General features: G+C 45.5%; 3 protein-coding genes across 3 annotated transcripts; 1 reads left to right on the plus strand and 2 right to left on the minus strand.

The window, feature by feature from the left end:
- The first annotated feature begins 5,754 nt into the window (after positions 1-5,754).
- Positions 5,755-6,693, plus strand: LOC142002679 (olfactory receptor 52P1-like). The gene has a single exon (XM_074978980.1). It carries the CDS (start codon positions 5,755-5,757, stop codon positions 6,691-6,693), a length of 939 nt encoding a protein of 312 aa, XP_074835081.1.
- Positions 6,694-31,565: 24,872 nt separating this feature from the next.
- Positions 31,566-32,504, minus strand: LOC142002686 (olfactory receptor 52D1-like). Its single transcript, XM_074978994.1, has one exon. The coding sequence runs from the start codon at positions 32,502-32,504 to the stop codon at positions 31,566-31,568; it is 939 nt and encodes a 312-aa protein (XP_074835095.1).
- Positions 32,505-51,832: 19,328 nt separating this feature from the next.
- On the minus strand, positions 51,833-52,771 carry LOC142002693 (olfactory receptor 52P1-like). Its single transcript, XM_074979006.1, has one exon. The coding sequence runs from the start codon at positions 52,769-52,771 to the stop codon at positions 51,833-51,835; it is 939 nt and encodes a 312-aa protein (XP_074835107.1).
- Between the last annotated feature and the right edge of the window lie 19,318 nt (positions 52,772-72,089).

The raw sequence follows: 72,089 nt of genomic DNA on the forward strand, positions 1-72,089 counted from the left end.
TTTGTAGCCAAAACTCACAAAGCGTCTACACAAATGTGTTTTGTCGACAGAAACAGTCAACAAAAAAGCTGCGTAGATGGTCAGGGCAGGGGGATTTTGTAGGCAGAGTGGATGAAAAGATTGATCCACTTTTATGTGTAGATGTGATCTGTCGACAGAAGTTTTGTCGGAACAACTCTTCCACTAGTAACTTCTGTAGACAGATGCTTCTAGTGAAGACGTAGCCATGGAGTATTACCACTGCTTCGGTGGTATGCAGCTCTGATCAGCTGAAAGTTTGGTTTTGGTTGCATATCCTTTGGCAGCATTCCCACATAGTGCAGATGGCAACACTTTACCCCCAGAAAAGAAAGCCGCTGCTTGTTTCTAGGTCATACTGTCTGGAAGATTTATTTTGTCCTGACAATCAGAGCTTCTAGTATTGTCAGACCCTTTCTTCACTCCCAGGGGAGACTCTCAAACTATTCTCAAGGTCTGATTACTTTCTTTTCCCACCACTTATGAAGCTGAGGGAATTGTCTGGGAGACGGGCCAGACTGAAAGTCCAGAGAGACTGCATAGGGGAATCATAAATACTGCTGTCTAGCATGCAGGGTATCAGAGATGTGAGATTCAAACAGTGGGTCTCAGGGCTTTGCCTTCCTGCCACAGTATGGAGATTACCTCTCTCTGAAGCGTGGGGTTTTGGTGAGTTGCCTGGTTTTGCACTGAAGTTACCGCTGAGGGATTAGAAATGTTCTGTTCAGGAACTGACACGCATGTTGACTTGGCTGTTTTTTATTGCCAGAAGTAACCGGGGATTTGCCTGGTAACATCGGACCTACATATATATTGGAAATAATTGAGAGGAATATTTAAGATAAGCCCCTTGTCTCTTACTGTGTCCTACCCTGTGTGTACATAGCTGTCTTTTTGGTTTTTTGTTTGTTTTTTTCCACTTAGGTTTCCAGTTTAGCAACTTCATTGGCCTGTTAAAAAGTGCATCCAATACCTCTGCAGGGGGCATGAGTGTTACTGAGTGATTCACAATGAGAATGGGTCAAAAATTGGGCCAGATTCTGCTGTCGCAGTCTGCCTGCTGTGGATCACACTAGACTGCCATTTGCCTCACTGCAAGCAAAGTCAGTGCCTGTGTGTTTTTGAATCCCTTCTTTCATAGTCAGTCTCAGAACACCACACAAAAACTCGGTCTCTACTTTCAGACTCTTTCAGCACCCTGACAGAAGAGCACTCTCTGAAGCTGCAAATTTTGCAGCTGAGACCCTAATTTTAAACATTAAGGCTGGGTCTACACTGGAGAGTTATGTCGACAGAAGGGATCTTTTCCTCAACAGAATTATCCCTCAAAAATTTGAGGCATAACAATCTCTTGACACAGTACTGTCAACTTGTTTCTGGCAAATTTGAAACGAGGCAGTGCTGGAAATGTCCCTGGGGAGGACTGGGATTGCAGAGTGAGTGTGTGTGTGTTGTGGGCAGGGTGGATATGGGAGAATCTGAAGTAGCCAGTAGCATGGAGTCTTGGAACAGAGCAGAACAGGGAGTAGACAGCTGCCAGTTGCACAAACCGAAGAGGTGTAATAAAGGCTGCTGGATCTGGGGAGTGTTTTACACTGTAATGTCATATGGACCCCACTCTATTAATATCCACATGAAACTATCTCCCACCTAGACTCTCCATCTTCCGCTAAGCAGCCACACTACAGCCTTGTGATAACCTCAGCAAGGACCAACACGGGAATGCTGGGAAGGTGAGTCTCATTTTCCAGCAGCACACAGAACATTAAAGCTTCGCTTTATTTTGGGAAGAGTTACTCGTGCTGTCTCCTCTTATTCTCCAAATACTCTCTCCCTCCCATTGGGTCTGCACCTCTCTTATTCTCAGTTCAGCCTCATCTGTTCCTCCCCAGACAGGCAGTGCAGTGCAGGTTGAGACCCCTTCTTCCTGCACCGGCAGACATTGAGTTTAAGCCTGTCTGAGGGGATGTGGGGATGGGTACCTGGCATGGTTCTGCACGAGGAGTATCATTGTGTAGCACGGATAGGCGTTGTTAGGGTGGGAGATATAGATGTACAAACTGGCAGTACTTTCAGGTGTAGGGCAAGCAGTGGTGTGGGGAAGGACGGGAAAGCATTCCTGGGCTTTATGGGGTAGGCAGGGGGTTACACACAGAGAAGGGAAGTGCTGAGTGTTTGATGGAAGGCACATGGAGGAGGGGAACCCTGGGCACTGTGGCACATGGGTGCATGGACAGGTAGGCAGCAGAGGTCTGTGTGAGATTAGGGACCTGCGGTGCATGTGGACAGGAAGGCAGCTCTAGAGGTTGCTTGGCAGGGAAGGAGATCAGTGCACAGAAACAGGCACTGTTGGCAGTTGTGGGAGTAGATGGGTTGTATAAAGACAAGCAGACAGTGACTGAGTTTGAGTGGCAGGAGGTGGGATGAACATCAGCAAGCAGACAGTGCTGACAAGTGTAGGCTCAGGCAGGGGCTGTCCAGGGACAGACGAGCAGCGGTGGGCATTGTAGAGGTGCAGAGTGGCATGTCCTAAGGTGGGCAGGAAGCACCGTAGAAAAAGTCTGAGCAATTGTTGGTCCAAGGCCAGAGCTGGGAACTTTCCCGCCTGTGAGTGCATTTGGGCAGGTCTCAGAGTCTCTTCGCCTTGGCAACCTACAGAATTGCAGTCTGGGTGTTTTCAATTGTTCTTGTGGAATATTATTTCTAGCTACTGACCTTTGCTTCTCATTTTGTTCAAATCTCCCACCTCTGCTCTGCTTCCCGAACCCAGCCTGCCCCATTTCCAGCAGCACACGGGGCACCAGAGTCTTCTCCATCCTTCCCACTCACCCCTGCCTCCCACAACCTCTGGGCCACCCCACCCTCCACACAACTCTTCCCCTGCAGGGACTGCTGAGGAGTCTCCTGTCACACTCACTCCCTTGACTGTCTCACTGAGGAGAAATCTTGCACATGGAGTGGCAAATACCACGACAACTGAGCTTCTGCTCTTATTATGTCTCTAGCAGGGGTCAGCAAACTGCGGCTCCAGAGCCACATGCAGCTTAAGGAGCTACTTGCAGCTCAGAGAGCTGCCGCTGCTGATTCCTTCTGCAGCTCCGGAGCTTCTGAGCAGTCAGGGATGGCAGGGCAGGGAGAGCAGAAGTGAAAGCTGGCTGGACAGGAATCCATCCCACCTGGGCGGACGTCAGCCGGCAGGAGAGCTGGGTGGAGGGGCGGCTGAGCCTGCCCCGGCCCCTGCTGGAGCTGAGAAGGAGGAGGAGGAGGTGGCAGCAGCAGAGGGAGGAGGTGGTAGCAGAACTATGCGCTGAGCTGAGGTAATCCTGGGGAATGAGGAGGCGGGGTTTGCGGCTCAGTGAAGTTAAGCCTGGGTGGGGGTGAGCAAGGGAGGTTAGGGTCTAAGCCTGGGGGTTGGGAGAGGATTTGGGGGGCTGAGGTGGGTAAAGCCTGGAGATGGAGGAAACTTAACTTTTCAACTGGTGCAACGATGGTGTGTGCACCTGCCCTGTTATTTAAATAGGGGGGATAAAAAGCACGTTATCTATCGAAGACCGTCTCCTATTCCCTGCATTGCAGCTCTTGAAGGGTTGATTTTGGAACTGAATTTGAAAAAATGGGTCTTCTCACAATTGCAGTTGCAGATCCCTGGTCTATACGCACCACCTGTACCTTCAGGCACGACTGCACAGGAACTGCCTGCAAACTGAAAAGTATGGGTAAATCCAGGACATGGGAAGGCCTTGGTAAATACATCTGCCATGTGCAGGTACCAATGGCAGCTGCCTGCCACAGCGCACTACTGTGACAGAGAAGTTGAAACTAGGGTGCTTTGGGACAATCCGCACTGAGGAATGAATGCACAATTCTCACCATGCACAACTAGCAGGGATGTCATTGAATCACCATTTTTTCCCACCTAAAACATTCACTCATCTACTACCTTAAGGGATCCTTCAGCCACAAGGAAAATACACCTGATAAATGTCTAAGGCTCTTAAATCACATGAGAATTTCTCCCAAACAGCTAAATTCCAGCTGGACATAAATAAGATGAATGTGTCTGATAACGTCAGGAATGAGTGTTTAGGAAAAATACCCCAACTGACTGCTAGAGTTCAAGGTCATACGGGACCATTGTGATAATCTGATCTAACACCCTGTGAAGCACAGGTGTTAATAATTTCCCCTGCTTATTCCTTCAGCAGCTCTTTTAGAGAAACATCCAATCTTGATTTAAAATTTCTCAGTGATGGATACTCCACCAAAACCCCAGGTAAATTTCTCCAATGGTTATTCTCCCATTTGAAATAGTTATTTTGACATTTAAAAAAAAATCTACACCTTATTTCTGGTCAGAATTTCTTTAACTTCAACTTCCAACCATTGCATTGTGTTTCTGCTCTGTATACCCATGTGAAAAACTCTAACCTAGATTACTGGTTCCCTGTGTGGGTACTTATCAACTGTTATCATATAACCCTTGAAACATCTTTATACAGTTACATGCAGCTATGATGGAAGGCAAATCATGCGGTTTGATCACATCAACCCATCATTTCAGATTGCCCTGAATCAGAGAACTCTCCTCTTCATTATTTTCAGTCCTCCAGTTTTTGTGTAAGCTTCACCCGTAGGCTGGTTTGAGAAGGGTTGGCAGTTGAGATTCTGGTATTTGTCATTGCAAATGTTCTCAGCTAAAACTTCCAAATTATGAGTAATGCAGTCCTGCGTATCTGCATGAAAGTGTTTCACCGAAAGAAACACCTGGATGCAACACAAGTGCAGGCCTTTAGACCTAAATACTATAGAAGAATATGGGCTTTACAAATTAATTATTCACCTGTAAATATTGTAGCTGGATAGGGTCATGTACATACACAAATCCCTCCTGCTTGTCATTTGCCACAAGAGTTAGGTGAGGCCATGAGCCAATGAGTCCCCCAGTCTAATTTGGCATTAAGAAAACATTATTTTTATCTATTTCAAATTTGCCACATTTCATTATTTTGGGATGTCACTTAGATCTTGTGCTATGAGACTGGGAGAAAACATTCACGATCAACTCTCTATCAGATGGTATTTTGTCAGCGTTTCTCATGCTCCCTCTTATTTGTCTCTAGTTCCAGACTTATCAATGTCTCTCAACATAAGAGTTTCCCTTGGCCCTTGATCGTTTTGGCTGATCCTCCATGAACACGTCTAGATTTGCAATATCATGTGTGAGAAGTGTGCCTAATATTACACAGTGGAGTCCACAGGAGAGTAAAACATTGAATGACTGTTCTCTTGGTATTGTATTTTTTCTCTATGAATTCCCGCTCCACTCCTCAAGCTTATCAGTGTTTTCTGCCCATGCCTGCATGGGAGCAGAATTTCACACAGCAATGTGATATGATCCCAGGTCCCTGTCCTGAGTTCATTCAGTTAAATTAGCAACTCATTTGGTGTTCAAGGAACTCAAGCTTCTGCCTCCAACAGATCTACATACTCACTGAAGTTATAGCTATGGGAGCCTATTATCCAGGTTGGTTAGTAGCTTCTGAGGAATTCCCTGGTTTTGGTTATAAACTAAACTATCTAGTGCCCTTTTGAAATGTTGCCACCTCACTGTTAAACTCCGTTTCAAATAAATATAGACTATTTACAGTACATTTAGTCATGAAATGTGTAACCTCCTTTACTGTTCTTACAGGCACCTGGAGCATTCGTGGGCCAAATTGATGCTTCTGTCACCTCATGGCAGCTTTCAACCTCACCCTCTCTGATTCCACAACATTCATCTTAATGGGCATCCCTGGCCTGGAAGCTGCCCACTTGTGGATATCCATCCCGTTATCCATGTTCTATGTGATTGGCCTGCTGGGAAATTTCATGATTCTCTTTGTGGTAGGCAAAGAGGTGACTCTGCACAAGCCGATGTACCTGCTGATCTGCATGCTGGCACTCACGGACATTGGCATGCCTACGTCCATCGTGCCTAGGGCACTGTTTATATTTTGGTTCAATCTGAAACTCATTACTCTGGGTGGCTGCCTCACCCAGATGTTCTTCATTCACCTGGTTTCTGTTATGCACTCAGCAGTGCTCGTTACCATGGCCTTCGATCGCTATGTTGCCATATGTAACCCTCTGAGATATACCACTATTGTCACCAACACTCAAATAGCTAAGCTAGGGCTCATGGCTTTAATAAAAGCCATTCTCTTCATTTTGCCCCTTCCCTTGCTCCTGAGCAGCCTGCCATTCTGTGCAAACCATATTATCCCCCACACATTCTGTGAGCACATAGGTTTTGCAAAGCTCTCATGTGGGGACATCACAGTTAACAGGATTTACAGCTTGGTGATAGCTTTTTTAGTCACCGGTTTGGACCTGATGCTCATTATCCTCTCCTATGGGCTGATCATGAGGGCTGTCGTCAGGATCTCCTCCAAGAAAGCCCACCAAAAAACCCTGAGCACCTGCACAGCCCATGTCTGTGTGATACTGGCATCTTATATTCCTGGACTCTTCTCAACTCTCATGCACCGGTTCGGTCAGGACATGGCTCCACACACCCACATCATCTTGGCCAACTTCTATTTCCTCCTACCCGCCATGCTCAATCCAATCATATATGGAATGAAAACCAAAGAGCTTCGTGATAAAATGGGCCAATACACCTTCAGTAGGTGATCACCAGAGACCTGTGAGTTTAAAGCTGTGTGTCAAAAATGAGAAAATTATATCCCCCACATATCATCCCTGTTTTAGTTTGGCTGGTCATAAGCATTGTTCAAGTTCACAGTCTGAGAAGTTCCTTATACCCTAATATTATTACTCCAACACCAACACTGTGCTCTCAGTTGCTGACTTTCCCCTCTCTGACCATCAGATGATCTCTTTCAATGTCTCAAGTCAGCTACCAGCACCATCCCTGAAAATTAAACTTTATGATTTCTAGACTGCCAGATGATACCTGCCATTTTCTGAATCAAGATCCATTGTTCCTTGAGTGAACAAGATCCTTTGTCTTTGGCTATCAAAAATTATAGCTTGTGTCTGTCAAACTAATCAAGAAAGAAACCACAACATTGAACTTCTATATAAGAACTGTGATCCAATGAGCAAATTTTACTTGAAATTTCCACTTCCAATCCTTCAGAAGGCTGGAGAAGAAATCAAATAATTCAATTAGACACTGCTAATACCAAAACACTGTTGCAGAAATGAAAGATATTCTACTAGAACTTCTTGGTGAGAGCTATGAACTTGTTTCTGATAAATGTATCAGAGAAGTAGCCATGTTAGTATGCAGCTTCGAGAACAACAAGAAGTCTTGTGGCACCTTATAGACTCACAGATATTTTGGAGCATAAGCTTTCGTGGGCAAAGACCCGCTTCATCAGATGCATCTAATGAAGTGGGTCTTTGCCCATGAAAGCTTATGCTCCACAATATCTGTTAGTCTACAGGTGCCACAAGACTTCGTGTTGCATCTGATGAAGCGAGTCTTTGCCTGCAAAGCTTATGCTCCAAAATATCTGTGAGTCTATAAGGTGCCACAAGACTTCTTGCTGTTTCTGATAAATGGAGTTTGTTGTCCTGCATTTCAGGTGTGTGTACCCCCAGCATACCATCAAGTCATTGACATTCATCTGATAGACATACAGCAATCACGAATGGACAAAACAGAACATTACACAGATAAGGGCCACATGGAAAGCACATGTAAGCTCAAAGTCTACCCATCCATTTCTGATAATGAGCATGGGAGAAGGAGAGCACCAAGTAAATGAGAGTCAAGGGTAAATATAGACAGATGAAAACCTAAGCTGCGTCTACACGTGCACGCTACTTCGAAGTAGCGGCAGTAACTTCGAAATAGCGCCCGTCACGTCTACACGTGTTGGGCGCTATTTCGAAGTGGAAATCGACGTTAGGCGGCGAGACGTCGAAGTCGCTAACCCCATGAGGGGATGGGAATAGCGCCCTACTTCGACGTTCAACATCGAAGTAGGGACGTGTAGACGATCCGCGTCCCGCAACATCGAAATAGCGGGGTCCTCCATGGCGGCCATCAGCTGGGGGGTTGAGAGATACTCTCTCTCCAGCCCTTGCGGGGCTCTGTGGTCACCGTGGGCAGCAGCCCTTAGCCCAGGGCTTCTGGCTGCTGCTGCTGCAGCTGGGGGTCCGTGCTGCATATACAGGGTCTGCAACTAGTTGTTGGCTCTGTGTATCTTGCACTGTTTAATGAAAGTGTGTCTGGGAGGGGCCCTTTAAGGGAGCGACTTGCTGTTGAGTCCGCCCCGTGACCCTGTCTGCAGCTGTGCCTGGCTCCCTTATTTCGATGTGTGCTACTTTGGCGTGTAGACGTTCCCTCGCTGTGCCTATTTCGATGTTGGGCTGAGCAACGTCGAAGTTGAACATCGACGTTGCCAGCCCTGGAGGACGTGTAGACGTTATTCATCGAAATAGCCTATTTCGATGTCTCAACATCGAAATAAGCTATTTCGAAGTTGGGTGCACGTGTAGACGTAGCCCTAGGCTACGTCTACACGTGCACCCAACTTCGAAATAGCTTATTTCGATGTTGCGACATCGAAATAGGCTATTTCGATGAATAACGTCTACACGTCCTCCAGGGCTGGCAACGTCGATGTTCAACTTCGACGTTGCTCAGCCCAACATCGAAATAGGCACAGCGAGGGAACGTCTACACGCCAAAGTAGCACACATCGAAATAAGGGAGCCAGGCACAGCTGCAGACAGGGTCACGGGGCGGACTCAACAGCAAGTCGCTCCCTTAAAGGGCCCCTCCCAGACACACTTTCATTAAACAGTGCAAGATACACAGAGCCAACAACTAGTTGCAGACCCTGTATATGCAGCACGGACCCCCAGCTGCAGCAGCAGCAGCCAGAAGCCCTGGGCTAAGGGCTGCTGCCCACGGTGACCACAGAGCCCCGCAAGGGCTGGAGAGAGAGTCTCTCTCAACCCCCCAGCTGATGGCCGCCATGGAGGACCCCGCTATTTCGATGTTGCGGGACGCGGATCGTCTACACGTCCCTACTTCGATGTTGAACGTCGAAGTAGGGCGCTATTCCCATCCCCTCATGGGGTTAGCGACTTCGACGTCTCGCCGCCTAACGTCGATTTCAACTTCGAAATAGCGCCCAACACGTGTAGACGTGACGGGCGCTATTTCGAAGTTACTGCCGCTACTTCGAAGTAGCGTGCACGTGTAGACGCAGCTCTAGAGTCCAGACACTTCTAATGCTGAAAATTTATTTAAAGTTAGGAAAAAAAGACTAAATGATGGGTTGTGTCTACACTAGCTCCCACCTTTGAAGGGAGCATGGTAAGTAGCATGTCGGGAGATTTCTAATGAAGCGCTGCACTGTATACGCAGCACTTCATGAAGCTAATTCTCCCCTGCAGCAACTTCGAAGCGGCAAACTTCGATGTAATGGCCTGCGTGTAGCCGCAGCTAACCTGATGGCACTTCGAAGTGGCCAAGCTAAAATTTTGAGGAGTAAAGGGACTTTGAAGTTTCCCAGGCACTTCGAAGTACTGGCAGGTTAGTCACAACTCCACACAAGCCAGCACTTTGAAGTTTACAACTTCGGAGTTGCCGTGGGGGAGAATTAGCTTAATGAAGTCCTGCACTTGCATCACAGCACTTCCTTAATAATCTCCTGACACCCTCCTTACCATCCTCCCTTCGAGAATGGTAGACAAAGCCTGTGTGTTCTAAGATTGCTAGGAAGAGATCTACATCTTGGAACAAAGAGGCGGGGAAGAGAAATGTAGGGGAGTGCAAAATCTGTGGACAAGACTTGGGGGTATGAGGGATAATTAACTACACATGAGCTCCTTGCATGGCTCTATGGCCAAAGCAGCCAGAGATAACCAAAGGAATCTCCAAGAGAGGCAGAGAAGTTATAATACCTTTTTACATGTTCCTGTCACCACTTCCGCTGGAGTCCTGTGTCCAAGTCTGGTGCCCATGAGTCAAAGTGGGTGTTGATACACTGAAGAGCATTCAAAGAAGATTCACAAGAGATAGTCAAAGATTATAAAAACCCGAAGGAGGTCATCTAATTCAACCCCCTGCTCTAAGTGGGACCAACCCCAGAGGTGGATTAAGAACAGGTGAGACCCTGGGAGAACACAATCATAAGAGCTGCCAATATATTTAAATAATTGTGGGCAGGCAGGCTGGGGACCGGGCTGGGGTGGGTGTTGGGAACAGGATGGGATGTTGGGTGCTGTGGTAGCTGTGGGTCAGGGTGGTGTTGGGAGCAGACTGGGCTGGGGGTATAGGGCGGGGCAGGGAGGGCTACAGACTGGGGAGGAGAGCTCAGTGACAGGGGAGGAGCAGTGGTGGCAGGGAGGATTGAGCTGGCCTGTGCTGTAGGGTTGGGTCAGAGGTAGAGCCAGGTTGGGCTGCAGAGATCGGGGAGAAGTTGCAGGGCTGTCGGCCTGGGGAGGTGCACTCACTAGAGGACAGGAGTATGTTTTCAGCTCCAATCTCCCAAATCCAAACCAACAACTCAACTGCACCTTCCCCCGGTTTCTTGGAGAACTCAGTCTGGAGCTTTCCTGACTCTTTGGGGTCATAGTTCCTTGTGGTAACACTGGTAACTCCCTGCTCTCGGTCCCTCCCTCGGCCTTGCTGGTCGGGATGTGCGTCCCGCCGGTATATTATAACAGGTGTCCTCTAGTTCTTGTAGGTGCTACTGCAGCGGTGGGACCTTCACCACTTTCCATGTCCTCGTCATCAGATGAATCCCAAATATCCCCATCCCAATCTTCAGGGTCTAATCAGAGGGCAGTTTCTACTTTGGTATGGTTAATGTTTCGTGATTTTCCTTTTAACTTTGCCCTTCACTCAATTCCTTCCTTTTCTATCAGCGGAATGAGCCACTGTTCCAGTCGATGCACATCACCACCTAACAATTGTTCTTGCATGTCCAAACTTTGGCACCGCTGTCTCAATTCATCTCTCTCTCTGTGTTCTCTGCAGTTTCTCTTCTAGTTCACAGGCACTTTCATATCCTGCCTGCAAAGCACCTTTTAACAGATAGATGGAGGCTCCTTTTCCTTTTCCCTTTTTCAATCTACAAGCAGTTCTCCACTTACCAAATTGCAGCCACAATTCCTCAGGATTTTTCCAGTCTTTCTCTAACATTTCTTTGTCCCATTTTGGATCACCCCAACCTTCCTGGGCAAGGTTCTTTTCTATTTTACTGAAATCAGTGTTTCCCATGACTCCCTTCACGTTACTGTAGTTTATACTGAAAACACAACCCTGCTCGCTGTGCCAGTTCTGTTAGCCGATGGTCTGGAAAAGGTGTCACATATGCCTCACTTCATCTGAGTCTTTAACTGCTAGGACAGACAGTCCCTTTGCAGCAGGCAGCCAGGGCAGCTGATGGATGGCCCAAGATGTGCTGAGAGCTTATTTCATCCAAGCCTTTAACTGCTAGGACAGACAGTCCCTTCGCAGAAGGCAGCCAGGGCAGCTGACAGATGCCCCAGGAGTCTGTCCTGTGGAGGTGACACTACTCAACACTCAGCTATCAGTACACTTTACCAAAGACTACGCTAATACAGCTGAAACCGGCTGGAGTTTGTTTGTGCTCGGTTTAGCACAGTAACTGAAGGAGTCAGTTAAAAGCTTAAAAGGTTACTATTTATTAAAAGGCAGAAATAAGAATCTTAGCCGTTACAAGGTTATTGCTCTACTTCTTGATTACAAGTGACTTAAAACATAACAACAGTGTCTTAGCTTATAGAGCTATTATTGAATGTGTACAAAATACATTGCAGGTATAATTCTCACCCTGCGTCATCTGACTCCGGCGTACCCATGTCTGTCACTCAATCCCTTGGGAAGAAGAGTATGAGGAGGGCATCCCCTCGGACCTTGGGAGGCAAAGATCTTCCTGACCAGCAGGTTTAGGTAATTGGAGCTCAGTTAGAGTGGGCTGCCTGACCCTTCTTTTTTCCCCTTGAGTCATGTACACTCTTGCTTATCTAAAGATGCCAATTGTGCTGGTTCCCCTTTTTGGAGCCAGTTCTTTAGAAGGGAGTTGGAAACTTAATTTACACCTGTAAGACAGAGACAACTAAATCATTAAGACAGGACATTCTTTTCGTATGGGTGCGAGATTCCTCTCCTGGGACGATGTATAGCAGTAGTACCAGCCAAGGGCAGCCTGAGGCCCTAGTTACCAGCTGGCCTGCTTGCCCTAATTATCTTGTTTCTTCCATTATCCAGGGTCGTGATGAGGCAGCACATTTGTGCTCTGAGGCATCAAATACTGTGCTGGAGATTAGCACATCTGTGCTCCCAGGCATCAAAGACTGTGCTCCGAGGTATCCAAGGTGGAGGAGGAGGGAGTGGGGGTTATCTGGCTGGAGGAGACATGATGCCCAGCCCCTCTGGGACTCTATGGTCTCTATGTGCAGTGGGTCTTAAAGCCACACAGACCCAGAAACCCCATGGCGGGAAGCTGACAGCATGCAGGCAGCAACTGCTACAAGTGCAGCCCCCTACAACCCATGGAGAGTAATAGAGACCAGTGAGTCACCCGAGCAGTCCCAAAGCTCCCCTTAGCTGTGTCTACACATGCACGCTACTTCGAAGTAGCGGCACTAACTTCGAAATAGCGCCCGTCGCGGCTACACGCGTCGGGCGCTATTTCGAAGTTAACTTCGATATTAGGCGGCAAGACGTCGAAGTCGCTAACCTCATGAGGGGATCGGAATAGCGCCCTACTTCGATGTAGCTTCTGAAGCCAGGGCTTCTGGCTGCTGCTGCCGCAGCTGGGGATCCATGCTGCAGGCACAGGGTCTGCAACCAGTTGTCAGCTCTGTGTATCTTGTGTTGTTTAGTGCAACTGTGTCTGGGAGGGGCCCTTTAAGGGAGCGGCTTGCTGTTGAGTCCGCCCTGTGACCCTGTCTGCAGCTGTGCCTGGCACCCTTATTTCGATGTGTGCTACTTTGGCGTGTAGACGTACCCTCGCAGTGCCTATTTCGATGTGGTGCCATGCAACGTCGAAGTTGAACATCGACGTTGCCAGCCTTGGAGGATGTGTAGACGTTATTCATCGAAATAGCCTATTTAGATGTTGCTACATCGAAACAAGCTATTTCGATGTTGGCTTCACATGTAGACGTAGCCCTTCTGAGCAACCCCTGGGCTCTCAAGGGTCTGGTCAGGGGATGAAGAAGCATGGCCTCTCCTGGAGTGAGGCAGAGCTCTGGGACCTGCTAGGACTCTGGAGTGAGGAGTAAGTGCTCTGGGTGATGGGGAGCAAGCAGCGGAATGTGGCCTCCTTCGTCCAACTGGCCAAGGGCCTTACAGCCCAGGATCACCTTGCCCGGACATCTGATATTGTCAGGAGTAAGGTTAAGGAGATGCGACAGGGTTACACCCAGGCTCAGGACTCATCCAGCTGGTTGAGAGCCACTCCCACTGCTTTCCCCTATTACTGTGAGCTCAGGGCCTTCCTGCAGCCCCTGGAAACCTGCTATCTTCTGGCATTCCTCGACACTGGGGCCTAGGAACCCCAGCCATTTGGGGAGCAGGAGCTGAGACCGGCGGCCAGCCCCACCCCACCATGGCCTGAGCCAGAGCCGGAGCCAGGCACTGAGACAGAGGAGAGGGACCTGGTAATTGACTTCCCCTCCCACACCTCCATGTGGGCATTGGCCAGATGGGCTTCCCTTGACCTTCCTGGTGGGCCCTCAGGTATCTACACATGGGGCACACAGCCCAAGGTCATGGGGTGGAGGCACTATACAAGACCAGGGGCCCTGCACACCCCTGGCACACCCCCATCCACCTGGGACCAGACAGACCACGGCCCCCGGACGGCGGCATGGCCGCCATTGCCTATCTGCACTGACTCCCACAGACAGCACCGCACGCCCCCCATGGGGGGAGCGGTGGAGGGACAGACCACACAAATGGCCTCACACAGGGCCACCGCACCCACAGGTGGGTTCAGAGGATGTGCGCCATAGGGCAGAGGTCAGTACTCACAGCATTTTTTTCTCTTCCTCTGTTTCTGCAGCTGCACCATCCAAGGACCAGGAGAGTCTTGCCTCATCCAGGCTCCTGGACAGCCCCCCAGAGGTGAGGGATGGCAACCAGCCAGAACAACCAGCAGCGCCTGTGCAGGCCCAGTCTCAGCGGAGCTAGAGGTGGTCAGCAAAGGACCCCCATATCTGCGCTTCCATCCAGCACCAAGTGGAGCTGGCTGAGCAGAGTCTCTGTTTTGAGGAGGGGGAGGCCTCCTGGTGCTGGGCAGCCTGGGGGGACTTTATAGCCATCTTTGAAGATATGGTGGGCTCCTTCTGGGAGTCCCAAACCTGCACCTTTTTTCTTTTGTGGGGAAATGTAACTCAAGAATTGTCCCAGATTAAGGTGTCACGAGAGGAGGTTTTGGAACAAATAGATAAACTTAATGTTAACAAATCACCGGGGCCGGATGGCATTCATCCAAGGGTTCTGAAGGAACTCAAATGGGAAATTTCAGAGCTATTAACAATAGTTTGTAACCTGTTCTTTGGATCAGCTTCCATACCTAATTACTGGAAGATAGCTAATGCGACACCAATATTTAAAAAGGGCTCGAGAGGTGACCCTGGCAATTACAGACCGGTAAGTTTAAAGTCAGTTCCGGGAAAACTAGTTGAAACAATAGTAAAGAATTTTCAGGCATGTAGAAGAACATAATTTGATGGGCAAAAGTCAGCATGGTTTCTGCAGAGGGAAATCCTGTCTTACGAATCTGCTAGAGTTCTTTGAAGCGGTTAACAAACATGCAGACAGTGGAGATCCAGTGCATATAGTACACTTAGATTTCCAGAAAGCCTTTGACAAGGTACCTCTTCAAAGGCTCTTATATAAATTAAGTTGTCATGAGATAAGAGGGAAGGTCCTATCATGGACTGAGAACTTGTTAAAAGAGAGGAAACAGAGGGTCGGCATAAATGGTAAATTTTCCGAATGGAGAGGGATAACTAGTGGTGTCCCCCAAGGGTCAGTCCTAGGATCAATCTTGTTCAATTAATTCACAAATGATCTGGAAAAGGGGATGAGCAGTGAGGTGGCAAAGTTTGCTCATGACATTAAACTGTTGAAGATTGTCAAGACAAAGGCAGACTGTGAAGAAGTGCAAAAAGATCTCAGCAAACTGAGTGATTGGGCAACAAAATGGTAAATGAAATTTAAGGTGGATAAGTGTAAGGTAATGCACATTGGAAAAAATAACCCCGACTATATTTACAATATGATGGGGGATAATTTACCTATAAGTAATCAGGAAATAGATCTTTGAGTTGTCATGGACAGTTCCTTGAAAACATCCACACAATGTGCAGAGGCAGTCAAAAAGGCAAATAGGATGTTTAGTATTATTAAAAAAAAGGATAGAAATTAAGACAAGGAATATCTTAATGCCCCTATATAAATCTATGGTACACCCACATCTTGAATACTGTGTACAGATGTGGTCTCCTCACCTAAAAAAAGACATCCTGGCACTGGAAAAGGTGCAGAAAAGGGCAACTAAAATGAGTAGGGGCTTGCAACGGGTCCTGTATGAGGAGAGGCTAAAAAGATTGGGACTTTTCAGTTTAGAAAAGAGAAAGCTGAGAGGGGACATGATAGAGGTATGTAAAATTATGACAGGTATGGAAAGGGTGAATAAGGAGAAGTTATTTACTTCTGCCCATAATACAAGAACTAGAGGACACCAAGTGAAATTCATGGGTAGCAGGGTTTAGAACTAATAAAAGAACATTCTTCCTCACTCAGTTCATTGTTAACCCGCGGAACTCCTTGCCAGAGGAGACTGTGAAGGCTAGGACTATTACAGGATTTAAGAAAGAGCTGGATAAAGTCCTTGAGGTTAGGTCCATAAAAGGCTATTAGCCAAGGGTAGGAATGGTGTTCCTGGCCTCTGATTGTCAGAAGCTAGAGATGGGTGGCAGGAGACAAATCTCTTGATCATTGTTTTTGGTCCACCGCCTCTGGGGCACCTGGTACTGGCCACTGTCGGCAGACAGGCTACTGGGCTGGATGGACCTTTGGTCTCACCCGGTATGGCCATTCTTATGTTCTTATGCTCTTATGTGTCAGCAAGTATCAGAGTGATTCAAATGGCACATGCATATTAACTAAGTAGGCAATCAATGACTTGTGGATCACATTTTATCATTGCATCTTCATCAGTGGTGGGTGTCCTGTGGCATAAAGACCACACGTAATCCATTGGGGTACTATATGTGACCCACAAGAGAGATTGTCTATGCACAGGGTTGCCAGATGCTGTTGGTATCCATCTGTGTCTTTTGTTTTGGTAGTGGTATTGTGAACCTGAAGTTGCAAGACTTGGTCACAAATGAGGAGCTTTGGAACAGAGAAGGACAAGAACCACCTGAAGGTCAAATCAAGAGAAGAAAGTGGGGATGGCAAGGTCAGATCTTCAGAAAACCATCCTTCAGCTGAGTCTGTCAAGCTCTCACATGCAACCTGCCAGGAAAACACAAAAGAGGAAGACCTCAGACAATGTGGAAATTTACTGAGGTTGAAAGATGACAACTGGGATATCTGGGGTCAGTTAGAAGTTTTATCCCAAGACAGAAGGGAGTAGAGGACACATGTAGATGACCTATGCTCCAGAGTATAGGGGTTTAAGGAAGTAAGTTGTCACTGAAGTGACATACACAAAAATAAAGATATGTGAAGTGAGGCTGGTAGTGATTGTGAAAAAAAAAACAATTGTGGTTTTGATCACTCTTTTATACAATGATGGAATGGGAATCTCGGTCATGAAGGTCTTAGCACAGCAAGTGAGTCAATCACCTGGACTTTGGTGACCATCTACCTAATATTGATGTGTTTGACAAGGGGAATACTTAGTGTATATTTTGAATGTTCCAGATGACAGAGAAGCCAACATCGACTGTGCAAAGCAGTAAGTTATTGGATTCCAAAGCCATGCTGTAGCTCCACACAACAGTTTGTGACTCAGATTTTTCAGAATTTTTCAGAATTGCAGGGGCAATTTAACTATTTCCCTCCAGCCAGGGTGAGGAATAAATCAACAGCTGCACAGCAGTTCTCTCTGATTATGGATGTGAATGTAAGGAAACAAGCTCTTGTCTCTTCAGTTTATTAGCATCAAGAACACATAGACAAAAGCAACTGTCTGGATGGTTTGCCAACATCCCAGATATTTACCCAACATCTGGAATGTCATTGAGTAATTACAAGCAGGTTAATTAACAATAGAAGGGGACAGTAATTAACAACAGAAGGGGGCAGCTGATCACCCTCTGAGTACAAAGAGTGTCAGGAAGACTGTTTCTCAAGATGGCTTCAGAAGACTTCTCCAAACTGCACTGTATTAGCTCATCTTGTATACCTTGTGCAACATATATGCATCATAGTGATCCCTTTCAGATCATCTATTTTTTCCATAACATTCAATAAATGTCTAATATTATTGGCACCTAGGATTAAGGTTTCCATCCTTCCTTTTCCATTCTCACATTATTTATCTGTCCATTCCTCCCCTGTGCTTCTGATTGACTGAAATTTCCAGCCAGATTTTGACCTTACTTCTCAAACTTTACTTTCCAATTTACCCTTAACTATGTGGTGTTCTGTTTTTCTAATTCAGAGCGGCTGAGAGCAATATATGTTTGCAATTGGATTGGTCACATTCTGTGATTTACACACCTCACATCCAGCATAACAGTCCAGTTCTGAAAAGCACACTGTTTCACAAATCTCAGTAAATGGACCTCTGTTTTCCAGAAATGTCTTGTCCAGCAACTTTGATAATCCATCATGATTTTAGTTACCCAGACGACTGCTAATTATGGATGTGCAAAGCTTCCCATATTCCCATACTGCTTGTTTACAGCCACCAGTCCTGGCTTTCAGTATTCTGTGCTCTTATTTAGCTGTATTTTGCCCCTAAATATCTTCTAAGAGTTCAGTACGTAGTGGAAGTGTTGGTAATGTGCTAGACGATATTGACCTCCTATTGTCTGACAAATGCTCTTTTTCAGCATGGTTCAAGTCCCCCGTGTGTTGGATGATGGATGTTGAACCTATCGAAAGAACTAAAGAATGCCTGAAATTCCTGCAACAACTTTCCTATAATAGCTCTTTCTGAAAAACAAAGAAAACAAGAACAAAAGAAAATAAAAAACCTCCAACCTCTTGGTGTACATGAAAGGCTTCCTCAAGGATTGCAGATGTAAAAATGAGGTCAGCTTTCTTCACTAGGTCACCTATGTATTAGAAAATATTCATCACTGTTGCTTCTTTACTTGACTTTGGCTCTTTGAAACTGTAGCTACTGTTCTTCAGACTGATCAAAAATGAAGTTTACACATCTTCTAATGTAATACCACCTTGTTTCAGAAAGCTGTGATACATTCCGGTTGTCTGGAACTCATCAAAAGGCCATGTGCAGAGAACTTCTCAGTCTCTAGACTTTCACAATATTGAACTCAGCCAAAATGGAATCGAGCAACCTTGATAAGCAAGGCAATATCATTTCTCCCCTCTTTTCATTAAGGTTTAGTATCAGTAGCCCCAGTTATCACCTTCTGCAGGTATACTTGCCCAGTTTGTCATGGAGCTCTTTGGTTTTCACCCCATAAATAATAGGGTTGAGCATGGGGGGGATGATGAAATAGAGGTTGGCCAATATGATATGAACATAGGGAGCGATGCCCTGTCCAAACCGATGTGTCAGACTGGAGAAGAGGAAGGAAGTATAGGATGTGAGCATCACACAGATGTGGGTTGTGCAGGTATTGAGGGCTTTCTGGTGGGCTTTCTTGGAGGACATACTGAATATGGCCCTGATGATCAGGCTATAGGACAGGACAATGAGTGTCAGATCTACCCCTGTGCCTACAAAGGCCATCAGCAAGCCATACATCCTGTTGACTGTGGTATCCCCACAGGAAATCTTTGCCACAGCCATGTGCTCACAGTATGTATGAAGAATAGTACGGCTGGCGCAGAAAGGCTGCCTGCTCAGGAGCAGGGGCAGGGGTAACATGGAAAGAACAGCTCTTGTTAAACCCACTAGTCCCAGCTTAGCTATGCGTGTATTGGTGAGGATAGTGCTGTACCTCAGTGGGTTGCATATGGCAACATAGCGATCAAAAGCCATTGTCACAAGGACAGCTGAGTTCATTACAGAAAGCATGTGAAGGAAGAAAGTCTGAGTCAGGCATCCACCCACACTAATGACTGTCAAATTGAACCAAAATATACACAGTGTCTTTGGCATTACAGAAGTAGACATGCCGATGTCTGCTCTGTGCCTACAAGAAATAGAACCATGAAATTTCCCAAGAGTCCAATAATGTAGAATGCAGCAAAGGGGATGGAAATCCAGACATGGGCAGCTTCCAGGCCAGGGATACCCATCAGGATGAATATTGAATGGTCAGAGGTCGTGAAGTTCAAAACTTCCATAAGGTTGTTGAAGGGAAGAATTGGGTGCAGAAGTTCTCAGGTTGTCTATGAACAAAGAGAAGCATATATTATAGCAAATAATCAGTGAGATAGCTACATTTGCAGATGTCACCAGGTTTTTTAGGTCATCACTAGGTCCAGAGGAGTACTTCTGGGGAGGTAGCCAATGAGGTGAATGGTTAACATGATGACTCATTAAGCTCAGTGCACATAACTTTAATGCGTGTGCCCATTATAGGGAAAAGGTTGAACTCCCTGAACTCCTAACAAGGTTGTAATTTAACTTAATAAACTCAATACAGTGACTCAGGCATCATGACACACAGCTCTGTGAAAACTTACTTACAGGGCAAGAACCAACAAACTTTTCATTCTGCTATTATCCAGGAGGAGTAGTATAGGTAATCATACAAATATACAATGGCAGAAGATCAAGAGCAATAAGAATTATCAAGACAGTGATTGTTATCTTACTAAGGAGCTGAATAAGAGGGAGCATGAGAAAAGTGTATAGAATGTTAGCGAGAATGTGTTGCAAAACAAGGTCAAGTTGACGTTGTATTGAACTGCAATGTGCAAATAAAAAACGGATTTTGAAAAGTATATTTTGTTCACCCAGGGTCTAATTAGACTGAGAATTCATCGCAAAAAGACATAATTGAAGACAAGGGCTAACAGAGAAGCAGGAAGAATTTGAACACTTATGTGGATATTGAGACTATCCAGTGATAGTATTTTCAGTCATGTATACATTATGAAACTGTGTATGCCCATGTGGTTTAGGGCTTCAGCCAATATCTAGCTGTCAGACTTTAAGATAACACCACCAGGATGGTCACAACAACCCCCCACATGCACCTACTTCTGTTTTTTTTATACTTTCTTCTGTAGCACCTTGGGCTGTCACTATCAGAGGAGGGACACTGGATCAGGTAGACCACACCTCTGATCCATAATGAAATTCCAGTGTTTGAAAGGAGCCAGGTTTCCCCCATGGAAATGGTCACAGAAAGGTTGCTGTGTCAGTCTGTACCTTCACAAAACAACAAAAAAACAATCCAGTTTGTCCAAAAAGCTCCAGGATTAGTATTTCTGTGGTGTGGTGTGTGGTTGCTAGTAAGAATTTTCCTGAGGTTAGGTAGTTGTCTGTAGTAAAGGATGGGTCTGTTACACAGGGCCTCTAAGAGTGCAGCATCACATTCCAGGATGGGTTGTAGATTGTCAATAATGCATTGGAGGTGGTTGAGTTGGGAGCTATAGGTGATGACAAGTGGTGCTCTGTTATTCGCCTTCTTGGGCCTATCTAGAAGTAGTTGATTTCTGGGTATTCATCTGGCCCTGTCAATCTGTTTTTGTTTATTATTATTTATTTCCCTTGGTGGGTAATTAAGTTTTATGAATGCCTGATAAACATCTTGAAGATTTTGGTCTCTGTCAGTAGGTTTGAAGCAGATGCATCTAAGGGCTTGACTATAAACCATGGATTGTGTGATGTATCCTGGAAGAAAGCTGGAGGCATGTAGGTCAGAGTAGTAGTCAGTAGATCTCCGGTAGAGCGGGGTATTGCTTGGCCATTAGTGATTTGTACTGTGGTGTCTAGGAAATGGATCTCCCATGTGGAATGGTCAAGGCTGAGATTGATGGTGCGATACAGGTCATTGAAATCTGTGTGGAATTATTCAAGAATCTCTTTACCACGAGGCCAAATGATAAAAATATAATCCATGCAGTGTATGTAAAGGCACGATAAGAGGGGGCAGGAGCTGAGGAAACATTGTTCTAAGTGATCCATAAAAATGATTGAAAGGGACAGGTCGAGCAAGATCTGGGTCACAGTGGCCCACTCTTTCAGGTAGCTGCCAGAGGATTAGGGGTGGGACAATGTTTGGGCACTAGTAACGCTCCTTGTTCACACGTTTAAAACTATAAATAGACATACACTCCATATTTCTAACCCCACAAACAAGAGTGACACATGAACAAAAATAGAACGTACAGATCCAGCAGATCCTAACACCGAAATGGATAGGTTACATGAGGTATTTTGTCTCAGGCATCTCCAGGTTATGTGTATTTATACTCATCAACCCATTTTTCACCATGTAATGGGGGAGAGTGCTCCACAATTACACCATTAACATCCAACAACAGAAACTGGAAATACCATGGTTACATTTCTCTGCTTTGCCAGTGTATACAGACCCACCTAAATATACTCACTGCCAAGAAACCTCCCAGAGGGGTAACAGAGAGGAAGCCGTGCTAGTCTATACACTATCAAAACAAAAAGCAGTCAAGTAGCACTTTAAAGACTAGCAAAATAGTTTATTAGGTGAGCTTTCATGGGACAGACCCACTTCTTCAGACAATAGCCAGACCAGAACAGTTCTGGTCTGGCTATGGTCTGAAGAAGTGGGTCTGCTTCTCCCAGAGGGGGTAATGGAAAAAAATATTTAAAAAAAAATCAGCTTCAGTCGTGCTGTCCTGTGTCTGTTCACAATCCTCTGCCTGCCCCTACAACTCCCAGTGATGGTCTCCTGCCCTGTAACTCCTCTGATTTCCCTTAAAATACCCAGCTCTGCTTGCTGCTGTCTGTCCAGCCTTCTCGCTGCCCTGCAACATCTAGCAACGCACCACTGTCTGCGTACTTCCCATTCCCTGCCCCGAAACTCCCTGTGCCAGTCAGGTGTGCAGGTAGATCTCCAAACCCCACAGCGTCCAGCATTGCCACACAGTGATACCTCTCAGCAGGTCCAACTGAGGTGTCAGGCCCCCCAGTCTATCTCACCCCCACCCACACACATACAAACCTCATGAGGCCTCGTCACAGTTCTTTGGCTTCTGCATTGAGCACAATGTCCATTCCCCATTTCATCAAGCTTCAGGATTCTTCACCACTGTGACTTGGGTAACACACATCCTAATGACAAGCCCCCGCCTGGTGTCCCTCAACACACACACACACACACACACACACACAGACACACACACACACACACACACACACCCCGGACCTCCTGCTGTGAGATTTCCAACACTGACTGATTTCCTCAAAGCCAGAAACATGCTGGTACATTTACTGCAGGACATCTGTATTGTCCTACTGCGTGCATTCTCAATCCCCATCCACATGATCTCTCATCTTCTCTACTCCTCCCTCCATCTACAACTTACTGAGTCCCTCCACACTGCTGTCCTGAGACCTCTATTTCTTTCCACTAGCCTAGTCACCTCCTCTTCTCCTCCCTCCTTGTCTGTAAAACCATGTGTAAAGAAAGCAGAAAACTGCATCTCCTGCTTGCTGCACTCTAGAAAGCAAAATATATTGTAATTTTCCATTGTAACTGAGAGAGACCATAATGCAACTTTGTTTTTTCTGGTGTTCCTAGTTCCCTTTCTCTCCTTCTTTGGCCTATGCACCATTTCATAGCCTATTATCATAGGGGTAGCCGTGTTAGTCTGGATCTGTAACAGCAACGAAGGGTCCTGTGGCACCTTATAGACTAACAGAAAAGTTTTGAGCTTGAGTTTCGTGAGCACAGACTCACTTCATCAGATGTGAGTCTGTGCTCACGAAAGCTCATGCTCAAAACTTTTATGTTAGGCTATAAGGTGACACAGGACCCTTCATTGCTGTTCATAGCCTATGGGATTCAAAGAACTCTGCTCAAATTCCTTCAGCAGCTGGCCTGTGCTCATACTTTTGAGAAGAAATATTTATTTTTATCCACTAGGATTCCTTAAAAAAAATGAAAGTAGAAAAAATCAGGTATATTTTACCTCACCAGATGACTGCATACATGACAAAGAAGTTGAACATTGCGTTTTTTCCCTTCATCTTTCCTTATCTGAATGTGGAGCTTTAAATTGTCAACCTTATCAAAAACCTTGTTCATTCAGGGTCTGAGATTTGCCTTCAACACATAGAAGCATGAAATTTTCCAACAGGTTGATAATGTAAAAAGTTGAGAAAGAGATGGAAATCCAGATGTATGCAGCTTCCAGGCCAGGTAAGAAGGGTGCTTTCAAAATCGGGGCACCCTTTTGAAGGAATCCCAGCAACACGGCTATTTTTAGTTTGAAATTGGCATTTTTGACAGGCCAGGTGGTGACTATTATTCAAATGAGGCACTGAATATTCATATTAGTGTCACATTTGTATTTTCAAACCTCTGTAATTTTCATGATCCTTGTGAAAGGGAGGGGTTCTGTAGCCATGGACTTAGTCTAGCATACAGAGTTGATAACAGTCTGTACATGAAAACAGCAAGAAGTCCTGCTCAACCAGATAAACTAACAGATATATTGGAGCACAAGCTTTCATAGGGAAAGACCCACTTTGTCAGCTGAAGAGTCTCATAGCCCATGAAAGATTATACTCCAATATATCTGTTAGTCTATAAGGTATCACAGGACTTCTGAGCCGTGTGTACATGTGCACGCTACTTCGAAGTAGCGGCACTAACTTCGAAATAGCTCCCGTCGCGGCTACACGCGTCGGGCGCTATTTCGAAGTTAACTTCGACGTTAGGCGGCGAGACGTCGAAGTCGCTAACTTCATGAGGGGATCGGAATAGCGCCCTACTTCGACGTTCAACGTCGAAGTAGGGACCGTGTAGACGATCCGCGTCCCGCAACGTTGAAATTGCCGGGTCCTCCATGGCGGCCATCAGCTGGGGGGTTGAGAGACGCTCTCTCTCCAGCCCCTGCGGGGCTCTATGGTCACCGTGGGCAGCACCCCTTAGCCCAGGGCTTCTGGCTGCTGCTGCGGCAGCTGGGGATCCATGCTGCAGGCACAGGGTCTGCAACCAGTTGTCGGCTCTGTGAATCTTGTGTTGTTTAGTGCAACTGTGTCTGGGAGGGGCCCTTTAAGGGAGCGGCTTGCTGTTGAGTCCGCCCTGTGACCCTGTCTGCAGCTGTGCCTGGCACCCTTATTTCGATGTGTGCTACTTTGGCGTGTAGACGTACCCTCGCAGCGCCTATTTCGATGTAGTGCCACGCAACGTCGACGTTGAACATCGACGTTGCCAGCCCTGGAGGACGTGTAGACGTTACTCATCGAAATAGCCTATTTCGATGTTGGCTTCACGTGTAGACGTAGCCCTGTTGTTTTTTGCAGATATAGACTAACATGGCTACCCCTCTGATACTAGTCTGTATATAGCTACACGGGAAACCAATAGCTATTGAACAGTAGGCTTTTCCACTGAGCATACAGAGGAGTAACACGATCCAATGGCTGCAAGTTGAAGTGTAATATATTGTGACTGACAAGAAGGCATAAATTTCTTAAAGGGTGAGAGAAAGTATGGGAAATTTGCAAATGGATATGATGGATTTGACATCGCTGGATGTTTTTAAATCAAGGCTGGTTGTCTCTCTGAACAATATACTACAGGAATAATTTGGAGGAAATTATCTCGCTTGTGCTCTCCAGGAAGTCAAATTAGATTATGACAATGCTCCAACTTGGCCTTGGAATCTAGGAACGTGCCCCAGGAATCTTCTGGAAAGTCCTGGAAAGTTCAGGTTTGAATTTATTGAAGGCATTTTTTTCGATACACGAGTGATAAAGTTAGCCCTGCATAGATAAATTGGCATGGATGAAAAGGTCTCTTTTTTAGATGAGAAAAATAATGGCTTGGTCCCAACCCCAAATTGTACAACCTTTCCCATGAATGCCTAACTGAGCTGGCTAGCAAATGGTCGGAGACCATCTTGGGTTTAGTGCCAGTGTTTCCCATGGGCCTGATGTTTGTCCGCAGACAGTGGGACCTGCACATGGGGTACAAACATTTCTAGAACCTCGCTTGTCATCAAGTTTCCTACTCTCATTACATAAAGCCAGACCTCTCTGCTTGTGTATCATCCTGTGCAGCCGTTCTCAAAGTTGCACACTGTGTGTATGGATATGGCAAGAACATCAGCACAGGAGCCCTGACGTGTCCAGCTCCATCTCCAAGATTTGTCACCAGTGAGACCCAGTCTCTCATTACCCTCCAGCCAAGGGAGCTGGTGTGATGGGAAACATCTCACACTCTATAAAGGAAGAACTGTGGACAGCCTGGAGTGTGTTGGAGGCTGTGGGAGTCAAGGGTTAAATGGGGACAGCAAGGAGAAGACTTTGCTCACCAGCATGGTGTTACACACAGGGCAGCCTGGGGTGGAGGTGGAGAGTACACATGGGGGTTAGTGTATGACTGGAGACTGGAACCGCTAAACGGCAAGCAGCGGTAGTTCTTTCCACCAGGGACATGCCTGAAGTTACGTAACTAATATCCAACAGCCATTAGAAACATTCAGGCTGAAGTTCTGTGGCTTGCCAGAGCACAGAGAGTGTGAGACCTGCCCAGATGCACTGAGGGCCAGGAAAGCTCCCAGTGTTGGCCTTGGCCCAACAATTACAAAGAAAAATCCATTTCCCCGATGCTGCCAACCTGTCTGGGCATGTCGCACCCCTAGACCCTCCCCCCCAGCAAAGCTGCCCAGTTTTTGTCCATTCCCTAATTTCCCTCCGTGTTGCCTGCTTTTCTGTCTATACCTCCTGTCTGCCCCCACAACACCCAGCTCTGCCTGCCTGCCTGCCATGTGCATTGCTCTCACTGTCCCACAACACACCAGAGCATGGCTTGCCTGTCCATGTAGGTCCCCCATCCCTGCACCTTCAAGTCCTGACACATAGTGATACCCCTCACCCAGGCCACACACCAGCCTGCTAGTTCTCCAAAATCTCTCCTTAGACTGGGTTAAACTCGGTGTCAGCCTGCACTGGGGAAAAGGTCAGCCTGAACTACCTTTCTGAGGATGCCCAGCCGGTGCAGAGAAGGAGAGAGAGCGTGTAGACTAAAAGGAACCATCTGTTCCCCACAACAGCCCAAACCTTGACTGTATTGCAGCCAGTCGGAAACCAGGACATACATTCCTAAGGCTCCTTTTGTGTGTTGGCAACTGCTGATGTTATCCTGAGACTTTAGGGAGATTGTTCACAGGACAAGGGATTGTCTGCGTGGGAGATGGTGTACATAAGAACATAAGAATGGCCATACTGGGTCAGACCAAAGGTCCATCCAGCCCAGTATCCCGTCTGCCGACAGTGGCCAATGCCAGGTGCCCCAGAGAAGGAGAACAGAAGACAATGATCAAGTGATTTATCTCCTGCCATCCATCTCCTGCCCTTGTACTGAAGGCTAGGGCACCATACTTTTCTCCTGGCTAAGAGCCATTTATGGACCTAACCTGCAAAAATTTATCGAGCTCTTTTTCAAACCCTAATAGAGTCCTGGCCTTCACAGCCTCCTCCGGCAAGGAGTTCCACAGGTTGACTGTGCATTGTGTGAAGAAAAATTTCCTTTTATTAGTTTTGAACCTACTACCCATCAATTTCATTTGGTGTCCCCAAGTTCTTGTATTATGGGAAAAGGTAAATAATTTTTCTATGTTCACTTTCTCCACACCATTCATGATTTTATATACCTCTATCATATCGCCCCTCAATCGCCTCTTTTCCAGACTGAAAAGTCCCAGTCTCTCTAGCCTCTCCCCATATGGAACCCGTTCCAACCCCTAATTATCTTAGTCGCCCTTTTCTGAACCTTTTCTAATGCCAATATATCTTTTTTGAGGTGAGGAGACCACATCTGTACACAGTACTCAAGATGTGGTCGTACCGTAGTTTTATATAGGGGAAGTATGATATCTTTTGTCTTATTATCTATCCCTTTTTTAATAATTCCTAACATCCTATTTGCTTGATTAACTGCCGCTGCACACTACGCGGATGTCTTCAGAGAACTATCCACTATAACTCCAAGATCCCTTTCCTGATCTGTCGTAGATAAATTTGACCCCATCATGTTGTACGTGTAATTTGGGTTATTTTTTCCAATGTGCATTACCTTACACTTACCCACATTTAATTTCATTTGCCATTTTGCTGCCCAATCACTCAGTTTGCTGAGAACTTTTTGTAGTTCTTCACAATCCCTTTTGGTGTAAGAGAAAATTCTTACGGTGTGGTCAGCATAACTTTACGGGACAAGACACCTGCCTTCCCTAGGAAGCCTGTTTACTCCTCTTGGCTTGGTGCTTTAGGCAGAATTACCATTCCCTATTTCACCCAGTTTCAGGACTTGGATGTATTGTGATCTCGATATTACACCTTACATCCTCCTCTTCCACATCCCTGTTCTCTCTCTCTCTCACTCTCTCTCTCTCTGTCACACACACACACACACACACACATTGTGCTTGGATACTGCACGTTACATCCCCGCACCCCAACACTGTGTGCATCTGGAATTCCTTGTGTGATTTCCACAAGTTTCCTCTGCACAGGAAATGAGCTTTTGGGTGCTTTTTGTCCTCGCCAGATCTAGATAAGCTGCAACAAAAAAAAAGAAGACTCTTCTCCATTCCCTGGAAAAAAAAATGTCTCAGAGGGGTAGCTGTGTTACTCCGGAGCTCCACAAATAACAAGCAGTCCTGTAGCACCTGAGAAACTAACAAATGTAATAGGTCATGAGGTGTTGTGGGTGAAACCCACTTCAGGTGAGGAGGTAGATTTTACCCATGAAAGTTCATGAACTAATAAGTATGTTAGACTCTCAGGTGCTACGGGAATGTTTGTTACCTGGAAAACTTGATATCCTGATCACTTTTATCTTTTAAGCCCGAAAGTTTGAGATTTCAGTGAATCTCTTGTCACTTCTTCTTCAGTTCAAGTGAGTTCAACTGTCTTTTGAGAACACAGGATGACTCCAGTTGAAGTCACAAGAGACTCATGGTTAGCATAAATAAGGCCATATCAAGGTTTCACCAGTGCTCTGGAACTTTTGATTTCATAGGGTACACACCAAGGCTTCATGTCATGCACAGAAAGCACTATTCTGTTACTGTGCTCAATGGATCTGAAGGAAACCCCCAGTTTACAAGGCATTGTGGGACTAGTTATGTAAGGTGGAGATTTCAAAATACATCTGCCCTAACTGATCTCAGAGACCAGTGTCATTCTGGAGTGACCCAGTGAAGGCAGAGTACAAGAGAAGGTTCTGGCCAGTGCGCAGCCCATTCTTGTTGATTGTATCTACACTACATCTCTCTTTCGAAAGAGGAAGGCCAATGAGGGAAAATAAAAATGCAAAAGAAATGCTGATTTATAAATCTCACACCTCATTTGCGTAATCTCTTCCGATCGAGTTTTTGAAGAGATTTTTTTGAAAACAAAATCAGTGTAGATGGGGGCCTGCCAAAAAAAAAATCCCATTTTCAAAAGACCCCTTTTTGCTGAAACAAAATAGGAGGAAGTGTTCATTTGAAAACAGTTTTTTTTCAAAAGAACCCCATCTACACTGCTTTTTTTTTAAAAAAAAATCTCTTCTGAAAACACGGTCAGAAAAGATTATGCTAATGAGACATGAGATTTGTAAATCAGCAATTCATTTGAATTTTTGATTTCCCTCCTTTGCATTCCTCTTTTGAAAGAGGGATGTGGTGTAGACACAGCTGTTATGAAGCGTTTCTAACAGAGATCCCCAATGCACAGACTTTGGCTATTCTACGTAAGAGCACAGTGAAGTTGCTGGATTGGAAAATTTGACCAAACCAGAGGAAAATACATATCACCACAAAAAATTGAAGCTATTGAGTCAGATTGAAAGGCACAATAAGAATTAAGGAGCTCATCTTAAAATCAAATATTTGTTGAAATTATCTCAATACACTTTCAGCTCCAAATTAACCAAGTGCATTGTTTATTGTTTCTGATAACACTAAACAGTTAAAGTGGCTGAGCTGGTCAATTCCTGCTCAGATGGTTCTTGACGTGAACCCTGAAAACCTTCCTGAGCCTTAGCGCTATTTTTAAATCAGAAACAGGGAACTCACTGAAATCCCGCTCATCAGAAAGAAGAAATCTGCTTACTGTGATTGGAAGGCAGAGTGAATCTGTGTACGAATCTCAAACGTCTGACACTAGCCCTGCTGCCGAGTGACCTTTATGATGCCGCGAAATGGTCCCTGAGGGCATTCAGGCTGGCAGAATTCCCAAAGAATTCCCTCAGCTCTGTGCATAGCTGGAAGAGCAGAAATCAGACTCAAGAAATTTTCAGCCTCAGAGCCTCTCCCCTGGGTGAGAAGAGATTGTACTTTAATACCAGAGTCTGAAATTGTGAAGGCAGTATATTCACCCTAGCACAAAACCCATGGGTTTGTTATAGTCTATTAGCCTTTGAAATTCATGGCCACTTTGTGAAACTCAAATGAAGTGAATCTCAATTGAGGTAAACCAAAAAATGTGGAAAAGTCTTTAGTTTCCTAGCATTCTAGTATCACAGGTGTTTGACCACGTCTCCGTGCAGGGTCTAAAGAAAATGTCTATCTGGCAGCTGCTAGCTGTTCTGCTGGTACATTTTCTCTGGGAGGGGTAGCCGTGTTAGTCTGGATCTGTAACAGCAACGAAGGGTCCTGTGGCACCTTATAGACTAACAGAAAAGTTTTGAGCATGAGCTTTCGTGAGCACAGACTCACTACATCAGATGCTGGTCATGGAAATCTGCAGGGCCAGGTATAAATAAGCCAGAGCAAGGGTGGGGTTAACAAGGTTAGCTCAGTCAGGAAGGATGAGGCTTACTATCAGCAGTTGATCTGGAGGTGTGAACACCAAGGGAAGGGAAGCTGCTTTTGTATTTAGCCAGCCATTCGCAGTCTTTGTTTAAGCCTGAGCTGAGGGTGTCAAATTTACATGTACATTTACCCCAACATCAACCTCAGCCTGGAACAGTCTACACAGGAGATCCACTTCCTGGACACCACGGTGCTAATACACGATGGCCACATCAATACCACCCTGTACCGTAAACCCACTGACCACTGCGCCTACCTTCATGCCTCCAGCTTCCATCCCAGACACACCACACGATCCATTGTTTACAGCCAAGCACTAAGATATAACCGCATTTGCTCCAACCCCTCCAACAAAGACAAACACCTACAGGATCTCTACCAAGCATTCTTGAAACTGTAATACCCACCTGAGGAAGTGAAAAAAACAGATCAACAGAGCCAGACGTGTGCCACGAAGCCTCTTACTACAGGACAAGCCCAAGAGAGAAACCAACAGAACACCACTAGCCATCACCTACAGTCCTCAGCTAAAACCTCTACAGCGCATCATCAGGGATTTACAACCCATCCTGGACAATGATCCCCCACTTTCACAGGCCTTGGGAGGCAGACCAGTCCTTGCCCACAGACAACCTGCCAACCTGAAGCAAATCCTAACCAGCAACTATACACCGCACCACAGTCACTCTAACTCACGGACCCATCCGTGCAACAAACCTCGTTGCCAGCTCTGCCCACATATTTACACTGGCAACAGCATTGCAGAACCTAACCAGATCAGCCACACCATCATGGGTTCATTCAGCTGCACATCTACCTATATAATTTATGCCATCATGTGCCACCAATGCCCCTCTGCTATAGACATCGGACAAACTGGACAGTCTCTATATAAAAGAATAAACACACACAAATCAGATATCGGACATGGCAATATACAAAAACCCGTAGGAAAGCACTTCAATCTCCCAGGCCACTCAGTAGCAGACTTAAAAGTAGCTATCCTGCAGCAAAGAAATTTCAGGACCAGACTCCAAAGAGAAATTGTTGAGCTACAATTCATCTGCAAATTCAACGCCCTCAGCTCAGGCTTAAACAAAGCCTGCGAATGGCTGGCTAAATACGAAGCAGCTTCCCCTCCCTTGGTGTTCACACCTCCAGATCAAGTGCTGGCAGTAAGCCTCACCCTTGCTGACTGAGCTAACCTTGTTATCCCCACCCTTGCTCTGGCTTATTTATACCTGGCCCTGCAGATTTCCAAGACCAGCATCTGATGAAGTGAGTCTGTGCTCACGAAAGCTCATGCTCAAAACTTTTCTGTTAGTGTATAAGTTGCCACAGGACCCTTCGTTGCTGTTGATTAAGTAGATATCCTTTGTCCCTTTTGTCACTTAGTCTTGGATTCATGGCTCCCAGGGGATCACAATCTGCAGGAGTATTTGCCCATTTTTTCACGAAGCTCTTTTGTTTTGATCCCGTAAATGATAGGGTTCAGAAAGCAGGGGAGGAGGAAATACAGGTTGGCCAAGATGATGTGAACATGGGGAGCGATACCCTGACCAAAACGGTAGGTCAGGATAGAGAAGATGCTGGAAGCATAAGACGTCATTATCATGCAGATGTGGGTTGTACATGTGCTGAGGGCTTTCTGGTGGGCTGTTTTGGTGGAGAGTCTGAGAACAGCCCTGATGATCAGACAGTAGGACAGAGCAATGAGCATTAGGTCTAACCATATGACTATAAATGCTATTACTAAGCTGTACATCTTGTTGAAGGTGATGTCCCCACATGATATCTTTGCCACAGCCATGTGCTCACAGTAAGTATGAGGAATAATGTGATTGGCACAAAATGGCAGCCTACTCAGGAGCAGGGGTAGGGGCAGAATGTATAGAACAGCTCTTATCAAACCTATGAACCCTAGCTTAGCTATTCGGGCATTAGTCAAGATGGTGGTGTATCTTAGGGGGTTACATATGGCAACATAGCGATCAAAGGCCATTATCACAAGGACAGCTGACTTCATAACAGAAACCCAATGAAGGAAGAACATCTGGGTGAAGCAGCAACCCATAGTAATGCTTTTCAGTTTGAACCAAAATATACACAGTGCCTTTGGCACAACAGAGGTTGACATTCCAATGTCACTGAGCGCCAACATGCAGAGAAGTAGATACATCGGCTTGTGCAGGGTCTGGTCTTTGCTTATGACAAAGAGAACTGTAAAATTTCCTAACAGGCTGAAAAAGTAGATAATAGAAAAAGGGATGGAAATCCAGATGTGGGCAGCTTCCAGGCCAGGGATGCCTGTTAAGAAGAACGTTGAAGGGCCAGAGTGGGTGAGGTTGAAAATTGTCATGAGGTGGCTGATGCATCAGTTGGCCTCAGAAATGCTTGAAGTATCTGTGAAGGGAGAGAAGAGCAGTGAGGGGGTTGATACACTTTCTAACAAAGAGTACAATAAATATTTCATAGTTAATACCAGTCTAGAAATGGGGGTGATGGTGAGCTGGCACCATTTACAAATGACACCAGATTATTTTGGGCAAAGTCAAGTCCAGAGGATTCTTCCCAGAGAGCTAACCAAGCCAGATGAGTGGGCAGCATGAGATCAGATACATTTGAAGGCTGGTAACAGGACTACATGCTCATGTGTTTCAGGCACAAGCCAATCTTTAGCTGTTGACATAGTGCTTCCAGACAGGGCACCACCTATTCATTGACTACTGGAATTCTGACACCTTCTGCACCATTGGACGGTGTAACTGTCAGAGAGAGAACAGTGGACTAAATAGACTACAGGTCTGATCCACAATCCAATACCTATGTTGGAAAGGCACCAAGTTTTTCCCGTGGAATTATGCCAGCACGTTAGGACCTGCACCAGTGTAGCCTTCCTTGAGACCTTTTCTTGCCCACACTCTTTATACCCTTCTGTCTGAGACATAAGTTACACATGTGAATAGGCAAGTGTACTGGTGCCATCAGCCACTGCAGGCCCAGGAGCAAGGAGGGAGAGGACCCTGGCTCCCTGCCCCCAGAAGGGGTGGGGCCAAGGGCAGAAGGGGCAGGGTATAGGGGAGTCAGAACTGACCCCACACACTCTCTCAGAGCTGAACGTGGAGCGGTGGCCCAGTGCTCCATAGCATTTCAAAGAGGTCTAGAATGCTGGCTGCTGCTGCTGCTACTTCAGCCGTGGTGGTGGCTGGAGCTCCAGGACCCCTTAACACGCTGAGCCCTGAGGCAACTTCTCCCCTCAGCCCATCCCCCCCGTCAGCTGGCCTGGGCAAGTGTAAGCACAAATACATGCTGGCAACTCGGCTGATTGTCTTTCTCATGCCTGAATCTATTTGAAGTTCACAGATGAAACAAAAACTGGGGCATGGTACTTAAAGAAGAGGGCAGGTCACTGTTTCAGAGCAATCTGGGTTGTTTGCGTGATGTATTTTTGTATATGAACATGCCTAACTCATTTATGTTTTATATAAAATGTGGCAAGGAACCTAGCATTGGAAAGCTTGTACATCCGGCCTGTGTATATTCTGTGTGTGTATGTTTATTATTCTGGTATTTGAAATTAGAAAAATGAGTTATAAAGCTGTTAATATATCTAAATGAGTTTGAGAATGCCCATAGCTGTGCTCAAGGAACTTAATGGCCTGGTGCACATGTTAATGATCTCTGGAAGAGTGTTCCTTTTCCTGTAATCCTCGACTATGCCTGGTCCTGCCGAGACATGGGGCCCGGTCGCCTAATGCTGGAATCCATTTTAGATGTTGGATTTTTCCATAGGGAGTGAGAAAGTCTTGAATCAAAATATAATGGAGTCCAGCCTTGAGCAAAATCAATGCATAGCTGTAACCCACACACCTACTAGGTGTGGTTCACTGCCCCATGTAGTATCACTTAGACCACTTACAGCAAGAAAAAATGAGCCTCCTCTACAGCCTTAGCTGAGAACCAGCTGCTTTTAGCTCATACTGCAGAGGTTCCTTCACTGATCTCAGGTTTGAATCTTCCTGTCCGTGGTTACCTAGGCAGGAAACCACACCATATGGGCTGTTACCGGACACCAGGACACCCCTGCTTATCACCTTGATGACTGCAGGAAGCATTTAAGATTGAACAGGGTTATGGAAAAAAAAAACCCTGTGCCAAGATGCTGTCTAGCTTATAAGGGAAAAATCATTAGAACTCCAGTAGGACATGAAATTGCATTTGACAAGTTTCCTATATTACAAAGCTTAGCTGTCCTCTTTTGTTTTATATAGCTTTGGAACTTTGATTTGTGTAGGGTAGAATCACTATTACCTGCAATCACTTAAACCCTGTGTTTTGTATTTAATAAAGTCACCTTTTTCATAATTCAGCAGAGTGTAAATTATTGTTAACTGTGGTATATAGCAGCTTTGCATATCTCACTTTCTTTGATAGAGGGAATGAACCACATATGATTTTTATGAGTGTACAACTTCTAACAGAGTAAGAAAAAGATAGCTGGGTTTCAGGTCCCCATGGGACTGTGCACTGAGTTGCTGTTTCAAGTCACTTTGACTATGCCTTGCCAGAGATGATCTTCTCTCAGTGTTTCTGTTGCTCTGCTGTGTGCTGTGACTCCAACTTTGTGCCTTGCTTAGAAAGACCAGAATTTCTGGCTCAGAGGGACTTTTTGGTGGGGTGTGGTAGAAGGCTGATAGGCAGGCTCAGTGGTATGATCAGCCCATCAAGTGCAATTGTAACCCACACATCTATGGCTACGTCTACACGTGCAGCCAACATCGAAATAGCTTATTTCCATGTGGCGACATCGAAATAGTCTATTTCGATGAATAACATCTACACGTCCTCCAGGGCCAGCAACGTCGATGTTCAACTTCGACATTGCTCAGCCCAACATCGAAATAGGCGCAGCGAGGGAACGTCTACACGTCAAAGTAGCACACATCGAAATAGGGATGCCAGGCACAGCTGCAGACAGGGTCACAGGGCTGACTCAACAGCAAGCCGCTCCCTTAAAGGGCCCCTCCCAGACACAGTTGCACTAAACAACACAAGATACACAGAGCTGACAACTGGTTGCAGACCCTGTGCCTGCAGCATAGATCCCCAGCTGCTGCAGAAGCAGCCAGAAGTCCTGGGCTAAGGGCTGCTGCCCACGGTGACCATAGAGACCCGCAGGGGCTGGAGAGAGAGCATCTCTCAACCCCCCAGCTGATGGCCGCCATGGAGGACCCAGCAATTTCGATGTTGCGGGACGCAGATCGTCTACACGGTCCCTACTTCGACGTTGAACGTCGAAGTAGGGCGCTATTCCTATCTCCTCATGAGGTTAGCGACTTCGACGTCTCGCTGCCTAACGTCGAAGTTAACTTCGAAATAGCGCCCGACGCGTGTAGACGCGACGGGTGCTCTTTCGAAGTTGGTGCCGCTACTTCGAAGTAGCGTGCACGTGTAGACGCAGCTTATGGGTAGTAATTGTTCCACATAGTGGCGACTAGACGGCTTGACAGAGAAAGAACAAGAGTCCCCTAGCTCCAAAGGTCCCAGGCTGAAGGCACCCCTTAGGGCAGTTACACAATCTCTACGCAATCTTTGTGATAAACCCATAAGAAGTACATAAATAATGTTGAAGCAAACAATCTGTGTTTTTATAGAGCTGTGTAGCTATCTACATTTATGAACAAAAGAATATAGGAAATGGTTACATGCTGTGGAACTCTCCTGGGAAGTGCAGTGAATCTGAAGAAGATTTGGGGGCATGAAGGCATATTTATTTTAACATGAGCTCACACTGTGACCATGGGGCCAAAACAGCCAATGTGATCTTGGGATGAGAAGAGGAACTTCAAGAAGAGACAGGGAAGCTACTTTACCCTTCTATTTGGCACTAATGTAATACTCCTCAAGTCTTGCATATAGTTTTGGTGACCGAGACTAAACTTTGATGTTTGTACACTGAAGAGGATTCAGAGAAAAGTTACAAAAATGACTAAAAGATTTAAAAGAAAACCCTGCCCTACAGCAACTGACTCAAAGATCTCAATCACATTAGTTTAACAGAGACAGTTCAGGAGTGACTTGATATATTTCTGTATGTACCTACAGCAGTAATCAATATTTAATAATATATTTTTCAGTCTAGAATACTGAGGAACCAGTGTCTGGAAGTTGAAGTTAAATAAATTTTGACTGGAAATAGAATGTATGTTCTTAAATGATCAGGTTATTTAACCATTGAAACTGTTTACCAAGGGTCTTCAAACTTTCCCCAACACTGAGAAACTGGAAATGAAGGGTAGAGGTTTCTCTCAAAGATCTGCTTGAGAAATGATTTTGGGAAGCTCTCCAGGTCTGTGTTCTACAGAACAGATGATCACGAAGGGCCTTGGAATGTACGAACATCTCCCCAGGACGCAGCTGGAAGCATTTTTGCCTGAAAACATATGCCTCTCCTGAAGATGCTTTTTTTTTTTTTTTGGTTAATAACTATGGTGCTTTTCTCCCCAACTGTGGGGAGAAATTCTCAAGTGACAGTGTAGCAAAATATTACAGTGGGTATGTTCTACAGGCTGAGAGATGCCATGGGGCAATGAACAGACAAACATTTTAGATGAGAAACATAACCACTTGACCCAATTAAAAGCCCTCACCATTAATGGCTAACAGGGCTGGCTAACAAATGGTCCCGGAGCATCATTGGTCAAGTGTGCGTGTCCCAGTGTTCTACTGCTTCAGGCAGTTACCAGTGCCTTCTGCACATGGCGGCTGTTATATCTAGGCCCTCACATATCCCGCAATCACCGGTGAGACACATTCACTAATATTCCTCCAGCTGAGGGAGCAGGTGTACCAGGAGGCAACTTTTTCCCTGCACAGCAATTGCTGTAGGGAGTGTGTGGGACTCTGAGGGAATTTGAGTAGGGAGAGAACAGTGGTGGTCATTGTGCTGTTGGATTCGGGGCAGCTTGGGATGGGAAAGGAAAGTACGGACTGTTGGGGCATCTAAGGGTTAAATACAGGTCTGGGTGGTAGTTACTGTGGCAATAGAGGAGTGCTAAGTGCAGATACTGTCCCTATTGATTGATACATGTGCTTCGCCACTGCTTTCCTACCTGCCTGTGGAAAAAAGGGCACAGCTTCACCATGACTGTAACTTCTAATGAATACCCTCTGGGTAGGATTGTGTTATCTTCCTTCTCCTTCTTCCTTTTCTGTTTGCTTAAAGAAATCATTCAGGGTCATTTCCTTCCCCCTCTAACCCCATGAACTGATGATCCAGGGTGTTTGTGCTGTAAAAACTGCCTGCTTCAGCTAAAACTACTGTCAATGGTAAACAGGGACACGTATAATCACATTCATCCGTTGGCTGTTGTATGGGAGTTCATACTACTCGAAAAGGGTTCAGGGGGAGATGATAAGTATGTTTACTTAGTGGCTAGGATAAATAGTGCAACTATGGTCACTTCAGGGCTCACTTGTGCAGGTCTGGGGCCCAAGGTGGGACACCTATCTCAAATAAAGAAGCCCATCTACTCCATCCACCTCTGGGTTCCCCTGCTCTGTTTTTTTTTTTTTTTTTTTTTTTCAGCACAGACTGGACATTTGAATGTAATGGAAGACTGAACTGACCGGGGAGCAAAGATCAATGGTTCTTTCCACCAGTGAAGTGTCATCAGTCCCACAGACAAATAGACATATCATGAGCTTGGCCTGGCTCTCTACTTACTCCTCTCTCCCCGTCACACACAACCGAGAGCACTGCCCACTCTCCTATCTACAACCTTTTGCCCGTTTCTCTGTGTATGCCAATGTACTTGCCTCCAGACACCCATCCCTGCCCTTCCGCCCTTCTGCACAACCTCTGCACTGTCACAGCCTTCTGCAGCACCTGTCTGGCCATGTACAACAGCTCCCCATATCCTCACTGCTGCCCATCTATTCATGTACATGCACTGCACGCTCCCTCAGCATATAGGGCTGTCTGATTCTCCATGTATGTTCCCCCTGCCCCTATAATGTTGAGCTCCACTGCAGTGATATCCTTCACACACAAACAAAAGCAGGGGCAAGACCCCACAGTAAGAGTTGGCAGAAATACCTCCGCAGAAGAGACACCTGAACTGCCTTTCTGGGGTGAAGGGAACCCCAGCAGCATCTCAGCCTATTCAGGGGTGGAGACAGCGACAGCCCCAGAAGGAAGGAGAGAGGACATGGAGACTAAAACTATTTTCCTTGTCATTTTCAACCCCTAAGTTTGTGACTTTCGAATTCCAGCAACTCTCCTATTTATTCTCCATTGGTTCAAATGAGCTCACCTATCCTAAGGCCACATCACAATCTCAGTTGAAGTCACTGGAGGCTGGAGCTCATGAAGGCTCATGTGTGGGTAAATCAGACCATTTATGTATCTCCCTACATGGGAATGTATGGCAAAGTTGTGGCCCGTTGAGCAGGCTGTTTTGCATAGAATTCAGTAGGACCAGATTCACCCTTAGGCTACGTCAACATTACAGAGGGCTCCACAGAGTGTCTACATGGTTTTTTTGTCAACAGAAATCATCAATACAGGTGTTCTTCCTCATTGCAGAGAGGCAGAATGATGTCGGCAAAAGTGTTGAGTTTTGTCGACAGACTGTTGACAAAATGCATTTTGTATGTGGATGCACCATGGGTTTTGTTGACATAACTCTCGAGGGTAGACCAAGTCCTAGTATTTAACATTCAACTCCTGTCCACAAAGGTCATGGGTACAGGGTGTGTTACTGAGACTGCTATTCTATTACTATTCCGAAACAGTCTAGCGGAAACTCCCAGTTTCTGTGGCATTCAGAAAGCGGGAATGAGATGGGGATTACAAAACATTGCGTCCGTAATTTTGCTCTCAGGAAGGACATTGTCCATCTTTCATTACACATGGAAGGAAGGATATCAGAGTAGAATCTGGACAGTATGGGACCAAATTTGGTGTGAACTCTCTTGAAAAAGATATATCCACTCCAGCGGCTTTGACTACATTTCTTAACTGCCGAATAAAGACACAGAATCGGAAAATGTGGGCAAATTGGAGCGAAAAACGACACAGCCCTGAAAAAGGAATGCAAGTAAGACACAGGAGGACAAAGTAAGAAACAAGAAACTGACCTTGGCTGCAAACCTCCATTTAAAATGCTTGACATCTGTTTGTTTCAACTGTTGAAGTAAAACCCTTTATTTTTCTGATAGTACTAATAATTTCAAGCCACCCGCCCAGCAAATTCCTACTCAGATGTTTCTTGAAACATGGAACCTTCCTGACGCCTGAACATTAATTTTAATTCAGAAACTAGCAACTTACCGAAATTCACTCAACAGAGGGAGGAAATCTTACTCTGGCAGGTATGCAGAGTCCTGAGAATCAGCATTGGATGCTCCCATGTCTGACACCTCCAGTGCTGGACGGTGACATTTGTTATTTCCCTGAACAGTCTCTGTGGACTCTGAGGTAGTCCAGTTCTACCAGGCAATTCCCTTAGGTCTGTGAGCATCATGACTATCAAAATATAAACTAACCCTGGCGAATGTCAGCCTGAGACTGTCCCCTGTGGGTGAAGAAATGATTTCCCAATACATGAGCTCAGATTGTCCGAACAAACTTAGTCTTGCAGCCTCTTTGGCACAGCAAATGATGTTGGCTTTCTTTCTGTGTGCAAGGTATTGCCATCTGCACCATGTTTGGCAAAGCTGACACAAGACAGAGGATGAAAAACAATTTTCAATTCATCGTAGCAGGATACTGCCCCAGTAATTGCCTGTCCATTGGCCTCTGAAAAATGCCTGCCTTGCTGTGGAGGCCAAATAATGTGGTCCTGAATTTGATGCAAATCAAAGTGTGTGGAAAAGTTTTCCAGCTCCCAGTTTCTGTTTGTGTGGTCCTGAGTGAATGTATATCTGGCAGCTGAAAGTGTTCTAATAGTTCCTTTACTTCAGGGGTGGGCAAAATACTACCTGTTGGCTGGATGTGGTCTGGGAAGCCACTGAATCCAGCTGACAACCCATGCAGAGCCTAGCCAGGCTCTCTGCTGGTCTGGGCATGGAAGGTAGGGATCTGAGGAATCTGCTGGGCTGGTGGCTGGGATCTGGCCAGGTAAACAACTCCAAGCTAGAACTTGTACCTACTACGTTGATGACCCTGATGTGTAGTAGCCAGAAGTCACCAGTGTGGTGACCTGACAGATCTTCTGCATTGCACGCCCATTGCATATCACATTAGGTCTGTGCAGACAGCTACTGCTGTAGACTCAGGAACATAAGAAAATAAGAATGGCCATACTGGGTCAAACCAAAGGTCCATCTAGCCCAGTATGCTGTCTGCCGACAGTAGTCACTGCCAGGTGCCCCAGAGGAGGTGAATCGAAGACAATGATCAAGTGATTTGTCTCCTGCCATCCATCTCCCACCTTCGACAAAAGGCTAGGCACCATACCTTACCCCTTGCTAATAGCCATATCTGGACCTAACCTCCAAATATTTATTGAGCTGTTTTTTAAATTTTGTTAGAGTGATGGCCTTCACAGCGTTCTCTGGTAAGGAGTTCCACAGGTTGACTGTGGGCTGTGTGAAGAAAAACTTTCTTTTATTAGTTTTGAACCTACTACCCATTAGATTCTTTTGATGTCCTCTAGTTCTTATATTATGGGAACAAGTAAATAACTTTTCTGTATTCACTTTGTCCACACCATTCATGATTTTATATACCTCTATCATATTGCCCCTCACTCTCCTCTTTTCTAAACTGAAAAGTCCCAGTCTCTCTAGCCTCTCCTCATATGGGACCCGTTCCAAACCCTTAATCATATTAGTTGCCCTTTTCTGAACCTTTTCTAATGCAAATATATCTTTTTTGAGGTGAGGAGACCACATCTGCATGCAGTACTCAAGATGTGGGTGTACCATAGTTTTATATAGGGGAAGTATGATATTCTTCGTCTTATTTTCTATCCCTTTTTGAATTATTCCTTACATCCTATTTGCTTTACTGACTGCCACTGCACACTGCGTGGATGTATAATTCCACTATAATTCCAAGATCCCTTTCCTGATCTGTTGTAGCTAAATTTGTCCCCATCATATTGTATGTGTAACTGGAGTTATTTTTCCCAATGTGCATTACCTTACACTTACCCACATTAAATTTCATTAGACTTCAAGAGATCCCCTCCAGACTACAAAATCACATAAGGTATGAAGGTACCAAGCCAGGTTTATTGTTAAACGAGGTACAGTAATAGTTGTCAGCAGACTCCAGAGAACCGTTATGCATATGTACTCCCTAAAATGGAGCAGCTCAGTCAGTGTCAGCATTGTGTCACTGCCACCTAGGCCGGACATAGAGTTAAATCGAGGTACCCCAACATTTCTGTAATACACACCTTACGTATGATCCTGCACGTTAGTGACGTTTCCTCCTGTCATTATGCATTTACTCCTCTTGTTTCAGATAAAATATTCATCCCTTTTGTCAAACTATTTTATTGTGTTCTAAGCTGGGGTATCCTTGTCATTTCCTGAAGGAATATATTGACATTGTCCATGTGTTTCAGCACTGCTAGCGTTGAGTTCATGTCCTGGACATTGACCTACATGCAAACATCTGCCTGTTACAGTAAAACTCTTGCTTACTTTGGTTCAAGCCTCAGGCCTTACACCAGGCTCACGCTTGAGACCCTTACTTTCTCCTGCAGCTACTGAGCTATATGGACCATAGGTCTGTCCAGTGGGTCTGATGCAGAGTAAATATTTAGGGGGGGTGTATGTCAGCTGTTTTTCTTACCTCTCTAGAACAAAGACTGAAATGGGGCAAGGGCTGGAATTTCTAGCTTGTGTGTGGGAATCTGGTGGAATGCTTTTATACCCAGATAGGGTGAGAAATTACTAATTCATGTCCACTCTATTTAGTGTGTAGCTTAGTTTGTGGTTTTGCTTATCTGCTAGTTAATCAGATTTGATATGTATGGTATCACATCGTCTTACATCTACCTTTTTCTAGTTACATTTGAAGAAGTTAGAGAACATATCATTCACCATCCCAATGCCTTGGGCCTTTTCCCATGAACAGAGAACAGCCATACACAAAATCTGAAAATGCACAAAAAAAGGATGTTTATTGGTGTCGGCTTCCAGCATGCATGAAAACAGTTTCCTTTTTCCTATTTTCCCCGTTTTCCAACTTACTTCCTGTTGCCCCCAGATTGCATTATATTTTCAGCAATATGTTAACCAATCATTTTACTGCAATTGATCTAACCAATCGCAGCATATTGTGATATAATTATCTAACCTAGGGATCAGCAACCTTTCTGAGGTGGAGTGCTGAAATTTGACCTTTTGTCCTCTATGCACGGTCCAAGTAAAGTGACTTATAGTCCTACTTACAAAGCTTCGTTATTAAAATGCAGAGATTTGCCGTTTAGGTGGTGGCGGATAGCATTAGCTGGTCTTTTGTTAATCCATAGGCAGACCTCCATGGCTTCCTGCTCCCTTAAACAACTAATTTACATCAGGAGAGCATCAATGGCAGGGGAAGAGATTCAAAGAAGCCTTGGGGGTGTAGGGCCCCCATTTTCAAAGCTATTTAGGGACCTAATGTCCTTTGGAACTTAATGAGAGCTGAGCATATAACCCCTGTACTGTAGGGTACAAATTTCTGAGGTAGGCCATGGTTTGTGCTAAAGATCCCTTATTCAAATCTTAATACTCTCTGATACTATTCACACCTTAAAGTCTGCAGTAGACCTATAATCCTGTAACACAGAAACCCATTCAGCATGAGAGGAAAGTTGCCCCATTGCTGCCTCCCCTCCAGCTCACAAGACCCAGGGAAGGTCATCCCAGCTCGTACAGGGCCTTTGGGTTTTCAGGGAAGGATCGTTGCCCCAGCAACCACATTCCGAGGAAAGGTCCAGTATATGAGAACCCAGACATGGCGTTTCCTGCTCCGCTATACCAGGCTGGTACTCAAAACAAATGTGTTACTGCTCTATGTTGTTACTGTCTTTTGCTTTAATCTTCTACATAAGCACCCCGGACGTGCCTGTTTGAAGACGCCATCATTACTCTTTCAGATGCATCATGCATCCAATTAGACACAAAGATGTTATTGCATGTCTACTTTGTTTTAATAACTTGTTAAGGAAACCACCTGTACGAGAGATAAGGTGTTCTGGAAGCTATGAGTGGGGACACTATGTAACCTTTTAAATTGTTGGGTTATTGTGCTCATTTCATCTTGCTGTTAGAACCTACCCAGACTTGCATAACACCCATTCCATAGTTTCCCCCCACCCATCAGCAGCCTATATATTTGATTGTCAATTGACAATTCTACTGCCTGACGGTGCTCACTGAGCCTAACACGCAAAGTGACACCTCATCAGTGCTGAGTGTAATAAATCCCCCTGCTTGCTTTATATACGGTGTCCACCCTTTGTTCCTGCACCCTGTAGACACTTTTGAGAACCTCAGACTCGGTCTCGACGAGCCTCGCTTTCCCTGACGGAAGAAGAGGATAGTTGGTTCAGGAAGTTGAGAACGTGGTTGAAGTGTTAGGCCTCTGTTCTGAGACTGTGTCTATGGGGCAGGGTGCAAATATTTTAATATTAAGTAATCATTACAAGTCACTAAGGGTTGTGGGTGGATTCAGGAGTCATGAAGGAGAAGAAGCCTCCTTTCTGTGGGCGAGTCTGCTCCTGAAAATAGGATGGGCTGAGTGCACAGAGCCAAGGAGCAGCTGGCTGGGAGTGTTGCTGTCTTCCATAAAGTGAATGGCTCCAGCCCATGGGAGTCATCTGAGGGGAATCCACCTCTTCTTGCCTCTCTCCTAGAGTGCCAGGCCAGCAGATCACCTAGTGTCCCGCAGCGAGCCCTGGAGAACTTATCATCTGATAGGCATAGAGCAGCCTGGGTGCCGGCCAGGGACAGACTTCTCTCCTCTGCTCAGGATTAAGGCCATCTGACAGCACCCACATCTGGAATCACTCAAAGTTCTCCCTCACCTGCACCAGTTGCTCCCCAGGACACTTTGTCACCCTCAAACTCAGGTGCTTGCAGCAGTTCCTTGCAACTTTTGCTGGTCTGCAACACGCATCCATAGCATTTACTTGAGAAATGTCCTGGTTGTATGACTTCCTGGAGAGCACAAGCAAGAGAATTTCCCCTCAAATTGTTCCTAGAGCACATTGTTCAGAGAGACAACATCACTAAATCATCCCAGTCAGGGCTTTGTCAAGCCAAGACTTAAAAACCTGTAGGGATGGAGATTCCACCTCCTTCCTAGGTAACCCACTGCAGAGACTCACCACTGTCCTAGTCAAATAGTATTTTTTTTTCTTATATTCAACCTAGACCTTCGCCACCACAACTTGAGACCACTGTTTCTTGTTCGGGCAACTGTTATGGTGGAGAAGAGCCTCTCACCATCCTCTTTAGAACCCCTCCCCCTCTTCAGGAAGTTGAAGGCTTCTATCAAATCCCCACCCATCGCACTCTTCACTTCTGTAGACTAAATGATCCCAAATCCCTCAGATGTAGTGGTTGTCTGATGTCTTTACAATCATATTCTACTTCCACCAGGGCACACCTCCTCATATGCCAGACAACTGAAATTTCTCCAGGGCAACACATCAGACGACTTCCTAGTCAGTTCTCTTGTAGTAAGTGGGCCACCTTATGAGGTGATATGCAGACCATTTGCTCTGTGAGAGTTGAGAAGGTGTCATGGTAAGTGGAGAATTTCCCTGTTATTATTGCTGCTGTAGGGGAAAAAAACACATTTCTCCATCAATTTCTGAACGAAATATTGAAATGTACTCCTTCCTCAGCAACAAAGGGTCCTGTGGCACCTTATAGACTAACAGAAAAGTTTTGAACATGAGCTTTCATGAGCACAGACTCACTTCATCAGATGCTGGTCATGGAAATCTGCAGGTCCAGGTATAAGTAAGCCAGAGCAAGGCTGGGGATAACAGGGTTAGCTCAAGTATCGTAGGGGTAGCCATGTTAGTCTGGATCTGTAACAGCAACGAAGGGTCCTGTGGCACCTTATACACTAACAGAAAAGTTTTGAGCATGAGCTTTTGTGAGCACAGACTCACTTCATCAGATGCTGGTCTTGGAAATCTGCAGGTCCAGGTATAAGTAAGCCAGAGCAAGGCTGGGGATAACAAGGTTAGCTCAAGTATTGGAGGGGTAGCTGTGTTAGTCTGGATCTGTAACAGCAACGAAGGGTCCTGGGGCACTTTATAGACTAACAGAAAAGTTTTGAGCATGAGCTTTCGTGAGCACAGACTCACTTCATCAGATGCTTGGTCTTGGAAATCTGCAGGGCCGGGTATAAATAAGCCGGAGCAAGGGTGGGGATAATGTACATGTACATTTACCCCAACATCAACCTCAGCCTGGAACAGTCTACACAGGAGATCCACTTCCTGGACAGCACGGTGCTAATACACGATGGCCACATCAGTACCACCCTGTACCGTAAACCCACTGACCGCTACGTCTACCTTCATGCCTCCAGCTTCCATCCCAGACGCACCACACGATCCATTGTCTACAGCCAAGCACTAAGATATAACCGCATTTGCTCCAACCCCTCCAACAAAGACAAACACCTACAGGATCTCTACCAAGCATTCTTGAAACTGTAATACCCACCTGAGGAAGTGAAAAAAACAGACCAACAGAGCCAGACGTGTGCCACGAAGCCTCTTACTACAGGACAAGCCCAAGAGAGAAACCAACAGAACACCACTAGCCACCACCTACAGTCCTCAGCTAAAACCTCTACAGTGCATCATCAGGGATTTACAACCCATCCTGGACAATGATCCCCCACTTTCACAGGCCTTGGGAGGCAGACCTATCATTGCTCACAGACAACCTGCCCACCTAAAACAAATCCTAACCAGCAACTATACACCGCACCACAGTCACTCTCTCTCTCAGGGACCCATCCATGCAACAAACCTCGTTGCCAGCTCTGCCCACATATACACACCAGCAACAGCATTGCAGAACCTAACCAGATCAGCCACACCATCATGGGTTCATTCAGCTGCACATCTACCAATATAATTTATGCCATCATGTGCCAGCAATGCCCCTCTGCTATATACATCGGACAAACTGGACAGTGTCTACATAAAAGAATAAATGCACACAAATCAGACATCAGAAATGGCAATATACAAAAACCCGTAGGAGAGCACTTCAATCTCCCAGGACACACAGTAGCAGATTTAAAAGTAGCTATCCTGCAGCAAAGAAATTTCAAGACCAGACTCCAAAGAGAAATTGCTGAGCTACAATTCATCTGCAAATTCGACGCCCTCAGCTCTGGCTTGAACAAAGACTGTGAATGGCTGGCTAAATACAAAAGCAGCTTCCCCTCCCTTGGTGTTCACACCTCCAGATCAACTGCTGTCAGTAAGCCTCACCCCTCCAGACTGAGCTAACCTTGTTATCCTCAGACTTGCTCTGGCTTATTTATACCTGGCCGTGCAGATTTCCAAGACCAGCATCTGATGAAGTGAGTCTGTGCTCACGAAAGCTCATGCTCAAAACTTTTGTGTTAGTCTATAAGGTGCCACAGGACCCTTCGTTGCTGTTACAGATCCAGACTAACACGGCTACCCCGCCGATACTTAATCAACAGAGCTCTGTCCAAATTTTGCTTAGTTTAGCATTGTGAAAGTTCAGAGCCTGAGAATTCCCTCACAGATAATGTCTTATCACTCCATGGAGAAGCAATGTTCTCTTCATTGATGAGTTCGTTAACTCTCCCTGTTCATCCCCTGACTTCTTATGTCACCAGCAGTTAGCATCCCTGACCACACATGCTGTAACACGCTCGTTCCTCGACCTCCACCAAAAGATACTACAGTTTTTTTAACTAACAGATTTTTTGTGGAACATAAGCATTTGTGAGCAAAGACCCACTTTTGTCAGATGAGTGTGAAGTGGATCTTTGCCCATGAAAGTTTATGCTCCAATAAATATCAGTCTGTAAGGTGCCACAGGACTTGTTGTTTTTGTGGATTCAGACTAACTCTGATACTACAGATTTTTTTTTTTTTTAATGCAAGGTGGATTTCCATCATTCCTTCTGTGAATAGCATTCTGGAGCAGTTTGGAGAACAGAAGCTAAGATTTCACATAGCAAGGACAAGAAAACAGCAACAATGCTAAACTTCCTCATCTTGGCTACGTCTACACATGCACCCAACTTCGAAATAGCTCATTTCGATGTTGAGACATCGAAATAGGCTATTTCGATGAATAACGTCTACACGTCCTCCAGGGCTGGCAACGTCGATGTTCAACTTCGACGTTGCTCAGCCCAACATCGAAATAGGCACAGCGAGGGAACGTCTACACGCCAAAGTAGCACACATCGAAATAAGGGAGCCAGGCACAGCTGCAGACAGGGTCACGGGGCGGACTCAACAGCAAGTCGCTCCCTTAAAGGGCCCCTCCCAGACACACTTTCATTAAACAGTGCAAGATACACAGAGCCAACAACTAGTTGCAGACCCTGTATATGCAGCACGGACCCCCAGCTGCAGCAGCAGCAGCCAGAAGCCCTGGGCTAAGGGCTGCTGCCCACGGTGACCACAGAGCCCCGCAAGGGCTGGAGAGAGAGTATCTCTCAACCCCCCAGCTGATGGCCGCCATGGAGGACCCCGCTATTTCGATGTTGCGGGACGCGGATCGTCTACACGTCCCTACTTCGATGTTGAACGTCGAAGTAGGGCGCTATTCCCATCCCCTCATGGGGTTAGCGACTTTGATGTCTCGCCGCCTAACGTCGATTTCAACTTCGAAATAGCGCCCAACACGTGTAGACTTCGAAGTAGCGTGCACGTGTAGACGCAGCCAGGAATAGCGCCCTACTTCAACGTCGAAGTAGGGACCGTGTAGACGATCCGCATCCTGCAACGTCGAAATTGCTGGGTCCTCCATGGCGGCCATCAGCTGGGGGGTTGAGAGATGCTCTCTCTCCAGCCCCTGCGGGGCTCTATGGTCACCGTGGGCAGCAGCCCTTAGCCCAGGGCTTCTGGCTGCTTCTGCAGCAGCTGGGGATCTATGCTGCAGGCACAGGGTCTGCAAGCAGTTGTCAGCTCTGTGGATCTTGTGTTGTTTAGTGCAACTGTGTCTGGGAGGGGCCCTTTAAGGGAGCGGCTGGCTGTTGAGTCCGCCCGTTGACCCTGTCTGCAGCTGTGCCTGGCATCCCTATTTCGATGTGTGCTACTTTGACGTGTAGACGTTCCCTCGCTGCGCCTATTTCGATGTTGGGCTGAGCAACGTCGAAGTTGAACATCGACGTTGCCGGCCCTGGAGGACGTGTAGACGTTATTCATCAAAATAGACTATTTCGATGTCGGCTGCACGTGTAGACGTAGCCATGGTGGGGGACAATACATAAACCGGAGGGGCTACCACTGTGTGGTCCTGCAGGCCATGGTGGACAGCCGGAGCCACTTCCAGGATGTCTGTGTGGGCTGGCCCAGCTCTACACATGATGCCCACATGTTCTGGAACTCAGGCCTGTGCAGCCAGCTGGAGGAAGGGACTTACATCTCCCTACACGCGCCCCCGTCCCTCTGGGTGACACCACATTGGCACTCTTCTTTATGGCAGATGTGGCCTACCCCCTCCAGCTCTGGCTCATGTGCCCGTACACCAGTCACCTCAATTCCAGCCAGAAGCGGCTCAACGGTTGCCTGAACCACACCCTCCAGGTGGTAGAGAGGACCTTTGGCTGCTTGAAGGGCTAGTGGTGGTGCCTCCTTGCTTGCCTGGACTTTGGCCTCCAGAACATCCTCCAGGTTGTGGGTGCATGCTGCATGCTCCACAGCATTGTCAAAAGCAAGGGGGAGGCCTTCGTCTGGGGTGGGCAGTAGACACTGGCATGAGCTTTTCCCAGCTGGCTGCACCCATTTGCCAGGCCCACCAGGAGAGGGTAGGGATCCGAGAGGGCTTGCGGGCCCATATTTATCAGGGGTCCCACTGAGCACCTCCCAGGGCATCCCTGGTGGGCCTCCGTAGCACCATCCCCACCACCCACACACCATCCGCCCTAAAAGCACATATCGCACAGGGTTCTTGGAAAAATAGTGCTGTGAATTATTGAATAACTGCTAAAAACTGTCTATGGTATGTGTACAGCAGACTGGAACTAATATGCAAATAATGGGGCAACTATATACAAATGGGGGAAACTATGTACATGGGAGGCCACAGGACAGTTCAGCTGTCAGCCCATCACTCTGGGGTGGGGGTAGAGGGATGTGACCCCCAGCAGGTTCAGGGTGCAGCCCCCCACCATCTGCAGCCCCTGGCGCAGCAGGCTGAGAGCAAGGAGGACCAGCAGGTAGGGCCGGGATGCCTCCCCCAGCTAGTCTTCTACCCCAGAGGCCTCCAGTCCTGGGGGCTGGAAGGTGGGGCGGCTGTTGGGGCATCAGGTGGGACAGCAGGGAGGGCAGCAGGGCGGGTAGTGGGGGGGATGGAAGCCAGGCCACGGCCTCCCAGCATGTCCCAACTTCTTAGCTGATTGCTGCCATGGAGGACCCCCCTATCTTGGAGTAGCAGGTTGCGGATCATCTACACACACCCTAATTTGACTTTTAACTTCGAAATAGGGTGTGGCATGTGTTGAGGTGACGTACGCTATTTCGAAGTTGTATCAGCTACTTAGAAGTAACCTGCTGGTGCAGACGTGGCCTAAGTGATTATAAGGGATCTCAAGCAGATCAAAGCAGACTGCCTAGTAAATAAGCAAAAACTTAGTGCAGTACTTTGCATTTGTCTTTATTGAATTTTATCCTTTTTATCTCAGACCATTCCTCCAGTTTGTCCAGATCATTTTGAGTTCTAAATCTTGTGGTGGGTTGGGTCACAGGAATGCTGATTAGACTGTAATTTGATGGGTTGATCATACCACTAACCCACCACCAACAGGACATACACGTCCAGCATGTTACAAGCACTTGAATGATAGGTTAATTGTTCCCTTCTGCATATGGGTTGTCAGGGTATGCATATTCATATTGTAAAACATATTTCCATAAAAATATAGGGGCATATGATCACAATCCTATCCTGCTATGCACCTGCAACCACTTGGAGCTTGGCATCATCCACTCATTTTATAGATGTACTCTCTTTGCCACTATCTAAGCCTTTGCTAAAGATACTGAACAGTAACAGTTCCAGAACAGATTCCTGCAGAACCCCACTGCTTATGATCTTCCACCTTAACTGTGAAACATTGTTAACTACTCTCTGGGAAGTTATTCAATCTGTAACGTCCCTACCTTATAGTAGCTCCATCTGGATTCTGTTTCTCTAGTTTATTCATGTAACAGCAACAAAGGGTCCTGTGGCACTTTATAGACTAACAGAAAAGTTTTGAGCATGAGACCAAGCATGAGACCAGCATCTGATGAAGTGAGTCTGTGCTCACGAAAGCTCATGCTCAAAATTTTCTGTTAGTCTATAAGGTGCCACAGGACCCTTCGTTGCTGTTACAGATCCAGACTAACACGGCTACCCCTCCGATAGTTTATTCATGAGAAGGTCACACAAGATTGTACCAGATATAACACAACTAATGCTTCCCCTCACTCACCACAACCATCAAGAAGGTAGGGTCACCACAGACTACATGACAGATTTGGGGCTACACCACAGAGGAGACTTAACTTCCCCGGCCTACTATGCACAATGCCCATGGAAGGTGGCCCTCCATGGACATTTCTACCATATTCCTCTGCATGTCCCCAGATCTCTAGCATAGCTAAGCCAGCAGGAAGTGAAGTGAAACTCTATTTAAGGCAGCTTCTGTTGTCTCCATGTAGCAAAGTAATTCTCCTTTCTTCCTGAGTGCTTTTAAGTCAGTTGGATTAGATAATACCTTCTGCAAAACACATAGGATATAAATGAAAAGCAGTCTTGTACCTCCTTAAAAACTAACCAATTTATTAGTTTCAATTAGCTTGATCATGTTCTGGGATGCAAACCCCTCAGTTCTAGGATAACACATCCCAGTTCTCAAAAACACAGAGATTCACAGATATCACCAACAACCTCTAGTGGAATGTCCTCAGTTCCTCTAGCAGCTTTCTTGTATTAGCACTTTCCAATGGACATGTTTGGTTTAGCCTTTACAGTTTCTGAAGGATTTAACATATAAAACAATGAAACTTTTTGCTCACTGGATCACAGTAATACAGTAAAGAAACATTACAGTTGCCTCTTTTGTCTTTGGAGATCAGAAAGTGCAGCTTCAGTTGGTCAGATGGATTCAGAATCCTGTTCTCACTGAGTCTATTGAAAAGCCACCATGCTTCAGGAAGCTGAGGAACATTCTCATGGTCTGAAAGTCATGGAAAGGTGAAGTGAAAGGGCCTGTGGTGGTGGTGGCTGGCAGGTGACACTGGAAATCAAGTGATGTTCACATAGAGGGAAGTCATCAACAAAGAGAGTGGTGCTTGGTGATGGACAGATAAGGCATTAGGGGAGATGCCTTCGCAAGCTGAGAACTTTCACAGAGCTAAGATCAGCCAAACTGGGAATGAGCAATCGTGATTAATGACAAGGTGTCCTTTCCCCCTCTTGTCACACAGGTGAAAAGTCAGTGGTCCATGGTGATCACCTTCTGCGTATATATTTGACCACTTTCTCGCGAAGCTCTTTGATTTTGATCCCATAAATGAGTGGATTGAGAGTGGGGGGGATGACAAAATAGCAGTTGGCTAAGATAATGTGAACGTGGGGGGCGACGCCCAGACCGAACCGGTGTGCCATAGTGGAGAAGAGGACAGAACTATAAGAAATCAGCATCACACAGATGTGGGCTGTGCAGGTGTTGAGGGCTTTCTGGTAGGCTTTCTTAGAGGAGATTCTGAGGATAGCCCTGAAAATTAGGCCATAGGACAGTACAATAAGTGCCAGATCTAATCCAATAACTCCAAATGCTGTCGCTAGGCCATACATCCTGTTTACTGTGATGTCTCCACAAGATGTCTTTGCCACAGCTATGTGATCGCAGAATGTGTTTGGGATAATGTAGTTGGCACAGAAGGGCAGTTTAGTCAGGAGCAGGGTCATGGGCAGAATGATGAGAAAAGCTCTTATCAAACCTATGAGTGCTAGCTTAGCTATCCGTGCATTGGTAAGGATGATGGCATATCTCAGAGGGTTACATATGGCAAGATATCGATCAAAGGCCATTGTCACAAGGATGGCTGAATACATAACAGAAACTGCGTGAATGAAGAATGTCTGGGTAAAGCACCCACTCACAGTAATCACTGTCAAATTGAACCAAAATATACAGAGTGCCTTTGGCACAACGGAGGTAGACATGCCAATGTCTGTGAGTGCCAGCATGCAGAGCAGCAGATACATCGGCTTGTGTAGGGTCTGTTCTTTGCCTATAACAAAGAGAACTGTGAAATTTCCCAAAAGGCCAAGAACATAAAACATTGAGAAAGGGATGGAAACCCAGACATGAACAGGTTCCAGGCCAGGGATGCCCATTAGCATGAATGTTGAAGGGCCAGAGGGGGTGAGATTAAAAGTGGCCATGAGGTGGTTGATGCGTTGATCAGACTTAGAAACCCACAAGTTACCTGTGATGAGAGGGAGAAAAAGTGAAGTGGACTATACAAATAATAACAAATAGTATGATTACTATTTTATACCTATTAATAAATGTAGTCATGGGGGAGAACAGAAAGTTGCCAACATTGACAGATTATACCAGATCATTTAGAGAACAGACTCTACAGAAATCCACGGTACACCTGCATCTTGGTTATTGTGTGCTGTTATGGTTCACTTAACGCAGGGATGTTATTACTAGACTCTACTTTTCAGGGCTGGGAATAGTTGACAGGGGATGAGTCACTTGACAGCGACATCCCTCTGGGGCATCTGGCATTGGCCACTATTGGAACATAAGATACTGGGCTAGATAGACCTTTAGTGTGACCCAGTGGGGCCATTTTAATGTCCCTATGTTCTCATAGTCAAGTCCAGATAAATCTCAAAAGAGAGCTAACCAAGCCAGGTGAATTCACAATATGATGGCAGATGAAACATAACATAAATAATTGTTCTGCATGAGCCTGTTGTAGAGAAATATTTGAACTCCTCAAACCCTTTAAGAGGTTCTACTTTAACTCTGTGAACTCAGGGTGTGGACCTGAATATTATTGTACGCAGCTCCCCCAAAGCCTGCTCATAGTGCAAGTGGGGATAGAAAAGCAACAAAGCATGGAGAACTGGGAGGAATGGGATGGGGAAAAGAGATAATACAATGTTTTGAGATCAGCCAGTCAATATTTCATCTTTTCCGGAATCCTCTGTGCAGCAGTGGGCACCCTTCTCACTCAGGATATTGCAGATCTAGAGGGTGCAAGGTAGGATCTGGGAAACTCTTATGTGGAAAGAGATTGGAAAGATGGATTGTTATCTTACAACAGAGATAAATAATTGGGAGCATAAGAGAAGCGTGTAAAATACTAAGTGATAGAGACTTGACCGAGATATGTTCTCCCAGTCTCCTAGCACAAGCTCAAGAGGATAGTCAGTTAAACTAAAATATGGCGCATTCAAAGCATATAAAAATGCTTTCTTTGTTCAAGGTTTAATTAGATCCAGGGTGTTATTACCACAAGATATATATGATACCCTGAGTTAAGCAAAAATCAGGAAGGGTTTAAACATTTTCATGGATTGTGATATTTTCCAGTTACAGTAGAAAGCTTGTGCTTATGTTTACTGAAGACAATTTTTCTAACCATAACCATGTTGAGTTTACCCTTAAAAGGAGAAATTCTCATGTGACTATGGTGCCATGGAAATGTTGCACTAAGTGTGTGTTTGATGACATTGAGAGATTCCATGAAGCGCTACCCGGAGGAATCTTTCGGGTAAGAAAAACAGTGATTTGATACGCCCACCCCAGCTTACTGTACTCTCAGGCTGGATTGGGCCACCTTGCATAAAATGTATCATAATTATGCTGCAACCATATCACACTAATATCACTATAAAGAATAGAGAGTGCAGTGACACACAAAAAGCAGTGATTCTTTCCACTGGTGAAACACAGCAACAGTTGAAAACAAAACTGAGCACATGTTTTGAGGCACGTTGCAGTTCTTTGGCTTGCCAGGGTAAAGAGACTCTGAGACCTGCTCAAACATACTTGTGGCCCACCACCCCGGGAGGCTTCACTACATACCACATGTCCCCTACCACAAACTGTGTTCCTGAACTTCCACAGTGAGATTCCCAATCACAGCTGGTTTCCTCTAAGCCAGAAACATACCTTTTTATGCCTCTTATGTTCTCCATAATGAGAGAAGCAAGGTCACGGAAACAGCAGAGTCTTCTCATCCCACTCCTGAGGGAAAAAAAAAAAACTATCCACCCAATCAAAAAAACACTGTTTTTCTGACTCTTCAGACTGCTAACTCTGTGAGTTTGACGTTTAAGCAATTCTCCTATGAGGTCTTCTTTGCTCCAGTCAAACTCACCTTTCCTTAGCGGTCATGGGGCAATGCCTGTTGGTCTAATTGGAGGCTCATGATCGGTGTCATTCAGGCCATTTATTGAAATACCTACATGTGGATTTATGACGAACTCCTGGCTCTGATGGCTGTTATGACATCGATCTCAATGGGATCAAAATTTAACCTGACTCTTTACCCTCACTGTGAAAATCATGGCTTTGGGTCCAGCCATTGGGACGCTGAAGGGGTCTGAAAGAAGCAACTAGTTTATACGGCATTCTGAGTGTGGCAGGAAAGTGGAACTTCTAAACCAGAGGGGCCAGGGTTTTCCTATCAGCAAGACCAGAGTCAGTCTGAAGAGCTATAGTGATGACAGAACATGAGAGTAGAATCTAGCCAGTGTGTGAAACCCAATACTTCTCATTCTTACAGTCTAACCTCGGGTCACACAGGTCCCCCTGCAAAAGTTATCACTGTACTGGTTGGCAAAGTGGCATATTTGCTGAAATGGAAAATTTGAGAGCACAAGAGCACTTAGTTCCCAAAAAGAAAGCCACCAGGAATGGTTATCTTTGAAAACTCATGGAGATTGGGAGAGGTCCGGGATGATTGGAAAAAGGTAAATATAGTACCTATCTTTGAAAAAAGGAAAGAAGGACAATCGAGGGAACTATAGACTAGTCAGCCCTACCTCAGTTACCAGAAAAATCATGAAGGTGATCCCAAGAAATCCATTTTAAATCACTTGGGAGAGGGGAAATTGACCAGGAAGAGTCTCCATGGATTCTCCAAGGGCAAGTCATGCCTGAACAATATTATTAGCTTCTGTGATGAGGTAATTGGCTCTGTGGATATGGGGCTGTCATTGAATGTGACATACCTTGACGTTGGCAAAGCTGTTGACACAGTCTCTCACAGTATTCTTGATTGAAAATTAAGGAAGTATGGGTTGGAGAAATGGATTGTAAGGTGGACAGAAAGTTGGCTAGATGCTTGGGCCCAATGGGTAGTGATCAATGACTCTATGTCTGATTGGTGATAGGTTTCAAGTGGAGTGACCCAAGGATCAGTTTTAGGACACATATTGTTTAACATCTTGATCATTGACCTGGATAAGGGGATGGATTGCACCCTCAGTAAATTTGTGGATGACACTAAGCTAGGGGGACTGGTATATATTGTTGGAGGGTAGGGATAGGGTCCAGAATGACCTAGATAAATTGGCCCAAAATAAATCTGATGAGGTTCAACAAGGCGAAGTGCAGAGTTCTGCACTTGGGACAGAAGAATCCCAAACACTGTTACAGGTTGGGGACCGACTGGGAAAGTAGCAATGCAACAGAAAAGGACCTGGCGATTACAGTGGATAAGAAGCCGGATATGAGCCAACAGAGTGCCCCTCTGGCATATTGGGGTGCATTAGGAGGAGCATCTCCAGCAGATCTAGAGAAGTTATTATTCCCCTCTGCTCAACACTGGTGAGGCCACATCCATAATATTGCATCCAGTGGAAGTGGATGCATGAGAGAGGGTCCAGTGGATGGCAACAAAAATGACTAAGGGGCTGGAGCACGTTACCTATGAGGAGAGGCTGAGGGATTTGTCCTATTTAGTTTTCAGAAGAGAAGAGTGAGGGGCTATTTAATAGCAGCCTTCATCTTCCTTAAGGGGCCCCTAAAGAGGATGGAGAGAAGCTGTTCTCAGTAGTGATGGATGGCAGAACAAGGAGCAATGGTCTGAAGATACAGAGTGGGAGGGGAAGGTTAGATATTTGGAAAAGCTATTTCACCAGGAGGATGGTGAAGCACTGGAATGTGTTATCTAGAGAGGTGGTGGAATCTCCATCCCTAGAGGTTTTTAAGCCTGTCTTGATGAATTTCTGACTGGCATGATTTAGTTGGGGTTGATTCTGCTTTAGGCAGAGGGCTGGACTTAATGACATCCTGAGGTCCCTTCCAGCCCTATGATTCTATAATTCTATGATAGGACACAGGGGCTGTGTCTACATTAGTCCATTTTGAAGATTTGGGCTAGTGTAGACGTAGCCAGTAAGAGACAATGAATTGTTCACTAAAACAAAAAATTATCTAAATCAATTACAATATTTTACTTCCATTTTATCAGATAAATCCCTTGCATTTTTGAGAGTCACCATGCTTCTAAGTTCCTGCTCTGATGATGTTTGACTTCGCTGGTGGCACCTTTCGTCAGCCCTTAGTACTAACTATAATGCAGAAACAGGCAACTCACCGAAATCCTGCTCAGCATAGAAAAGAAATCACCTTCCTGCGACAAGAAGGCAGAGCCCCTAGAATCAGTGTATGAATCTCACATGTCTAACTCTTGGTGTGCTCGACAGTGACTTTTATGCTTCCTGCTTTGCAGTCAGTCCCTCTGGATTCTCGGGTTGGCAGAACTCTCAGACTTTTCCCTTGGCTCAGTAAGCAGCTAGAAGAGTAGAAAATAGACCCTGGGGAACTTCAGGCTGCAAGCCTCCTGCAGGAGTGAAGAAATTATCTGCTGATACCAGGACCTCAGGCTGTTAGAGCAAACTGACTTTTGCATAATTGATATTGTCATCTGGCACTAACAAAACACTGGGGAGAAAAGGAAGAGGCAATGCTTAGATACACTCACTTATGGGTCAGTATTTCTGTGTTAATGCCCATTGTTGTAGAGAGTATCAGAGGGGTAGCCGTGTTAGTCTGGATCTGTAGAAGCAACGAAGGGTCCTGTGGCACCTTATAGACTAACAGAAAAGTTTAGAGCATGAGTTTTCGTGAGTTAACTCATTTCGTCAGATGCTGGACCAGAATCTGAAGAAGTGAGTTGATTCACGAAAGCTCATGCTCTAAACTTTTCTGTTAGTCTATAAGGTGCCACAGGACCCTTCGTTGCTGCTACATTGTTGCAGAGAGTGAACATCTCTGTCTCTCTTGGCTGATGAGTCCTGTGTGGAATGCCTGGGAACATGACGTGCAATGCAAAGGCTCTCATGCATCCTTGCTTCAAACACAGAGTAACAGCACCTCCCATCTGCTAGCCTCTGTCTGACTGAGGGCAGCACAGATGGCCAATGGTTAGTCCTATACCCCACATAGTGCAGTACATTGCCACAGGCTACAGCCAACATTCTTTGCTCCCAGATGTACTGCTCTACATAGCTATGTTAGAATGGATATTGTTCGCTTGGACGCAGTTTACCAGTGAAGCCAGATTACTCTGAACCAGTGTGATAAGCTCTTGGTTACATTGGATCCCCCAATTTGGTGCAATCTGCAAATGTTATTAATATTTAGGCATAATAATAGTAAGCAGCTGAGCTGATGACACATCTCTGTTTACAATTGTCTGTTCACACCTGTACATAAATTTCAGACAAAGCTGTGTGGACCCAGGAGTATCTCGTCTAGGCCGCGTCTACACGTGCACGCTACTTTGAAGTAGCGGCGCCAACTTCGAAATAGCGCCCGTCATGGCTACACGTGTTGGGTGCTATTTCGAAGTTGAAATCGACGTTAGGTGGCGAGATGTCGAAGTCGCTAACCCCATGAGGGGATGGGAATAGCGCCTTACTTTGAAGTTGAACGTCGAAGTAGGGCACGTGTAGATGATCCGCGTCCCGCAACATCGAAATAGAGGGGTCCTCCATGGTGGCCATCAGCTGAGGGGTTGAGAGACGCTCTCTCTCCAGCCCCTGTGGGGCTCTATGGTCATTGTGTGCAGCAGCCCTTAGCCCAGGGCTTCTGGCTGCTGCTGCGGCAGCTGGGGATCCATGGTGCATGCACAGGGTCTGTAACCAGTTGTCGGCTCTGTGGATCTTGTGTTGTTTAGTGCAACTGTGTCTGGGAGGGGCCCTTTAAGGGAGAGGCTTGCTGTTGAGTCCGCCCTGTGACCCTGTCTGCAGCTGTTCCTGGCACCCTTATTTCGATGTGTGCTACTTTGGCGTGTAGACGTTCCCTCCCAGCGCCTATTTCGATGTGGTGCTGCCCAACGTCGAAGTTGAACGTCAACGTTGCCAGCCCTGGAGGACGTGTAGATGTTATTCATCGAAATAGATTATTTCTATGTCGCTACATCGAAATAAGCTATTTCGATGTAGCGTGCACGTGTAGACGTAACCCTAAAGAAACAAGGAACTCAACAAAGATGGAGGCATATTGCCCTGAATAGCAGGACCTCTTTGCCTGTCCTGTCCATTCTGTTGCATGCAGAGCCATTGCCCCACCTGAAAGAACTGTGCACTGTCTATTACCATCTGGGACATTTGTCTCCTTGCCACGATAAGAAGTGCATTGTTGATCAGATCGATAGTCCAGTAAGTCAAGTGTCTCCTCCCCCTACAGTGACAGCATCAGCTCCTGCTGAAAACGGTGTAAGAATGTGAACAGTGGAATAATCTGACCATCATGAGGGTGCCACACAGATCTCTAGCAGCTGGAGATTGGCTAGTGGCTGGAAATACGTGGAGGTAAAGTAGGCAGAAAGCCCTGGGATCGGGGCTGCTGCATCCCTAGCCTGAAGCTTCTCTCCCCAACCCAGGCTGACGTGGGGCTCCAGCCAGCCCCTGCCGCACTTGCTACCATGAAGCAGAAGGAGGCTCCAGCTTCCAGCCCCATGGCAGTCTCCTGGCCCCTGTTGCTGTGGGGAAGGCAGGACCTCCTGGCTCCCCTCACTCCCCCCGCCACTGTGGGAATGGTGGGGGCTCTGTGCTGGTCCCTGTGCTGCTGCAGGGTGGGAGGGGGTGAGGCTCTGCCACCAGCCACTACTCTCTTCTCTGGCAGAGTCCATGATCATCCCAGACCATGAATGTTTTCATATGAGAGAGTAACAAATTGCAGAGGTCCAACCTGTACTTCGTAATTAGGCAGCGAGTGAGGAAAGCAGGCTTTTTTTTATCAGTTTGGAATTTGCCACATTTCAGTTATATTGAATGCCAAAATGACATTGATTTATGACATAGGGAGAACACATTCTGGACTGACTCACCACCAATCAAACAGTAACACAGAAGTGGCCATATGAGTCTGCACTCCAACAAAGCAAAACAGCAGAAATGTAGCACTTCAAAGACTAACGACATGATTTGTTCGGTGATGAGCTGTTGTGGACAGACCCACTTCATCAGATCAATCTCCCTTCCAATACAGACAATACAGATGGGCATTTATAAGTACAGAGGACCACAAAAAAAAATTGCAACAGAAACTGACACATCAAGTACATAGGACTGAAGGGACGGGGGGAAGAGAAGAGGGCTGTTAAGTGTTCTTTCTGAGACAATTATGAGCATCCGAGGAAGGGAACCAGTCTTGGTAATGTGTGAGGAAATGGGTGTCTTTGTTCATACCATGTGTTATTGTTTGGAACTGGAATATGTATTCCAATTCAGAAATTTCTTGCTGTAATCTGTTTTTCAATTCTCTTTTTTCTAGGACACAAATTCTCAGGTCTTCAACAGAATGACTCACTCCTTTGACGTGTTCACTGACCAGCTTATGTGTATTGAGATTCCTGATGTCCACTCTGTGCCCATTTATTCTTTGGCAAAGGTTTTGCCCAGTCTGTCCAATGTACATAGTTGCAGGGCATTGGTGGCATATATAGATATATAGATACATAGATATAATGGTGCTCAAAATCCACGATAATCTGCCTTTGATCTTGTAGCTAACCTGGTTAGATTGAGTGATGGTATCCCCAAAATAAATATGTGGACAAAGCTCTCAGCAGGGTTTGTTGGAAGGAAAAGTTCCAGAATTAGCATTCCTGTGGTGTAGCCAGTGATTGCTTCTGAGAATCGTTCTTAAGTTAAGAGTTTTTTCTGTAGGAAAGGACAGACCTGTCACCTAGATCCTTCTGGAGTGTAGCATCATGATCTAGAATAGGCTGTAGGCTTTTAATGATGTGTTGCAGGGCTTGAGTTTGGGGGCTATAAGTGATGACAAGTGGTGATCTGTAATTGACCTTCTGGGGTTTAAATTAAAGTAGTTGGTTTCTGGGCATTCATCTGGCCCTGTCAATATGTTTTTTGTTTGTTTGTTTGTTTTCTTTTACTTTTCCTGGTGCCTAGTTACATTTCATAAATGCTTGGTAGAGAGCTTGCACTTTTGGGTCTCTGTCAATAGGATCAGAGCAGATGTGATTATATCTAAGGGCTTGACTATAAATGATGGATCATGTGGTGTGTGATGGGTGGAAGATGGAGGCATGTAGGTATGTGTAGCAGTCACTGAGTTTCTGGTGGAGTGGTGTCAATGGGGCCATCAGTGATTGTACTGTGGTATCCAGTAAATGTATTTTTCATGTGGAATAGTTGAGGTTGAGATTTTTTATGGCCGACTTAGAACAATGATTCCTCAGCACTTGTCCCGTTACCCCTCCTTTACTTATGCTACTTTGATGATATCTTTATCTTTTGGATTCATGGTAAAGCAACTGGAAGAATTCCACTGAAGTGTTAACAACCTGCACCCTACCATCAATCTCAGCCTTGACTATTCCATACAAGAAATACATGAGTTCCAGGAATTCTCTCAAAATGATATATAACTAAATAATCTGGTGCCGTCTGTAATTGTTGCCACCCACCTCACTGCTCACATCCCCCCTTTCTAGATTGGTCATAATTATAAAGTATTTGTTTACTATTGATATTAAAGTGTGTGATGCCCCTCACTGTGCTTCTCTCCCTTCTCAGGCACTTTGAGCATTTCTGAGACCGACTGATGCTTCAGCCACTTCATGGCCGGTCTCAAGCTTACGCCATCGTACCCTTCAGCATTCATCCTGTTGGGCACCTCTGGCCTGGAAGCTGACCACATGTGGATTTCCATCCCTTTTACTACATTCTACATTATCGGCCTCTTGGGAACCATCACAGTTCTGTTTGTTGTCAGAAAAGAGTAGACCCTGCACAAGGTGCTGTACCTGCTGATCTCCATGCTGGCATTCATGGACATCGGCACGTCTTCCCTCTGTTGTCCCAAAGGCACTATGTATATTGTGGTTCTATCTGAAAGGCATTACTCTGACTGGCTGCCTCACCCAAATGTTCTTACTTTATGCGGTTTCTATTATGCACTCAGCTGTCCTCATCATAGTGGCCTTTGTCTCCCTCTGAGATACACCACCATCCTCACCAACACATGCACAGCTAAGCTAGGGCTAATGGAGTTGATAAGGGTGGTTCTCTTCATTCTGCCCATGGCCCTGTTTCTGAGCAGGCTGCCCTTCTGTGAGAATCACATTACCTCCCATATGCACTGTGAGCACATGGCTGGGGCAAAGATATTGTGTGGGGACATCACATTCAGCAAGACATATGGCTTGGTGATGGCATTTGTAGGAAGCAAATAGTGAGAGAGTCATCAGACACCAACGGGCACTGAGCCATGGTTATTGATAATGATGATGATGGCATTTGTAGTCATTGGGTTTGACCTGATGCTCATTATCCTCTCCTGTGGTCCGATCATGAGGGTCATCCTCAGACTGTCTTCCAGGAAAGCCCACCAGAAAGTTCTCAACACTTGCACAGCTCACATCTGTGTGATGCTCACATCTTATACTCCCTTCCTCCTCTCAAGCCCGACACACCAGTTTGGTCATGGCATTGCTCCCCACATTCACATCATTTTGGCCAATCTCTATTTCCTCCTCCCACCCATGTTCAACCCTGTTATTTGTGGGGTCAAAACCAAAGAGTTTCATGAAAAAGTCAGCACATACACATGTGGAAGATGATTGCTGGGAGCCAGTGTCATGGGGGAAGATAGCTCTTTGTTAATCAAAAGTACTGTGTCCCATTTTGACTGACCCTAGCACCGTGGAAACTCAGGGCCTGAAAAGCTCCTCACACATAATACCTTATCACTCCATCTGCAACCACAGCACTCTCTGCTGCTGAATTCCCTTTCTCTGTTTGTCACCAGACCTCTTTCATTACAACCCATCACTCCCACACACTTTGTGACACACAACCCTTCCACAAGTTTCCAAGCACCAAGAGATACCTCAGCTTTTTGGTGCAAGCTGGATTCTATTTAATCCTTGATCAATTTGATGAACTAAAGCTACACTTTCAGGTAGACAAAGGCAAAGAAAGAAACTAAGCAGTCACTTGGTCAAAGACATCAAAATGGGTGTTTTTGTGTTAGAGTTTGTGACAGTAGGAACAGAGTTTCCAGCAAAATATGTAGATCACTTATTCCCAACCAGAGGTCCAAGGACTCCTGGGGGTCTGTGAGGGTATTGCAGGGAGTCCAAGAATAATATAAAAGATAAATAAAATTTATCATAGAAAATAAGTTTTAAATACATTGCATAGTTACAATCAATTATTATTTTAAATGAAATATATTTCAATAATGTTATTAATTGCTGTCCAAAATTTATGTTGTGGTTTAAATGAATTGCACATAGTGGCTAGAATTGGCTTTGATGGGGGTCCATGAACAGTTTGGGTGGTGATTGGGGGTTTCCACTAGAGAAAAGTTTGGGTAGCATTAATGTAGAAGACTGAATTACTTGCAGTAGTAGGTCCTTCCCCTGGGCTCAGCCCTGCATGAATTAGAACAGCCGATATCCCATTTTTGCCAGCTTCTTGCTAGGGTTTGGCTCCCAACACCCCACTCCTTGTAAATGTACCATCCGTCCTCCAGGAGGAGCTCCCAGCATTGACTGAGCTGGAAGCACATTGTAAGCTAGCAGGGAGGAGGCTAAAAGCCTTTAATCCTTTGCTATTGTCTATACAGGAGAAAGCCTGTTGCTGGTGGTTGGTCTGAATGGGTCTGGCTGGAGGAGACCTATAATACAGAGAACACAAAGAAGCCTCATGCCAAGGATTCCAAAGCTGTGTAAAAAAAAATCACAAGGCAAAGTTCATTTACCTTAATTAGTGTAACTAAGGAAAAACTCTGTGATCTACTGAGGGGAACTACATTCAGCATGGCAATTTATATGCAAGCAGATAAGTTAGTAAAGTGATTTCACAGAACTGTGGTAGAGATGTCTCCAAGTTTTCTCCCTTTTAATTACTGTCTGGGAAGTTTCCTTGAGGCTTTCCAGATGTGCTTGGAGAAATTTTTGAGAACAAGCAATTCAGACAGTGGATACAGCTCAACCCATTCTTCAGCTAAGAAATCACCTCAGCACTTTGTAGGCATTTGCTAGAAGAATTTGCTAAACATGCAACAAGTACAAGGAAACCCGTGTAGCAAAGGAGTCCCAGCAAAGAGTGTACATACAAGGCAAATGAGTATTATTGTTACTAGCAACTTACAGTTCAGGTTTTTGGTTCAGTAGCAGGGGCTGCTAGGGGTAGTGCCACTTGTGGGCCCCATCAACTGTCAGAACCAGCAATCAAAGAAGAAAAAGGAGACTATGAGAAAAATTCACATTTAGTTATATGGATTTTCTAATTCTGGATTTTATGTTTGATTTTGACCATTCTCACTTCACACCATGCTCCTCACAAAGTTGAGTCATTGCTGCCACACACACGCTGGCTAACATCAACTGTTGCAGTAGTGCATTGTGGGAAGCTATCCCACAGTTCCCTCATCCCCATAGCATTCTGGGTATGCTTACTGCTCTTGACGTCATCTTCCCCCAGTGCATTTTCATCATTCCCCTCCCGTTCCCTGAAAATATGCCAATCCCTGGAAATAATGCAGAAGACACTAAAAATTAGAAGAAAGAATTTTTGGTTTACTCACACTTTATGTTGCCAGCATGGGTGCAGCAACTGTATTCTCAATTGGACATACACTGATGATTGCAAGCATGTGATCCCTGAAAATAATGCAGGGGCTGGAATGCTTTTTAATTTGAGAGAATTGTAGGATGCGAAGAAAGAAGTTTTGGTTTCCCCATATATTAAGTTGTTAATGGAAAGGGTATTTGGCTTTCCAGTGCACTGTGAAGCTTCCATGCAACAAATGTGTCCACTGAGTATCCCACCTCCCAGAATTGCAGAAATGTGATCCCTGAAAATAATGCAGGGGCCCAGAATTTTTCGTACATTGAGAAGAACGTAGGAAGAAGGAATTTTTAGTTACCTCTACATAATATTGCCACCATGGGTGCAGTGACTGTATTCTCAACTGGCCATCTACTGAGTATCCCACCTCCCATGGTTGCAGAAATGTGATCCCTGAAAATGATGCAGGGCCTGGAATGTTTCTTACATGTAGGAATAAAGAATGTTTGGTTTCCCCATAAATTATATTGGCACTGGGGAGAGTCATAATGAGGGGTCCCGAATTGTGCAGAAAAAAAAAATGGTTTTCCCTGCCAGATATGGGCCAAGGGGGTGGTGTCACTGGATGACCAATTGAAGTGGTTGTTCCCTGGCAGCACCAAGCCCCTTAGCCACTGGGGGAGACTTTTGCATGTGGTGTTCTCAGGGCTTCTGCACATGGCTCCTCAGCCAGAAGAGGAGAATATCCTCAGATTCTATGACAGTAGCCAGCGGCACAGACATACCGATGGATAAATGAGCACACCTAAGCCTCGGCTCTTCCTTTACTCTCTGCAGTTTCGTTAGTGCCAGACCACTCTATGAAGTCCACAATATTCAGTTTTCCCTGAGAACCTGATCCCCTGTTGTTGGCTAATCACTTCACTCTTTGGGGAGGCTGTTCTGATGAAGTTCTCCAGGGTCTATTTTCTGCTCTCGTGGAGCCATGGATATTGTCCTGGAGTCCAGCCAAAACTGTGAGTCCCTGGAGAATGTACAAGAAAAATATAAAGGTGACTTCCAAGCACACTGAAGTCCAGACATGTGAAATTCATAAACTGATTCCTGGGGCTCTGCTTTTCTGTCACCATAAGGATATTTTCTCTCTCTGCTGCAGAAGAATTTGGTGAGTTGCTTACTTCTAATATAATGTGACTAGTAAGGGCTCATGAACATTTCAGTGGTTCAAGTCAAAAAAATTCTGGGCAGGAATTCATCCACACTGCAGCTTGAAATATTTATCATTAACAAAATCAACCAGGGGTTTAGGTTTACCTGTTAAAATTAACACTGTGAAATTATTATAAAATTCTAAACTTAACATTTGTAAGATCAAAGCAAAAGAGCAGTCCAGTGACACTCTAAAGATTAACAAAATAATTTATTAGGTGATGAGCTTTCGTGGGACAGAGCCACTCCTTCAGACCATAGCCAGACCAGAACAGACTCAATATTTAAGGCACAGAGAACCTAAACTAGTAATCAAAGTTGACAAATCAGAAAAATATTATCAAGGTGAGCTAATCAGAGAGTAGAGAGGCAGAAGGGTTGGGGGCAAGGGGAGAGTCAAGAAATAGATTAAGCCAAATATGTAAAAGAGACCCTATAATGACATAAAAAATTCCCATCCTGGTTCAGCAGCCTTTCCAATCTGTTCTGAAAATTCTTCTTCAGTAAGACGCAAAAGCCAAGAATGGAACACCACTGGTCATTACCTACAGCCCCCAACTCAAACCACTGCAAAGCATTATTACAGACGTACAACCTATCCTTAATCAGGATGTCACACTCCAGAAGGCCCTAGGTGACAGGCCTGTTCTGTCCTACAACTTCCCAATGTTATGAGGATCCTCTCCAACAATCACAGTCTATACCACAGGAACACCAGTCCTGAAACTTTTCCTTGCTACAAAACCCACTGCCAGCTTTGTCCACATATCTATTCTGCAGATACCATTACTGGACCTAACCAGGTTATTCACAGAATCAAAGGCACATTCTCTTGTTTCTCAACTAAAATCATATATGCCATCATGTGCCAACAATGCCCAGATGCTTTGTATATTGGACAGACTTCAAACTCTCTCAGAGAAATAGTTAATGAGCACAAAACAGACATAAAAACACTCCTGATCCACAAACCTGTCAGTCAGCATTTTAATGGAGTGGGCCATTCTGTTAATGACCTGAAGGTTTGTGTCTTAGTGAAGAGGAATCTTCACCAAACTTTGGAAAGGGGCTGCTGAAATTTCTTTTATATTCAAATTCAAGACATTAACACGTGGCTTGAACCGGGATGGGAATCTTTTAGGTCATTATAGAGACTCTTTTGCATATTTGGCTTAATCTATTTCTTGACTCCCCCACCCCTGCCCTTCTGCCCCTCTGCTCTCTCATTTGCTCACCTTGATAATAATTTTTCTGATTCGTCAACCTTGAATACTAGTTTTGGTTCTCTGTGCCTTAAATATTGAGTCTGTTCTGGTCTGGCTATGGTCTGAAGAAGTGGCTCTCTCCCATGAAAGCTCATCACCTAACACATTATTTTGTTAGTCTTTACAGTGCTACTGGACTGCTTTTTTGTTTTGATAGTCTATAAACTAGGACGGCTCCCTCTCTGTTACAGATGTAAGATCAGTTATCCTGTGTTCCTCTGTCTGACTCCATAGTTTCTCGGCTTTTTTTTTTTCCTTTGGGGTGGGGGGTGGGCAGGGGAAGGAGGGAGGCAGGGGTGTTTTTTCATCTGGTTACTCAGGCTTTCCAATATAGCAATATTACTGCCCTGTTAGGAAGTTAAGCCTCTGCAGTGGGTGTCTCTTTTACCAGAAGCTTATAATGTGAAAGGGTCTCAGACTGGCCATATTCTGCTTTCATTGAATCAGGTCAGTTGGACTCTGTCCTCCATTAAAGCAAAATCAAGTCTCATATGTTTTGAAATTCCCAAATCAAGGACTCCCAGTGTGTGTCTATGTCAGTGGGATGGGCAGGGAGCTTGTTAGGCACTACTCCCGACTGCAGTGGCTTGTAGTCCTGCAACTGGGTGAAATAGGGAATAAACATGCTGCTAAAAGCACAGTTGGGGCAAACATCTGTGGGTGGTGAGGTGGCTCAGATTGCAAAGTAGCATGGACCACCTTGTGCCAAATGGTCCCTGACACCATCCCCCATGCAGATGATCCCTCCTCCCATGAGTAACCCCACTGCAGCCTTGCGGTGATTTCAGCAGTTGTGGACACAGAAAAGCAGCTTCGGGCAAGGGCCGTCTGGTTTTCCACCAGTCCATAACATGGGAAAGCTTTGTGTCGTTTGAGGAAGAGACACTTCCTCCTTCAATCAGCACATCCTTTCTCCCTCCCACCGGATCTGTCCCTCTCTCATTCCTTGCACAGGCTTAGCTGCTACTGGGGTTTCCTTTATCCCCAAAATGGTAATTCAGGTTGATCTCCCCCTTTTCCGTGGTACAGGGAAACACTGAGTTTAACCTCATCTGAGGAGGTATTTCTGTGAGTTGTCATGTGTGGTGTGACACCTGGTTTTAGTCCTGGCTGAGGAGTACCACTGTGTGGCAGGGCTGGATACTGTGGTTGTGGGGGACATACAGGAACAACCAGCCAGCACTGGGGATTAATGGGGGTAGGGGATGAGATGTACAGGGCAGGTGGACAGCACTGGGTTCAGTGCATGCTGGGAAGAGGGCGTACACAGACAGAATGGCAGTGCTGAGGATTTGGGGGCAGTCAGGGGGGAGACAAGGAGCTCTCAAGTTGTGGGGCAGGCATGGTATATACAGGTAAAGAAGCAATGCTATGGGATGGGAACAGGAGAGACATGAACACAACTAAGCTAGCAGCCCTGTTGACATGGATATTTTTGAGATTCTTGGTCCAAACCCAGCACTGGGACCTTTCCTGACCCAAATGTATATGGGAGAGTCTGGGCCTCCTTCCCTTAGCAAGCCACACACCTGCAACTTGGGTGTCCCAATGTTTCCTGGATTTTGGTTCTGAATTTTGTTATATAATGCTCATCCATGTGCTGCCCCAGAGGATCCACAGAATCACAGAATCACAGGGCTGGAAGGGATCTCAGGAGGTCATCTAGTCCAGCCCCCTGCTTCAAGCAGGATCAATCCCCGCTAAGTCATCCCAGCCAGCACCTTGTCCAGCCGGGACTTAAAAACCTCAACAGATGGAGAATCCACCACCTCTCTAGGCAACGCATTCCAAAGTATTCACTGCCTGGTGAAGTAGTTTTTCCTAATATCTAACCTACACCTCTCCCTCTTCAAATTCAGACCATTACTCTTTGTTCTGCCATCTGACACCACTGAGAACAGTTTCTCACCCTCCTTTTTGGAGTTCCCCTTCAGGAAGTTGAAGGCTGCTATTAAATCACTTCTAAGTCTTCTCTTCTGTAAACTGAACAAGCCAAAATCCCTCAGGCTATCCTCATAAGTCTTGTGCTCCAGACCCTTAATCATTTTTGTTGCCCTCCACTGAACCTCCTCCAGCAAATCCACATCCTTTTTATACTGGGGGTCCCAAAACTGGACACAATATTCCAGATGTGGCCTCATCAGTGCTGAATAAAGAAGAATAACTGCTTCTCTAGATCTGCTCGAAATGCTCCTCCTAATGAAACTGAGTATGCCATTAGCCTTCTTGGCTACAAGGGCATGCTGTTTACTCATATCCAGCCTTTCATCCACCATAACCCCTAGGTCCCTTTCCATCGTACTGCTGCTGAGCCAGTCGGTCCCCAATCTGTAACAATGCTTGGGATTCTTCCGACCCAGGTGCAGGACTCTATTCTTCTCCTTATTGAACTGCATCAGATTTCTTTTGGCCCAGTCCTCCAATTCATCCAGGTCCCTCTGGATTCTCTCTCTACCCTCCAACGTATCTACCTCTCCCCCTAGTTTTGTGTCATCCGCAAACTTGCTGAGGGTGCAGTCCAGTCCCTCATCCAGGTCATTAATAAAGATGTTGAATAACACCAGGCCCAGGACCGAGCCTTGAGGCACTCTGCTTGAAACAGATTGCCATCCAGATATTATGCCATTGACCACTACCCGTTGGGCCCGACCCTCAAACCAGCTTTCTATCCATCTTATAGTCCAAGGATCCAATCCATATTTCCTTAACTTATGGACAAGAATGTTGTGGGAGACCATATCAAAAGCCTTGCTGAAGTCAAGGTATATCACATCCACTGACTTCCCCATGATCCCTCAGCCTTGTGAAATGTACCTCCGGTGTAACATTTTCAATGCACCACAATCACATGAGAATTTCTCTCCATGGGGATTAACTCACCATGGTCACAAACAGAAAAAAAATGCCTTCAGTAAGCTAAAGAAGGAGCTTGAAGTCAAAATACAACTTTCTGACTCTGGCATTAGTAAGTACATCTCATTATGTACTCACAAATAGTTAAGTCCCCCTTAACCATCTTTGATAAACTAAAGAGATTAAGCTCTTTGAGTCTATCACTATCAGGCTGGTTTTCAACTCTAATTCTTGTGATTATTCTCTGAACCTTTCAGTGTTTAATGAGGGACACCAGATTTGAACACAGGATTCTAGCTGTAGTCACACCAGTGCCATATGCAGAGGTAAAACAACTGTTAGATTCTCCTTCAAATTCCCCTGGTTCACCTCCCAGGATCATATCATCTATTTTGGCCACAGGGTCACACTGGGAGCGCATGATTAGCTAATTATTTCTTCAGAGTCTTAAGCTCTTTCAGAGCCATTGCACTTCTCATGAGAAACCCCCATTGTATAAACATTTTGTATGTTCTTTAGTTCTACCTGTCCCCCTAGCTTAGCGTCATGTGCAAATTTGCCGAGAGTGCAATCCATTCCCTCATCCAGGTCATTAATTACAATGTTGAACAATACCAGCCCCAGATCTGATCCCTGGGGCACTCCATTCAAAACCAACCACTAAGCAGACATTGATCCATTGATCACTATCTGTGGGGCCTGACCATCTAGCAAGCTTTCTATCCACCTTACAGTCCATGTAGCCAATCCTTACTGCCTTAAGTTATGGGCAAGAATGTAGTAGGAAAGCTGTATCAAAATCTTCTCTAAAGTCAAGGTATATCACATTCTTTGACTTCTCCATGTCCTCAGATCTAATTACCTCATCATACTTTATATGGGGCCTCACCAGTATTGGATTAAAGGGAATAAGCTCTTTCCTTGATCTGCTGGCCATGCTCCTACTAACGCAGCCAAATATGTCATTTGCCTTCTTTGGAAAAAAAGGGCACACTGTTAACACATATCTAACTTCTCCTCTCAAATAATCTGCGTTCTTTTCTGCAGAACTGCTGCTTAGCTAGTTGGTGCCCATCATGTAGAAGTGAATGTCATTCTTCCATTCTAAGTGCAGGACTGTATACTTGTCATGGTTGAACGTCATCAGATTTCTTTTGGCACAATTCTTCAATTGTCTATATCCACCATATTTCTGAGGATGCAATCCATCCAGACTTTCATATCATTAATAAAGAAGTTGAATGAAACAGGTCCCAGGACTTATGCCTGGGGCTCTTCTTGATACCAGCCATATCCCTGAATCCTTGTTCATACTTTCTGACCTTGTGCAAGCTTGCTACTTCTCCGCTGTCAGGTGTGAGAAAGATATTACAAAGAAAAAAAAACCAAAAAAGCAGTAAAGAAGCACTTTAAAGACTAACAAAATAATTTAGTAGGTGATGAGCTTTCATGGGACAGACCCACTTCTTCAGACCATAGCCATACCAGAACAGACTCAATATTTAAGGCATAGAGAACCAAAAACAGTAATCAAGGTTGACAAATCAGAACAAAAATGATCAAGATGAGCAAATCAGAGAGCAGAGGGGCGGCAGCAGGGAGGTCAAGAATTAGATTAAGCCAAGTATGCAAAAGAGCCCCTATAGTGTCCCAGAAAATTTGCATCCTGGTTCAAACCGCATGTTAATGTGTCGAATTTGAATATGAAAGAGAGTTCAGCAGTCTCTCTTTCCAAAGCAGAGTGAAAATTCTTCTTCGATAAGACGCAAACTCTTAAGTCATTAACAGAATGGCCCACTCCATTAAAATGTAGACTAACTGGTTTATGGATCGGGAGTGTTTTGATGTCTGTTTTGTGCTCATTAACTATTTCTCTGAGAGAGTTTGAAGTCTGTCCAATATACAAAGCATCTGGGCATTGTTGGCACATGATGGCATATATGGTGTTAGTTCAGGAACATGAGAATGTGGCCGTGATTCTGTGACTAACCTAGTTAGGTCCAGTAATGGTATCTCCAGAATAGATATGGGGACAAAGCTGGCAGCGGGCTTTGTTGTAAACAAGAGTCCCAGGACTGGTGTTCCTGTGGTATAAACTATGGTTGGTTCTAAGGTTGAGGATCCTCATAAGGTTGGGAGGTTGTCTGTGGGAGAGAACAGGCCTGTCACCTAGGGTCTTCTGGAGTGTGGCATCCTGATTAAGTATAGGTTGTAGGTCTTTAACAATGCTTTGCAGTGGTTTGAGTTGGAGACTGTAGGTGACAACCAGTGGTGTTCTGTTCTTGGCTTTTTTGGACGTATCTTGGAGTAGCTGGTCTCTGGGTATTCGTCTAAACCTATCAATTTGGTTTTTT

This window comes from Carettochelys insculpta, chromosome 1 (assembly GCF_033958435.1).
Source record: "Carettochelys insculpta isolate YL-2023 chromosome 1, ASM3395843v1, whole genome shotgun sequence".
Classification (NCBI taxonomy): Eukaryota; Metazoa; Chordata; order Testudines; family Carettochelyidae; genus Carettochelys; species Carettochelys insculpta.

Excerpts from the sequence above, each read along its gene's own strand:
- LOC142002686 (XM_074978994.1), bottom strand. The coding sequence starts at position 32,504 with ATGACAATTTTCAACCTCACCCACTCTGGCCCTTCAACGTTCTTCTTA.
- LOC142002679 (XM_074978980.1), top strand. The coding sequence starts at position 5,755 with ATGGCAGCTTTCAACCTCACCCTCTCTGATTCCACAACATTCATCTTA.
- LOC142002693 (XM_074979006.1), bottom strand. The coding sequence starts at position 52,771 with ATGGCCACTTTTAATCTCACCCCCTCTGGCCCTTCAACATTCATGCTA.